This window comes from Dipteris shenzhenensis, chromosome 2 (genome assembly GCF_047967505.1).
Source record: "Dipteris shenzhenensis isolate YYH24624 ecotype China chromosome 2, Dip_SZ_1.0, whole genome shotgun sequence".
Taxonomy (NCBI): Eukaryota; Viridiplantae; Streptophyta; class Polypodiopsida; order Gleicheniales; family Dipteridaceae; genus Dipteris; species Dipteris shenzhenensis.
The window spans coordinates 16050421-16122509 of record NC_141597.1 but is presented as its reverse complement, the minus strand read 5'-3'; the positions used below and the strand labels follow the sequence as shown (position 1 = coordinate 16122509).

Genomic DNA, 72089 nt, shown 5'->3' with positions numbered 1-72089 from the left:
GCAAACTCAAAATATGTGTGGACTATAGGAAATTGAATGCTTCCACAATCATTGATCCATTTCCACTCCCATTTTTTGACTCATTACTAGATGTTATTGCAGGCCATGAACTTTACAGTTTCCTTGATCGATTTAGTGGCTACAATCAAATAAGAATGGCTCCTGAGGACAAAGACAAAATAGAGTTTGTAAGTATTTGCATCAAATGTGATGACATTTGGGCTAAAAAATGCACCACCTACTTTTTAGAAATACATCCATAATGTATTTATAGAATACTTAACATCTTTTACGCAAGTATTTTTGGATGACTTTTCAGTATTTGGAAAGAGGAATGAACACCTTCATCACTTAAGACTATGCTTTTAGAAATGCAGATTGGTTAGAGTTAGCCTTAACCCTACAAAATGTGCATTTGTTGTGACAAGAGGAGTCCTACTAGGACACATTATATTAGAGGAAGGAATGGAAATTGATCTTAAGAAAGTCTCTTCTATTCAAAAAGCAAATCTACCCAAGAATGCAAAACAATTACAAAGGTTTGTTGGGCAAGTCAAATGGCATTGCATATATTTGAGATACTTGGCTGAGATATGCTATCCACTTACAAAGCTCACTAGAGAAACATAGCCATATGTATGGGGAGAAGAACAAGATGAAGCTTTCACTATCCTTAAAAAGATGTTGGTCATAGCACCCATATTGCAACCTCCTGATTGGAATTTACCATTTGAAGTCTTTGTAGATGCATCAGACACAATTGTTGGTGCAGTATTAATGCAGCAAAGGAAAAACAAATGGTTCAGTCTAGTGTACTATGCAAGCAAGATCCTCACAAAGCATGAAAGGAACTATGATGTCATAGAAAGAGAGGCACTTGGAATGGTATATGCACTACATAAATTCAGACACTACCTAGGTAACAAATTAATTTTCATGTGGACGCCAAGCACTCATATATTTGGTGAATAAACCACAACTCACAGGCAGACTAGCAAGATGGATGCTCCTACTCCAAGAATTAGACTACACAATTGTACATAGACCTAGGAAACAACATGCTATTGAAAATTATCTCAACAGATTGACATCTGAAGAAGATTTGACTAGTGTTCCAGATGATCTACCTAATGCTGGCATATTTATGATCCGACTAGAAGATCTTTTAGATTGGTATGACAAAATGCTATTCTTTTTAACTGATGGTCTCATCCCTCAACCCCTGACCAGAGATCAAAGAAAGAAGCTTGTCCTACAAAGCAAACCCTTCCTAGTAATTGTTGGAGTTCTATACAAAAGAGGGACAGACCAAGTTATCAGAAGATGTGTCCAAACTCATGAGCACAAAGTTGTTCTGGCAGAGGCACATGGAGGATTGGCAAGAGGACACTTTTCAAGAGAAATCACTGATAGTAGAAAAATATTGCAAGTAGGCCTATGTTGGCCCATAGTCCTAAAAGATGCTCATAACTATGCAAAATCCTGCTTACCCTACCAAAGAGATGATAGCCCCCTGGATGCTGATAGGATGCCACATCAGCCCATCCTAGCATTGTAACCTTTTCAAAAGTGGGGGCTAGACTTTGTAGGCCCTATCAAACCAGCAACAAAATGTACAGGCAACTAGTACATACTTGGTGCAACTAATTATTTCATAAAATGGGTGGAAGCAGTAGCCCTCAAGGATAACAAGGCCAGAACCATTGCATAGAAACCAACCTCTATACCTTGAATATTGGTCATAGGATTTTTGGTTATAGTAGTCAATTAAAACGGGAGTATATTTGAGAATGAGGTAAATCAACAGGATGCCATTATGAGAATACACCAAAGCCTGTGATTTTGAAGAAGAACTTCCTAGGCATTCACCTATGATTCAGAAGGACTTTACTTTGCACAGTAAACCTCAGGCCACAATTCAAAATAAAAGAAGAATCTCTCAAGTAAAAAGCCAGGGAGCCCCACCTAAGGTCCCCTCCTCCAAGGCTAAAAAGGGGGAAAGCAAGAATGATAAGTAGACCAGTATCCTTTCTCACACTATATGTGTGTGATTTGACTAACCCTTCAAGGAGTTAAGATCTAGTTAGATGGTTGAAGGAGAATTCTCTCTCCCCAAATTTCTTAGCATTACAAGAAGTCAAAGTTATTGATGCCACACTGGAAAGCAGACTCAAAATGATGGACAAAATGTGGGTGTGGTTTTTCACTTCTCATGAGGAAGGAAAAGGTGGTACTGCTTTGGGTGTACTCTCTCACTATCAAGCAAGGATCTCAAATTTTAAAGAGGATGGAGAGCACAATGGATTTCAATAATATGAAGGATCAAAAATTTTTATCTTACTATAGATTTTGTTTATGCTCCGAATTTCAAGCTTTAAAGTAACCTAGTAATCCCTTCAAGAGATAAAAAGTAACAGTGTACTTTTAGGAGACCTCAATATGGTTGAACTTGTTGAGGATAGATGGATGAAGAAAGGATCTATTTTTGAGAGGCACATGTTACGAAAATTGAAAATCAAACATGCTCACAAATTCAAGATTTACCAAAACCATAGAAACCAAGAACAAGGAAACAAGTGGGAGAGAGAAGAGAAAGAGAGAGCGACACTGCATGGGGTCCAATCTACTCCCCTAGGTGGTGGCTCTTTCTTCCCATCTAGAGTATTTATAATTGTAATTCCAAAAAGCAAAGAGCCAATAATAGTACATCCAAAAGCATCCCTTGTCCATAATTAGATGGATTGCTCAACATAGATCCACGAGCTTAATATATAACAATGCTTAATATGCCCTCATCCCCACAATTAATTAAAATAAATTAGCCGATGGCTTAAAATTCATTACTTTACAATATGGCCCATGGCCTTTAACAACCATTAGATACTTTGATCGATCAAAATAACCTTCACCATCTCCATTCCTCGTTATCCAACTCATCATCTGTACTCAAAACACCAATTGTGTTAGTTGTTACAATCAATTGATGAATCGTCACACCAACTAATCCCAACACAATTGTAAGCTTGATACACAGATATCAAAATATACATGTTGCGACCAATTGCAAGAACACAAGTAACACTAGAGACATTAGTATTAACATGGAATCACCCACAATACTAACCATCTAGCATGGCAAAAACACAGGTAGTTAGGCATCCCCAATTGAACCCCACAAAGCATCCACTAAGAACCCCGCCGCGTCTGATGCACTCCCATGGACTACTTTGCCATAGTTACACTTGACTAAAATAAAATAATTTCCATAGGAAGAAATATCATAAATATAATTTTGTAACATCCCTCTTGCTTGGATTGCAATTGACCTTAGTTGTATATTTGACTTTCTGAGTCAACGAGTAGAGATGTGAAGAGTACTCTCTTGGATATTGATCAAGTATCATCATGGTCAAAAAAAAAATCCCCAAGATATCTTAAGCTCTCATTAACCAAGAGATAATGAATTTAGCGAATTCAAAACTTATGAAAGATTATTTTTATTCTTATCTTGTACCAAGAGAAAGTACTATACCACATCTATTCATTGCTTATGTTATTTTTTTATAGGTCCAAGCATTATACTTGTCATATCCCTCAATGTCTATACCGTCCCATACCAATATGATATTAAGAAATAATAATAAATACAAAGCATAAAACTTTTCCTTTTGATGTGAGTAGCACAGTAAGTGACATATACTATTCTGTGATCAGTAGAAGGGTATATGTATGTCATTGTCTAATCACTCGTCAAAGTTTCTGATTTAACTTGGTAGCTAATAATGATGTAATATGTATTTTCTTCAACTACTAGAAAATACATAGAAGATATTCCTGACATACCAACTGTTTTTCATCATATATAAAAGCAATTCCATAAAGAAATTATCAAAGAAAAAATTCTTGTCAGCAAACAATCATGCCTTCCCTCTTGCTTAGCAAAAATGTCATATGCTTTTTCTTCTCTTTCATTTTCTCTAATTCAATTCACTTTAGCAGAACACTTTATCGAAGCATACCATATGTATCACACAATAATAGTTTTTTTGTCTACAACTAAGCTAGGATTGGCATACTCAAGCAAGCTATAAGGATACAAACCCTTTAAGTAATTGTATTTATTATGATATACATCTTCTCATCCTTATCATTGCACATAATCATGCTTATTTAATCATTAAAAACTCTTAGCTTACCTAGATTATCCTAGATCTTATATAGGCTATCATATTTTATTCTCTTTTTCATGCTATATCACTCTTCTTCAAATTCAATTATTCCCTTCCATTGCCATGAAAATATAGAAAAACAAAAATATGGGAATAGATACGTATCTCCTTTGTCCTTCCAAATCTTTGCTTGCTTGGTTGAGCCCCAATCAGCTTTCTTTTGCTTCCCATTCAATCGTCGGTCTGATAACTTTGTGGTTCAAAAGAGATTTCTTATAGAGCCTCTCTTTCATAGTGACCTCATCCTATGCAACTTAAGAAGACAAATTAAGTAAATCAAAGAAGAAGCATAAAAGATGTATCTAGAGATGCCTTGGCTATCTCGTCACAATGCTTATATGCTTGATTGTGTCTACAAAGTTGACAAGAGAAATTGCCGATCGTTATTGAAGCAATAACATGCATATCATGCATCTATTTGTCCTTGTTTCATCTGCAACTCTCGATTCTTAATTTAATCCTATTGTTTTCTTCCAAATTAAATAGCCGTGGTCTTTTTCTTAGGAGAGCAACATCCATGTTGCGATTTTCATACGACTTCCTTTCTTGAAATCACATGATGCTACTGTTACTCTAAATATCATTAATTCCATAAGAATATGAATCTTTACAGTCCTCATGCCCTAAGGTTAAGTCATCTCATGGCTATTCATCTTCCTATCCAAAGAGTGCTTCTACCAATTCATTAATAGTAGGCAGTGAAAAGAAACAAACATAAATGTCTTACCTGAAGTCGCAATATATTGATACAACCACTCAAAAGAACCAGCTCATACACTTTGAACAAGCTAACATGAGCTGTTAGCTATTTTTATTAATTGCAATTGTAGTGTTGATTTTAGAAGCATCTTTGATGACTTTTGTATACAAACTGAAAACCTAGCAATCAAGTAGTCGAAACAATCAGGAAGAACATTATGAGAATGATTGTGTCATCAGATTGAAGAAAATCATATCGCTTGCCTCCCGTAGTTAGGCTAGAGTGTAGCCCAGCTCTAATACCACTGATACAAAATCTGAAAATCAAACATGCTCACAAATTCAAGATTTACCAAAATCATAGAAACCAAGAACAAGGAAACTAGGTTGCGATCGGTAGCCTTTCTGTCATGGCTCTAACTCCAAATTGAACCTAAATCTTCAATATTATCCAATTGGAGTTTCAGTAGCAAGGTCATGAGCTTTATCCAACAATTACGCAATCAAGTGATGGCAAGAAAGAAAACATGCAATTATCTCCCTCCTTATATAATAGATTCGCAGGAAGAATGAATATAAAAGTATGCTTTTGTGTCAAATTTGGAAGGAGTATTTTAGTCCTTTAGATTAATCTAAAATCAAGGGCCTAAATTACACTTGGCTTAAAGAGAGCTCACAATAGTTTTCTTTTCTTTAAAACACATTTCAAACCCTTGGATCTTCATAAAGATCAATGCCTATAATCACGACACATGGCTTAACGAGGGCTTAGAAAAGGAAAACTACTTATCGTAAAAAAAGTATGCTTTTGGGTCAAATTTGGAAGGAGTGCTTTAGTCGTCTAGATCAATCTGAAATCAAGGGCCTAAATTACACTTGGCTTAAGGAGAGCTCACAATAGTTTTTCTTTTCTAAAAAACATGTTTCAAACCCTTGGATCTTCATAAAGATCAATGCCTATAATCACTACACATGGCTTAACGAGGGCTTAGAAAAGGAAAACTTCCTTCTAGGCTACCTACCATAACAAGTGGGAGAGAGAAGAGAACGAGAGAGCAACACTACATGGGGGGCTCTTGCTTCCCATCTAGAGTATTTATAATTGTTATTCCAAAAAGCAAAGACCCAATAATAGTACATCCAAAAGCATCCCTTGTCCATAATTAGATGGATTGCTCAACATAGCTCCATGAGCTTAAAATATCACAAGGCTTAATATGCCCTCATCCACAATTAATTAAAATAAATTAGCCCATAGCTTAAAAGTCATTACTTTCCAATATGACTCATGGCCTTTGACAACCCATTAGATACTTCGATCAATCAAAATCGCCTTCACCATCTCCGTTCCTCGTTATCCAACTCATCATCTGTACTCAAGATGCCAATTGTGTTAGTTGTTACAATCAATTGATGAATCATCACACCAACTAATCCCAAGACAATTATATGCTTGATATACAGATATCAAAATACACTCGCTGTGACCAATAACACCAGTAGCACTAGCGACATTAGTATTAACATGGAATCACCCACAATACTAACCATCTAGTGTGGCAAAAACACAGGTAGTTAGGCAATCTTAAATCATTCCGTAGAAAGAAGGAGCAAAATCTTCTCATCTGTGACTCTCTCAGATCATAAACTGATTTTCACTTAGATTGATTTTAGCTCAGGTAAAAAGGGTAGCTTGTGGTTCAAGGATAATCCCTCTCTCTTTAAGATCTAGCCTGTCTAGTAAGATATCGTTAGCATTTGGAATACACTTTTCTATCCAGCCAAAACTTATTCACAAGACTAGCTTGAGGCTGTCTCTAACACCTAATAGGTTCTAAAGGTAGCTAGGAAACACAGGGCAATCACTAGAGCTCAAAGAATGGATAGATTAAAAGAAGAGTTAGAGGAGCTAGAAAGGAAAGCAAGGACTTTAGATACTCATTCCCAATAGCAGCTACTTGACAAGAGAAAGGAAATTTGTTTTCATGAACAAAACAGACTTCAAAAGGCTAAGGTTTACTTCAGAGAGAAGTGAGCTGGAGAGATAGACTGTCTGACCAACAAGGGAGAATTTCAAATTAATTAGGAAGAAGAGATCCTAGGAAGAGACTCCTCTTCTCTGGAATGATCGGCTATCCTTTGCCTCCTCTATTGAAGAAAACATGGATTTTCTCCTAAACCATTTCCAAAAGATCTTGGGCAGTATGATAATCCAGATTGTGAGATACTAAAAGCGCACCAAAGGTGTCAGCAGTCAAGAAAGAAATGGTCTCAAACCTAGATCAAATTCAACTTGACTTGGATTTTACACTACAAGATCTGAAGGAGGCAGTTCCCTTCACCAAGCATTTTTCCATGGCAGATGGCAAAATGCCTTGTGAAGATAATCTACCGGTGGAATTTTATAAAGCCTTTTGGGAGACTATTGGTCCTTCCCTTCTCAAGCTTTGGCAGGAGTGTAGGTAAGTGGGGAGCTCACTAGATCATCTAAATGAAGGATTGATCAAGCTGGATCATCTAAATGAAGGATTGATCAAGCTAATTCCAAAAGAGGATAAGAGAATAGATTTAAAGAATTGGAGACCCTTGACCATGCTCAACTATATTTACAAGATCTTTTCCAAAGCATTAGCACATAGATTAAAGAACAAAATGGACAAATGGATTCTACAAGATCAAAAAGGTTTCATGAAAGGTAGGCACCTCCTAGAGGCCAAAATAAATCCATGGGAGGGATGTGCTCATGCTGAGGAGACAAAGATATTTGTTTCATCAAATTTGACTTTGATAAGGCTTATGACAAATTAAATGGACTTATTGGTTCAATCTATCCAAGACTTGGGCATTGGACCATGTTGAGAAACCATGCTCAACATCATGTGATCATATGTTCATAGCACTAACCCAATAGAATGCTATAAAGGAAAAGGGTAGATGCCCTAATCCTAATAGGGTTTGTATATATTCTACATTTTCAACTAAATCTAGTGTACAGTTAGTCATTTGTGGTGTGCTCTCTAGATGTGCCCTCTCTCCTCATCTCCACTCTTCTCCTCTCCCCTCTTCATATTTTGTCATGGTATCAGAGCTATGGTTCTGCCTTCCACTGAGGCGGCATCTTTGTGAGAGCATGAGAGAGTGATCGAGAGATTGAGATATTGAGTGTTCCATTCACTTCCGTAGAGTGATAGAAAAATTTCCGTCCATTGGTGAGAAAATTCTATCCATGAGAGTTAAAGATTTCATTTCAGTTGTTTTGTGAGAGATCTAGCTTGAGAGAGAGAGAGCTTAAAGCTCTGAGTGGTAGCTTCGGCCTACAACCAAGCCAAGGCTACAACAAGCAAGGCTTGGCTTATTCAATATCAAAGGCTTCCTCCATCGACTGGGAAGCCGCGAAGCTTTGGCTGGCAAGCAATCGGTGCAACAGGACAATCAAGCTCTTCACCAAGAGCTCCTGCAAGGAATCCCTCAAAGAGTCCATTCAAAGAGCTACCCAGCCAAAAACTTCCTACAGCAACTCCTTCAAGACCTCCATCCCATAAAGCTCCTTCTCAGGCTGAGGCAACTCGCAGCTCTATTCATTAGCCCAATTGGTAGCTCGAATCAAGGTCCTAGGCCTACCAATGATCGACTTTGCAACCGACCTACAATCAAGGCTACATACTCCAATGACCACAATCTTCTACCGACTCAGCCAACCATAGCTCCTACAACTACTCCAACATCCCAAGACACCATCAACGACCTCTCTATAGAGGACTCAATGACCCATTTGGTGCCTCAGAATCTCCTACAAAGCATGCTATTTTGCTCGGCTCCACAACCGGCTGAATGACTGGCTATCAACTTACAACCTCTGCAACTAGGTCTTCTACGTGCAAAGATGGCTTCAATAGTGAGCATACTATGATGTGGTGAGCATCATCTTTGATGTAATCCATTGCCGGCAACGAGCTACAACCGGCAGCCTCTACAACTAACGCTCCATCCAGTACCTCCAACAGCAACAAGGAACTACAAGCATACGGCCCTCCACTAGCCAGATATGCTCCCAGCTCCCTCCACCTTCAGCTCTACCACTCACAGATCTCTGTCTCCTGACTCTAAGCTCCGTCATCTTACAAGCAACTCATACGTGCATTCCATCGATTGGACGACTCACCATAGATGTCCACAGAGCCGACTACTACTACAACGACCAAAGCCATCGCTCAGGCCCAATGCAATTGAGTCGTATAGTCAATGGAATGTACATATGAGTCACTTGTAGATGATGGAGCTTCGAGCCAGGAGATGAAGATCCATGGGTGGCAGAGATGAAGGAGGAGGGAGCCAAAAGCATGTCTAGTTAGTATTTCTCAAAACTCTTGTTCGAAATGATGTAAAGTATTTATAGGATCGCACCAGATGTGGCAGGGGTTCTATTTAATATTTTGGTTTAGTCAAGGATGCCTAACTAAACATGTGCCATTAATAAGTATCATGGGTGATGCCATTAAGAAATACTCACATTAATGGATAGTCGTTTGTAAAGACCATTACTTAGCATGATTGGCTAAGAATTTGATGTATATCATTTCGCTAAGTATTTGACTAATGCTAAATTGGTTTATTGAGTACAAGAAATGGCATGGACGGATGGCCGAAAACAAGTTCAAAGGAATAAAGACTAAATGCCATGGTTTTATGCTAGTGCTACTAAATGTATTAAATGGCCAAGAACATGATAAAGGAGAGTGCTTAAAAGCCTTCCCACTTGTTGGCATGTAATTTTGGATGAGATCATGAGTAAAAGAGTGATAAAGAGAAAAGTATGGTAAAAGGATACTCAAGAGAAAAGTATGGAAAAGGGATGTTCAAGATATGAATACGTAACTTTGTATCAATGGCTCATGCTCTTATTTCAATATTATAAATGCTCTTGGTGTGGGATCACAAGCCACACACCTCAAGGGGGGGATTGTATCTAGTGATTACCTCTTGTCTTTTCATGAGTTTCCATGCATATTCAATTTTTGATGCTATTGTATGTGTTAGAATTGTAATTCACGTTTCAGTGGTATCAGAGCACTTGCTATGCTCTAGGAGGACCTAAAATTGGGAAGTACTTCTCCAAAGAAGTGTTGGGAAGAAAGCTCAAGTAGCCATCGTCTCAGATTTCAAGAAGGAGGTCAAATAATACTTGGGAGAGTGGTAATTGTGAGTTCTAATTTTTGGGCCCCTTATCTTCTTGATTAAAGTTCTCTCTTTTGAGAAGAAACAGAGAATCTCTTCTCTGTTTACGAATTGCCACTGCGACGGCCTATCCCTCTCTCTCATACGTCTATATCGCACTCCTATCTCTCTATTCCATTGCATATGCCCTCCAAGCCTCTCCAATTGAGGAAAGCAACTGTTGGTGTAAGTATGATCAAGGGCTTGCTCTATGGTACATGTGTGCATCTAGGGGAGTCACATGTGTGTTTGTGTGTGTTGTAAAGGCACATCAAGTACTATGATGTGTCTAGTGTGTGACCTAAGTGATGATGTAAGACAAAGGCAATCCCACTGATGTAGGGATTCATTCCCACTGACGTAGGGGCTGATTGCCACTATGTAGGGAAGGTATTACCTTCTCCGCTTTTCTATAAGGGAGAGTCCTCTCTCTCACAATCATAATAGAGATCTACCATCTTTCTTTCATTGTGCTCTCACACCTCTTGCAAGATGCATCTATTCTATCCTATGGGATCCTACAAATGGTATCAGAGCTTAAGGTTCTAGATCTAGCCTAGCCTAACATTAAATGCTATCTCTAGCATAAACTACAAGTTTCTTCATCTTCTCCATTTTCCTCCTTCTTCCTAAAATCTTTGAGAGCTCTGTTCCCTTCCTACAAATGACCATTGCCCAAACCCTCTGAGCTGCAAACTCCTCTTGTATGGGCAAACTTCCAACTGCAAGCTTTTGGTGAAATTTTGATTGTATGTGAAACGCCAACACTCATACTCCCTGATGCCTTTTCTTGCAATGCGACTTGCTAGAGCAGCCATTCTAGAATTCCTCTGAGCCAAGCTTGCACAACAGTATGAGCTAGCTCTTGTCTAGATTTGAAGGGAAATGGTCCACCAGGGAGGGAGAAATAGCAAAAAAACCAGTCGACTTTCAAGCTATTGGCTATGGCGACGTGACACGGCATTTCGCCTCTCCTCCTCAGTGGCTCTTCTCTGGTATACCAGCTTTGTTTCTACCTAGAAAGCCCTCTTTTCTTTGCTTTGAAGAGTGAGATACAAGCCCTCCAAGTGCAGGCCTCTATTTTGGACAGTTTTGACAAGGTTGTGAGTTTGATGCTACATTAGATGCTACATTAGCATTTTCAATGTTTTGAAGTGTTGAATAGCTTCAGTAAAACTATGGCTATAGCTTTGCTTTAAGTTGCTACACCTAGATTTGCCTGGAATACTTTCATTTAGCCACCTCTATGAAGCATGCAAATGAAAGCATCATTGATTTGTAGTATGGAATTTGGTTACAAGTCTTTGCTACTCTAAATGCTTGTATTTTGAAGCTCTTCAACTCTTTCTAGCCTTGTAAGAGAGTAGACACTGCCCATTTTGGGTTAGACCCTCTCATGGCTACCATCTTGAATATGGATAAGTTCAATGGTAAAGGCTTTCACACATGGCAGATGAAGATTAAGTTTGCATTGATGAGGGAAAACCTCTAGGGGCTTGTCAAACCTGCTTCAACTACTTCTTCAACAGCCTCTAATGCTGGAGAATCCTCATCTCTGACACATCCGGCAAGAGATCCTACTAGAGAGGAGAAAGCCTATGGCATCATTGTTCTTGGCTTAGGAGATGACTATATTCATCACATTTCTGATTGAGAGTCTCCTTCTTAAGGTTGGCAGAAGCTTGACATTATTTTTAGTGCTAGCTCTCACACCTCAAAATTGTCACTTAAGATTGCTTTCTTTGAATTAAAGATGGCTAGTGGCACTCCTTTGGCTACCCATGTCAATTATATGCGGAGTCTCATGACTCAACTTGCTTCTATAAACTCTCTAATCACTACAGATGATGCAATGGCAGAATTGCTCAAAAGTATGCCTGAAGATTATGATCATGCTGTTACCACTCTGAAAAATCTTCCTAATCCTACTCTTGAAGGTCTTATTACTGCTCTTCAAGAAGAAGAAAGGCACATGGTGTTGAGAGTTGTGGTGCCATGAGCACATAGATGAAAGGGCAAAGGTATGTGATAAGGAATGTATTAAAGTAGCCACCCTAAGATGTGGACTACATGATGTGGAGATGTGGATTGAGGATATCCACAAGGAGAGATGTGGATGAGAGGATCCCACATGGTTGACTATTCAAAGGGCACTCTCTATATAAGAGGCCTATCATGTATTGTTGATATAACACACATTGGAATAGATTGAGTATTGCCTACCGTATGTCTCTCTCATGGAGTTTCTTCTATGGTTTGATCCCCCTTAATCTTTAACTAATTCCACGTTGCACTACGAGAGCACGATCCGCACTTTCACATGGTATCAGAGCCTAGGGCTTGCTCTCATACCTTAGTTTTTTAGTCATTGTCTTTTCATCAGGATTGCTCATGTTCTTCTCGTTCTTAGAGATGAAAATCTTGAGAATACACTTCCTAGAGTGTTCTTATTGATGTCTTGAGATAAAGAGGAATTCATCATTGGTGAGGATGAGTGATTATACTAAGGTTCATTGAGAGAGAGATTTATCCTCTCAGAGTTGTATTCTGTTTCTCTAGTTCTAGTTCAAGGGAATTCTCCTCTTGTGTAGTCTCTTTAGCCTATCAATAGGCAGTGTGGCAACTACAACACATCGACTTCTTCAACCACTCCACAAAGCCTTCAACGGCCTTCTACAAGGCTGAGGCTCTTTCAACAAATGCCTGCTCTAGATGATAGGCTCCCAAAGCCTTCTACTACATGACCAGCTGGCAACCTCAGCCTCCATGCACACTTCCCAGCTCTGCCAACGAGCTTCTAGTGCTTCGAACCCATTTGCAACTCCTGACTGCAAATGACGCCTCCAGCAAGCTCCAATAAGCTAGTAGTAGACTTTCGAGCTCCCACATCTATGGCTCCTCTCCATTTTCTGAAGCTGAAAGTAAGAATTTATCTACGGGTATGCAACGCAGAAAGCTGGCTCTGAGAAAGTAGAGAAACCACAGCTCTTCTATAGCAAGGCGATTCTTCTACAGGACCTACGAGGGCAATGGAGTCCAAGTACTGAGAACTAGGTCTAAAGAACAAAAATATGCAAAGTTTGTGCTTGCAATCTCGTGATCAACAGGCTTCCTGTGCCGACAAACTATATTGGAGAATTCAACTGGTTGCGGTTGCTGCTCCTCCTCCCGCATCTCAGTCATGAGATATGCGTAAGGTTCCTGAGGTTCCTGTTACTCCTTCTGGATTTTCGTGATGGGTAACCTCTACTAAACTGACCTCCTATAGCATCTCTTGGCGGCTCCATGCACACGAGCAGCTCTGCCATCTTCCTTGTCACCAATGGCTCCTCCAAAGGTTTCAGCATAGCTGCTCACGACGGGCAACCATCGGCAACAAACACCTCCACCCGAAAAACCTAGATTTGTCACTGGAAGCATTATCCCTTCTCATCGCATTCATGTGCATCCTTCGTGTCGCTGCGTCTATGTAAGTCCAAGAAGCCAATCTCATCCTAGGAAGATCGAGGAGAAAAGCAATGGAAGGTCTGGAACGTCTCTGCTCTGTTGCTGCAAAGGAATTCCCTTTCAGCAAGGAAGCATGGACATCTTGCCAAAGAAATGTAGCAAAGCCTCTTCCGAACATGGGAGGCAAGTTGGGCGACGACTTCTCCTCTTTTTGTGTTTCTCCACAAATGACACATGGCAGATATGCCTAGGTCAAGATTGACCTTAGGTTAGCTCGATGGTTAGATCAAAGATGAGACCATGGTTAATGCCTTGAACCTTGGTCAAGTCAGTGGAGATAGGGTTAGTCAAGTGAACCCACGAAGGTGAGGTTAGGTTATGGGATTAGTTAAAAGTTCTACCTAAGGACAATGTGTTTGCACCGTGTGAACAACCTCTACCACATCATTAAAAGGCCTCTTCTTCACAGAAACTTCGACAAGCCGTAACTTCCAATCCAGGAAGAATTTGCACGTGATCCAAAAAGAGAAAGTGATCGTCTTTTTGAGATCTACGGACTTGTCAAGTTAGAATAATTATTAGCAATTTGACACTGCCAATATTGAAAGAAATCAATCGGTAAGACCTTTACAACAAATGACAAATCAAAACATGAATGCAATAAGCATGCCAAAAGCACAAGTGCATTAGATGACCATAGCATAGAACATGGTATCCACACATAAAGCATTAAGGCAGATGGAAGAACAAAGCATCATGCATCAAGCTACATTGAGTAAAGAAGCAAACGCCATTAACAACATGTATTGAGAAGCAACACCCTTGCCACCTTCAGCCCACACGTTTGTAAATCAAGCCTGACCACCTGAGAGTAGTTATGAAAGCACCCAGGGGAGGTATTGACATGTAAAAACCACACTTGACCACCTTAAGTAGCAATACATGCACTAAGTGGAGGTGATAGATTTGTAACTCACATCTGACCACCTTGCAGTAGCCAAAGGATCATGGCACCAAGGGGAGGTATTGAGAGTTGTGGTGGCATGTATTAAAGTAGCCACCCTAAGATGTGGACTACATGATGTGGAGATGTGGATTGAGGATATCCACAAGGAGAGATGTGGATGAGAGGATCCCACATGGTTGACTATTCAAAGGGCACTCTCTATATAAGAGGCCTATCATGTATTGTTGATATAACACGCATTGGAATAGATTGAGTATTGCCTACCGTATGTCTCTCTTATGGAGTTTCTTCTATGGTTTGATCCCCCTTGATCTTTTACTAATTCCATGTTGCACTACGAGAGCACGATCTGCACTTTCACACATGGAACTCTGGAGAGGCAATGACACAGCCTACCAGAGAGGCAATGACACAGCCTATGCCATAAAAATTCAAAGGGGCAAGTTTTCACCTTGCAAACATTGTGGGAAGACTAATCACCTCTCAAAAGATTGCTTCAAGATCAATCCATGCAAACATTGTGGCAAAAACAATCACCATGAAAAGTATTGTAAAGCCAAAAAGGAAGAAACTACAAAGTCAGAAACTGCCAATCTACTTTCATTTGATGAGTCCCCACATGATGAAGACTATGCTTTTTAGGCACTTTGTCTTTTTGTTTATCATCACTTGGTCAAATTTTGAGGTTCTCTGCTTGGAGTAGTACTCCAAAAAGAATATGTAAATCACCTCTAGTCACCATATGATGTAGACCATGTGATATGTGTTTTGACTATCCCATTTCTGTAAACCTCACACCCTTGGGAACCCTTGCTAGCATGAGATCCTAGCCATAGATTAATCCTTGACCACCATGAGATGGCATGAGAAACTATGAGACTAGATGTATCCTTGACACTGCAAGAGGCAATCCCTTGAGGGGGGTTTGTTGGGGTAAGTATGATCAAGGGCTTGCTCTATGGTGCATGTGTGCATCTAGGGGAGTCACATGTGTGTTTGTGTGTCTTGTAAAGGCACATCAAGTGCTCTGATGTGTCTAGTGTGTGACCTAAGTGATGATGTATGACAAAGGCAATCCCATCGATGTAGGGACTGATTCCCACTGATGTAGGGGTCGATTGCCACTATGTAGGGAAGGTATTACCTTCTCCCCTTTTCTATAAGAGAGAGTCCTCTCTCTCACAATCATAATAGAGATCTACCATCTTTCTTTCATTGTGCTCTCACACCTCTTGCAAGATGCATCTATTCTATCCTATGGAATCCTACAGCAACCCAGTAAGAAAAAAATTTGCATATAGCTCTCTTTGTGTCACGCATGCGCAGAAGAGAAAGTGATAATCATTGCGACTTGTGGCAATGAAATTGCCTTTGGAGTAGGCTTTGGGGTTTTTCGAGCCTCTAAACCCAATTCCCCGATCCATTCATGCTAAGATTGACCACAGAAGCGGGTATGAACGTGCTTATCAGAGGGGAAAACATGAAAGAAGATGATAAGTGCAATTTTTCGGTGATAAGAGAATGAGAGCTTATTTGATAAGTTATCAAAGCCCTCAACAACTTATCAAAGTTCTCTATTCCTCTCCTACCCCTCTTATTTTTTCACTATTTCCCTCATAACTCAAGCAAACGGATAGCTTTTTTCAAGCTGATTTTTGGAGGCTCTTCTACTCCAACAACTTCATATTTGGCAACATCCAGAAGTCGTAAAGCTCTTGTCACTAAGCATCAAGAATATTCTCTTACATATTGATAGCATCGTAAAGTTGGTATTGCAGATCTTGGCAAAGACGATTTGCAACGTTGGTGGACACTCTCAACTTGGGTGGCAAGACCACAAGAGATAAGTAAAACAATTAAGTAAATTTTATTGAGTGTTTAAGAGAGTTTATTTGTTTTTATTTCCTTTCACAAAATGGCACAGCATCTTCCACCATCTCCAACGATTCAAGAGCAAATTAATGCACTCACCTTCATCTTTTGCAAGAGAGAGATCATCGAGAGAAAGTAGAGAAAGATCTTGAGAGAACTAAGAACAAGAAAAGAAAGAGACATGCGAGGGATGAGAGTACTTCAGGATCCGATTCTGAGGGAGTGATTCGTAGAGCTATTAGATTTGCATTGAGAGAAAAGAAGGAAAATAAAATTAGTGGGAAATCTTTTACTTTTCAAAAATATGATGGGAAGAAAGATGCAAATTTTATTTTAGCATGGATTAGCTAGCATGATGATTATTTCTAGGGTGAAAGGTTTCCTGAGAAAGACAAAATTAAATGTGTTGTCAATCATCTTGTTGACAATGCGCACTATGGTGGAATGTGGTCAAAAATAGTAAAAGACGACCAACTCTTGGAAGGAATTGAAGAAATACTTTCTTTCGACACAATTCAAGTCGAAAGTCCGTCAACAATGGGATAGTTTGCATCAATTAGAAAAAGAGACTGTTGCTTTGTATATTGAGAGATTCTGGCAATCTCTCATTCAACTTCAAACCATAGATAGGATTTTTGAGAAAGAACAAAAGAGGAAATTTGTATCTGGTCTTAGGGCTAAAATAAAAGCGAGATCAACATGTTTAATTCTCATTCCTTGAGTTTGGCTATATCACTTGCTACGTATTGTGAAAGAAAGAATGGTATACCCAAGGATGGAGAAAAGAATAAACCTTTTGTTCCTTTTCAAAAGAGGGACAAGAAGTTTAAGTTCAAACCGTATTCTCGTTTTATGCCATCAACCACAGCTTCGAAGGATCGCGACAAATCAAAAGAAGAAAAGAAGACCGACTTGAAGAAGGGAACTTGTTTCAACTGTCACAAAGAGGGACATTATGTAAATAATTGTCCAGAAAAGAAGAAGGCACCAACCACAAAGATTAATGTAATCGACGAAGTCAAGTAAGAGGGTAACACTTCTAACTCATGTAAATCAGGTAAGTTTTCTCCTTATGCCTTGTTAAAAATTAAAGGAAAAATAAGTGGGAAAGAAATTGTTACTCTACATGATGATGGAAGTACACACGATTTTATTTCTGAACGATTAGTAAAAGCAATGAATCTTAAAGTTTCACCAACATTATAAGCTTAAAGCTGCTTTTACTGGAACTAGATATAATTGTTTGAATGAAGTGAAAGATTTAGGACTCACGATTGATCCATACAAAGAAAGGAGAAATTTCTTAGTGGCTCCTCTAAGTGGAAAAGATATAATTTTGAAAATGCAGTGGCAACATCAATTTAATCCTGATGTTGACTATAACACTCACCAAATGTGGATCACACACAAGGATAGAAGAATTTGTTTAAAGGGACAAATAAAGAATGAAATGAATCCTTTGAATCACACACAAGCTAAAAGGGCTTTTAGGAAAGGTGAAAAATCATTTTTGGTTTTAGTTAATTCAATTACGGCCACACAAATTAAATCGAATGACGATTTCAAAGATTTTATCTCATAATTTTTGAATTGTTTCTTGGACAAATTACCCCCAGGTTTACCCAAGTCTAGACCTGAAGATTATCGCATACAAATTTTACCTAGAAATTCATCTCCTTGTAGAGCTCCATATCGAGTATACATCTTAGAACGAAAACAGATTCAAAGACAAATAGAAGAATTGCTGGAAAGGAAGTTGATTAGACCAAGTAGCTCCCCGTATGGTGCTCCAGTCCTTTTGGTGAAAAAGAAAAATGGCACATTTAGAATGTGTGTGGACTATAGAGCACTAAACAAACTCACTGTCAAGAATCAGTATCCAATTCCAAGAGTAGATGATTTACTTGATAAGTTGAGAGGAGCTAAAGTTTTTAGCAAGATTGATCTTAAATCTGGTTATCATCAAGTTAAAATGACGGAAGAAGATGTTTACAAAATGACTTTTAGAATGCAAACGGGTCATTACGAGTTTTTGGTTATGCCATTTGGTTTGACCAACACTCGCTCTACTTTTAGTAGAATGATGAACCGAATCTTTTTAAAGCATCAACACTGTGTAGTGGTGTTCTTTGATGATATATTGATTTTTAGCACAAGAATACTGAAGATCACAAGGAACATTTGAAATTGACTTTTTCACTTTTAAAAGAAAATCAATTATACATACATCCTGAGAAGAATCCATTCTTTCAAGATCGAATTGAATATTAAGTCAAGGTATTCAAGTAGACCCAAAGAAAGTGGAATGTATTGAAACATGGCCAAGCCTAAAGATATACATGAGCTAAGATTATTTTTAGGCTTATGTAGTTACTATAGGAAATTCGTAAGGAACTTTGCTCTCTTAGCAAATCCACTAACCTATCTCCTAAAGAAAACTAAAAAGTTCATTCGGACTTCAAGCCATGATAAATCATTTCAAGCTTTAAAAGAAGCTTTAGTTAAATCCCCAGTACTTCAGTTACCAGACTTCTCAAGACCCTTCTTGGTTGTCAAATCATGAGAGAAGTAACTGAAGCCATCAAGAGAGCTCAAGAAAAGTATACTAAACAAGCAAACAAGAAAAGACAACATATGATGTATAAAGAAGGAGATTTTATCCTTCTACGAATTGAAAAGAGGCGTTTAAAGAGTGTTGATAAATGCCCTGCAGTAAAATTAGCACCAAGGTTTTATGGACCTTTCAAAGTTATTTCTAAGATAAATGATTTGAATTACCGTTTGGAATTGCCCAATCATTGGAAGATTCATAATGCCTTTCACATTCATCTCTTGAAACCTTTTACAGGAGAATTATCAGCGCATCCTATTTATGAAGAGCCACCTTTAATTGTGGATGAAGTTGAAGTTCTTGAGCCTGATTGTATTCTAGATGATCAGCAAAGAACAACACGCAAAGGAAAGATTTATAACTCTTATTTATTAAAGTTTAAAAATCATCCAAAAGAAAATGCACAGTGGTTTCCTGAGCAGTTTTTTCGAGACCATCCTGATATCCTTAACTCATATAAAACAAAATCACAACTGAGGTCAGTTGCACCTCAAGCAAGAGGGAATGTTACGAGAAGTATTTCTCAAAACTCTTGTTCGAAATGACGTAAAGTATTTATAGGATCGCACCAGACGTGGCGGGAGTTCTATTTAATACTTTTGTTTAGTCAGGGACGCCTAACTAAACGTGTGCCATTAATCATTTGATGTATATCATTTCGCTAAGTATTTGACTAATGCTAAATTGGTTTATTGAGTACAGGAAATGACATGGACGGATGGGAGTAAACAAGCTCAAAGGAATAAAGGCTAAATGCCATGGTTTTATGCTAGTGCTACTAAATGTATTAAATGGCCAAGAGTCATTACATTTGATAAGGAAGAGTACTTAAAAGCCTTCCCACTTTTTGGCATGTAATTTTGGATGAGATCGTGAGTAAAGGAGTGATAAAGAGAAAAGTATAATAAAAGGATGCTCAAGAGAAAAGTATGGAAAAGGGATGTTCAAGAGATGAATATGTAACTCTGTATCAATGGCTCATGCTCTTATTTCAAAATTATAAATACTCTTGGTGTGGGATCATGAGCCACACACCTCGAGGGGGGAGATTGTACCTAGTGATTGCCTCTTGTCTTTTCATGAGTTTCCATGCATATTCAATTTTTGATGCTATTGTATGTGTTAGAATTGTAATTCATGCGTTAGAATTGTAATTCAAGAAGACAAATTGGATGCGTAGCATAGAAAAGAGGAGAGAGAGAGAGAGAGAAACTTGGACTAATCACACACTTAACCCCGCACCCCATAGTAAAAAGGAATTAATTTTAAGAAATCGAAATTCGAAATTTCACTTTTGAAGTGAAGACTCCAATAAGGCAAAAGCGGCAAAGGGGGAAGGCCAAAAAACTCGCCTAGTATAGGGCCGCGCCCATTCCTCGAGCGTGTAAACTGAGTTAATAGGGGTAGCTTAATAAGGTGTAAAGGAATAGAGAAATACAGTTAAGGTGTCCGAGAGGGAGGAAAATATAAACCTAACGGAAAACCAACTGACCCATCCACTCGCTTCCAACGGCCATCCAACGAATTAGCTTGATCCTTCGCATCATCGTAGCTCGCTCCTCCACCTCCATCATCTATCCCAGTAACCCATCACTCTATTTTCAGCTTCCCCCTTTCTATTACCACCATGATTGGTCGCAATCCCCGTCGCTATCTTACAGCAATTTGACGCGAGAAATCTTTTCTTATGGATTTCGATCAGGTAATCAGAGTGACCGTTCCCATCCGTGTCCTTTTCCTTGCAGAACTCACAACGCTCAGCTGACTTCTTTCTTTTTTTTTTTGTTGTCGTAGCTTAGATCTTCGAGTTTCCCCATGCCGTCCCGGCAATGACGGATGTAATTCTAAATGGGCTGTCTTATCAATCGCTCGCAAGTTCGATAGAGAATCCACTTAAAGCACGTAACTCCTGTGGTAGCACAAGCTCGTCAGAACAGCCGAATATTCTATCTTATTCGTGCTGTCCCTCCTCGAATTCAGAGGCTTTACCACTAGAAAACAGTTTGCAATCACGTTCAGGAAGCCCTGGTTCGACGGTGACTTCGACCTCTTCAAATTCATCCTCCAAAAGGGGAGCAGCTCCCAAAACTAGAACGAGTAATGAGAAGGTAATATAAGCACGCATTGCACTCTTTTTGGAATTGGAAGTACTGCCGCTATCACATCTTCTTCCCAATCTATATCCACGTAGGAGGGGTGTTTGTACATCCTTGTTTTGCACTTGTAAAGCTGATATTGGTGAATGTTGAATTATTAGGTGAAGGTGTTTGTCCGGATGAGGCCATTTATTGAATACGAGAAAGTATGCCCTCTGAGGCAGGTATGATTTCGTAGTGGTCATGGTTATCTGCTAAAATCATGTGCCTTGGAGAAACGATATTAGTTGTTCTCGCTGTCCCTTGAAGTCTGTGTGCATTGAGTGAGAATGCAGGAAGCTCGAAATTGTATATAACTGGACTCAACTTTCTTTTATATCAAGAGCTCAAAATGCTTTGCCGTATACTCTATCCAGGCGTCAAATTATCTCCCCATCATGAATGTAGAGCATTGGTGTAAGTCTCTTGCAAGAGTGCGTTCTATAAATTGTGCTCTGCTATGTTTTCTAGCAATCCATGGAAAATATAAATGAATCCGTGTACTTGAAAGGACACAAGTTTGCAATGCACATGCATCAGGTCTCCAGGCACACTGTGGAACCTCTATAGTCGGACCCAGCCAGTCGAGTGGCCTTCCAGTTGACATAGTATTCTCACAAACGTGAATTTTCACAAAAGCCTTTGTTCAAACGTCCAAACATGGGAAATCTCTGAAGAAGTATTTGAGCAGTATCAAGGGTGGACATCTGAATCACAAAAACACCATTTCCCTACATCATCACCTTCTAGATGTGGTCATCATCCAAAGCACGTTCTCTTATACCCATTCTTGAGCCTGTCGCCTAGTGGATATGAGACCCACCAAGAACACAATGATTGCTCGATCGTTGAGCTGCTGTATTGCATGCTTAGCCTGCTTTTTGTCCTACATAAAAGTAAAATGTGAAAAGATGTGGGGTTCGAGGGTGCTTCTATGTGAGCTCCTCTAGCCTGGTCACCTTTCCATTCTGCAAAAAACTGAGTCGCAACTTGCTAACTCCATGATGCAGGGAGAGAAAGGGAGAAGGGATAAAGGGAAGGGGAAGAAAGGCCTAGAAAAAGGAGGGAAGGAAGAGAGAGGGAACAGGAGGAAGGGGGAATGTCTTTGAGGGAAGGAAGGTGGTGCCTAGGAGGCTAGGCTGAGAGGAGAAGGGAAGGGGGCAAAGGTTAAAGAAGGAGAGAGAAGAAGGGGTTTGAGGGAAGAAAGAGGGGAGAGGAGAAGAAACGGGGAGGGGTTTGAGCAGAACAGGAGGGGAAGGGAAGGGATGGGACAAAAAAGTCCCTCAATGCATCTAGCACGCCCAAAAACGGGCTGGGAGGTACCGGCAAAGGGAGCAGATAAAGACAGTGGGAAGGGAGAATGGCCTGGAAGGCCAGGGGGGAGGAGGGAAAACAGAGGCGGCAGCAAAGGCTGGGAGGTGGAGGAAAGGGGAGAGAGAGAGAGAGAGAGAGAGAGAGAGGCGTCAGTAGAGAGGGGAGAGAGCAGAGGCGGAAGGCAGAGAATGGAAGGAGGCTGAGGGTGACGGAGGGGAGCTAGTAGGCGCCCAATGCAGGAGCAATGCTTCTAAGAACACCCTATTTTTTCTGCTCATACTTTTGGAAAGGGGGAGATAGGACCGATATTCGACAATGGTGCCCGATTGCTCTTTTGGATACTGCATACGAGATCTTTGCCATACATTTCTATTTTTCAGGGATTTGTTGTAATCAGCCTTAGTGGAAGAAAAGAGCCTTGGATACCGCACATAAGATCTTTGCCATATACTTCTGTTTTTCAGGGATGTGTTCATGAAAAGATGTACTCTGCCTTAGTGGAAGAAAAAGAGTCTTGAATTCTTTTTGACTGCGAGCGGCTTCGTCTCAGACCCTTTCAGGTGGATGGATTTACCTAATAAGGGGGAGATAATCCTTTGTATAAGGTGCCAAAGAGTTCAAAGTAAATCCATTTTCTCACCGTGGCAACTGCTTAGTGGATTTCTATGAGCTTTGTGTGATGGGTTGAGAGCAAATGTCCCTCTCTCATTCTCTCAGAGTGAAGTTGTCCTTTGAGTTGCTTTTCCTGCATGGTTCACCTCAAAGTTATTCTATTTGTTTAAGTTTTCGTACTCAGTATAATATTAATGAGGGAAAATCTGATATTTGCAGTGAAAATGGATGTTGCTCGCCCATCCTTTGTCTCCCACTGCTCAATTCTCTTGGCATCTATGATAGACTTTGTGGATGTACCTGCAACAATTTTCTACAAGCCTTTGCTAGTGAATAGCATCTTCATTATGAACTTCCATATGGGATAGTTCTGAATGCCATTCAACTGCTCTTCCACATGAGCATGTGACTATCTTTCTTTTTGCAAGAGAGTGAAATTTTATCAAAATACAAAAATCCAGGGTAAAGTGTTGTACAAAACCATGCAGGAAAGAAATAAGCCAGTATATGTGAATAATAAATCATGGTACAACTCTCATGAAAGAATATTTTTTTACTACTGTGGCATGTGAGGATGAATCTTGCCCCAAAGCGGATGAGAGTGTGAATAATGTCCTGCCAAATAGCTGAGAGTAACTGAACGGCAAAGATCTAAGTCCCACCTATACCCTCTGCAAAATCGGGACCTCCACATCTGCCATGCACTGAGACTGGTAATAATCTTCCAGACTAAATCTACAGAAGGTCTATCTCGATGAGGTCTATCTGTAGATACCTGTACTCCATCTTGGGTGATAAGTTGAGGGACTTCTCTTTAGATCAAAATGGCCCTGTCCGAATCTGCAGGATGTGATTGTGTGAGCCAGCAGGCCACATACGTGATGTAGCAAGTACCTCTCCTTATCCTACCAAGCATGTGTGCAATGCACTGCCAGATCCTCTAGAGCTCTCTACAACCAAAATGAATGTTGAATGCACTCTAATGGTGTGAAGCACCCCACCATAGGTATATGGGATCCACACCAAAGGCCTGTCTCCAGGTATAGATCGGGAGTCCACTGTGCTGGAAGAGCCAAAAGAACATGAAGCACCATAGGCATATGGGATCCACACCAAAGGCCTGTCTCCAGGTGTTGATCAGGAGTCCCACTGTGTTGGAAATTTGTCTCTTCTAGTAGGATCTCCAAAGCCGTCTCCAAAAGCAAGTCTGCATGGGTAGTGTACTACCAAACATCTACCAATGTGCTCTTTGGGTAGGTATCCACTGCGAGCTCCGAAGCTAGGCTCGTGGATTACCCATGATGAGAGGGGTGAGGATCTATGTACCATCAGTTGTCACTGAAGCCAACTCTAATCGTATGAGAAATCGCATTCTCAATCAACTCCTACTCTATCAGTCTAACTAGTCTCCATCCTTCCACAACTGCGTAAAGGACTATTTGACCTCCCCAGTCCAAGTAATCTGTAAGGAATTCCGGTGCCTAACAAGATGCCCAGCTAGTGGACCTATCTACCCTCAGTCTAATTGGCCTCTTGAAGCCAACCAAGATGCATAGCTGTGTCAATTTTAAGGTGTATTTGAGAGTGCCTTATAAATCTTGGCTGGAAACTCTATAGGAACCCATCAAGGCCGCTCCCCTCTCCATCTGGACTTCTAGGTGTATCTTGAAAATCCAAGTGGACATCCTAAGTCATTGATAAAATACTCATTGCACATGATGGGTTTTCTGTCCCTCTTATTATAAGTCTGAGGGGGAACATATGAGAAGGATACTCTGATCTGACACCACTATCCCGAGAGGTACTTAGAGAGTCATATATGGAGGTCACACTGAGGATTGCACTTGAGACTTCATCATGCCAGGTTTTTGTTCCAGTTTTCTTTATGTACTTGGATCAGGAAGAAGCATTTAGGCTCTCCCATTCAGGCATGATCTGTATTCTACTCACATGTTGTATCATTGACCGTCATTGGCCTTTTGAAGGTTTCCATATGATATTCTCTTTCTTTCTCCTGTGGATGAAATGGGATTTTTTGTTGAAATTGCCCACAGTTAAGCATGTGACTGGCTTGCAGGTCCTGTGCTTACTTGGCAATAAGATTGCAGTGAAGGAGCACATTCCTCATCAACAAGGTCGAAATTCTTTATCTAGGGAGTGTAAGCCGCTTGAATTTGAAGTAGACTATGTTCAGGATGATAGCTATGTGCAAGTTGATCAGACAGAAAAGAAGGGAGAAGCACAAATGCAAATGTACAAAAGTCTTGGTGCTCCAGCTGTGGATAGAGCGTTGAATGGACAGAACGTAACAGTCTGAATTCTTTCTTCTTCTTTTTTTGTTACTACTAAATTAAATGCAGAAGCTAAAAAACATAATAGAATTTTCAAATGTTTGTAAGGGACCAAAGAAGTTCTTGCCCATATGCTGAAACAAGATTATTTAATGCAGGAAATATAAAAGGTGGTTTAAATCCTGTTACTCAATTTTGTCCTCTTAGACTGATGTTTTACTCACAATCAAATGCTGGGCATGTATTTTAAGAAATTTTCATTTGAAAACCATTTGAGATATTTGCACAAGGCATGTCTCTCATGGTCATGTTTCCAATGTCTCTAGATTCTTTCATATGGGCAAGCAGGTACTGGTAAAACCTACACCATTTATGGAGATGGCACACAAGAAGGGAATGGATTGGTAAAGCTTCTTGTGATCTTCAACCATTATTTTCTTTCCAGTCACCACAATAATTTAGATGAATGATTCAGTTTTAATGCTTACTTCAGATGCCGAGGATGGCATGTGAATTGCTACAAAGGGTCAAACAAAAATGCATGGATCACGAATGCAGAGTTGAGGTCTCTCATCCAGGCTTGGTCTATGCTCATCTTGCATTAACAGAATTATAACCACATACGGGAACTACTCTGGAGGGAATTCATAGTGTACAGCATTTCATGTATATAACCAAGCTATTGAAGGCCTCATTTGAAACGTCCATTAAAATTGGGTTTTCAGAGGCTGGGTGCTCCCAACCCATTCGACTACAATTCTGATAATTTATTTTTAGACATGAGATATTTGTTTCTCAGAATATTGTAAAACCTGGATTACCTTTTGTTCCCGCACATAAAAATTCAAAATTTTCAATGTTTTCATGGATAACAGAGTTTGTCAACATCTCTGTTATAAGAATCAGTTAGGTACTGAACTGATTCAGATTTCAGTATCCCTGGCTTTGGTCGTATTCAGCAGATGAAGATACAGGGTTCCAATGTTCAATAAATTTATATGTTTGTATTGAGTCTCTGATCTTTTGAAATAACAGGTAAGCTATTTGGAGATATATCAAGAGAAGGTACGAGATTTGCTGGCTGCCAGCCATTTTAGAGACTCTTCCATCGAATTAGGAAGGATACACTCTTCAGCATCAAACTCAGAAAGTATTGAAACTTCCAGTACAGGACAGGAGGATGAGATGAGATCAATTTGCAGTGATTCTGAAACCACTACCAGTGTAAGTCATCAGGACATGCTAGAAACACGGAGGAACGAGGACAATACAAATGCAGCCAAGGTTCAGATGAAAATTTCCCATCAGGTCTCTGGATTCTGTTTTGGAGGACCTTCAAAACCTTCCACAGGAAACTATTTAAGGTTGAGAGAACATCCTGTCACAGGTACCTATGTAGAGGGCCTTTTATGGAAAGAGGTGTCAACCTGGTCGGAGATGGATCGATTATTGAGGCAGGGTGCAGCCAGCCGCACGACTGTAGCTACTGAGTTGAATAGGCATTCGAGTCAAAGTCACACTCTCTTCACAATGAAAATCACCTGGGTGAACATACCTCTACTCTTCTCCTCTTACTAACATACTCCCAACCCCTAAAAGTAAACAGATTAATTAAATGTGCTTTGGTCTTCCTCTTTTTCGAAAGGGAACAGAAACTCTATGAAATGTAGCATCCCATTCATGTTTGCTTAGTCTCTTCATGGTGTCAAGATTTTTGCAATTTCGATCACCACAGTATAACATATCGTTGTCTCTTTTGTATGTTTGGCTCTTGGATCGATGTTTGCTGAGGGAAGAAGCCTATGAAATGCAAGGCATATTAATTTAATTGTATATTTTAGTAGGCAGTATTCAATTATTCCTGCATTTTGACTATTTACGACTGATGTATGTTATTACAGATGTCGAAACCAGGGCCAAGTGGAAACGGTGTCAGCTACATAAATCTGGTCGATCTTGCAGGTAAATGACGTGAAATCTGAGACTTTCTGATGTTGTTTATTTCTTTTTATGTGCTCACCTGCCTAAAGACATATTTCTTTATGCCTCATTTTTCTGTCACATCATGTGATGATAAACTTGCAAAATATGCCATATCAAATTATAGAAGAGACCTTGCAACGGCATTGTCTCTATGTATCTACGTTGGACAGCTCTGTTACAGCAATCATTAAAAGAAGATTTTTAATTATCTGATATTCCACATTTTAATAAAGTGAAATGTATTACGTTTCTGAAGACTGAAAAGGTGATTAGAACAACAAATTGGTTATCTCAAATGTCAGATATCATGACAGGGAGGAGAGACTGGAAGCAAATATTCCCATAGAGACTGTGAGGAAAAGCAACTAATCAAACTTGATGGTACCTAGAGCTCTTGAAGAGGACAACTTTTTTTGGAAGATGAGAAGCCTCTTGACGTCCCTTCCCCATCTCCTGAACGATTCCTTTCTTAAGTTGCAGGATGATGTCGATCTTGGCAAACGTACTAGCCTATGGTAGCCTGTCCCAAGAGTAGTACTCATAGAGTGAGGAACCAACATTTTCTTCTGGATATAAGCAAAGTTGGGCTTCTTTGCACTTGTCAAAATCCCACCAAAATTTGTTGATGTGGGACCTTGCAGAAACCACCCTCAAGAGTATAGACAGAGAAGTCATCAAGGATCCCTTCAATAAAGATATCACTATTTTCTTGACAAAAGCAGTTCATGTGCCATTGAAAGCAATACGGTGAATTGTGTGTTGGAGTAATATCTGAACATATACATCTAGCTCAAGTTCTAGCATTTGGGACCATGTTAAAACACGCAGTAGAAAATGAATTGTCAACAAGGTCGCACCTGAAAACCCTAGATCCTACCCGGGATGTGGACACATACATGTAAATGCAAACCATTCTCAAATTTGGAATAGACATCAAGATATGACAACCAATACTTGAATAACAACATCCAAGATAGGACTCAAAATGTATTACAAAATGGTACACTCACAAACCACACTGTGGACAGTAGACTAGTGATGGATCTAAAGCCACATAGATTTTGCCCTAATCTGCTGCTCTCTCCTTTTGCTGCATGCCTCTGATAAGGACTTCAGTGGCTATGGGTGTTATGTACCTGTGGCAAAGATTGGCGGGTGGACTCATTTCAGCTAGGCCATCTTGTAGGGAGGAGTTTGAGAGACAGCCACTTATATGGCACCCGGAGGTCAGAGATTCGGTGGGGTGCATGCTTGGACAAAGGACTCACATTGGGATGGTATAGTGGGACAGTGGACCAGCTAGATCCTTTGGGGCGTGGAGATGGCTTCCTAGGGAGACAAAGGCCCACAGACCAGACCCTTTCTCATCACGGAGGAGCAAGTACCAGGATGGTAGGAGATTGAGGAGGCAATCCTGGATACATGGTGGGATGGATTGCAAAGTCCATGGACCCCCACTGCCGGTCTGGACAGTTCTCGAGGACAGGGATTCCGCTCAGGATACGCTTATTTCGTGAGTCTCTCGGTTTCCACCAATCTCAGTTTTATAGGGAGGCTCATTGCAAGCAGAGTCAAGGGTCGATGATGAGGCAGAGGCGGACCTAGAGCCGTAGTGTCTTAGAATAGTGGGCTGCTTGGGCAGGACGCGGTGCATCGATCCCACCATAGTCTTATCGACCCCAGAGGGTTCAGTTTGGCACCTCTGGATTTGGGAGGGCAGCGACTTTTAGTGGGATCCAAGAGAGTGGTTTTGGCTAGCCCGCATAGGACAGTCAGACCAGGTGGAGGAGGTCTCCTTGTTTTCCTACACGACTTGTATCAGACGTCATTTATAGCTTAAGACAGCAGCATGGTCCCCCTAAAGGGAATGCCACTGGCTAGAGCAGGATGTCCCGAGAGAGGTCATAGCCCGTTTCTGGCCTTGTCTTTGGACGAGCTTGCACCCACGCAAGATTTCTTACTTTTTCTGGCTGATGGCTCACGAGGGTCTGCCCATCGGGCCCTGGCTGGAGCAGATGCAAGTAGATGACAAATGCACTAGCTGTGCGGAGGGAGTTTTGGAGACGGCGGTCCCTCACTACCTATGGGGTTTCCCTGTCGCATAGCGGATATGGCTAGCATCCTTTAGGATTGTGGCTAATACATAGAGGATGAGCAGGGATTTCACTTGGGGGATGGCATCCTGGCTCACGGAGGGAGGACACGCTTTCGTGATTGACCCTGTCTCTCCGGTTTACAGGATACATGGACAGTAGGTCTCTAGGATTGAGATTCATCATGCAATTCAGACCTCCCGCTCACACCCACCACCTTTATCAGAGGGCGGTGTGTGGGAGACAGTTTCCAGTATCATTGCCTGAAACATCTGGTTCGCTTGATACAGTCGAGTGATAGGAGGCCAGTCGATTTCTCTAGTGGCTACTCTAGTAGCCACCTGGCAGGATATCATCTTCACACTGCGTGCCATTTGGGAGCATGGCTCTCCAGGATCGAGAGCAACTACCAAAAGACAGGCGCGTTTCTGCTAGGCATGGCCGGCAGAATCTTATAAACTCTTTCCACGAAGGGTATTTGCTGGATTATAGACCACCACCTTGGTTGCTAGCTCGTGTTTTTCAGAATCTCTTTAGGCGGTGTGTGGATAAAATTGTAAATAGGTTTTTTACTTGTTGCATGTTAGTGGGCAGGCACATAGTCTTGCACACAGTCAAATAGTTTTGATTTTGGGCTCTGTAAGCACCCTTTTATCAGAAGGACCTTCTCTAATGTAAAAGAACTTGAGTTTATGAATGGTTTTCTTTGCAAGTTCTTAGTGGGAAATGATGAGCCCAAGGTGTGGTGCACCAGGCACTCCAGAGCATGGTATCCAGTGTGACGGTGTTTTTGTTGTGGGATGACATACGTCTTTCATGGTTGTCTCGGGTCATTATGTGTATGAGGGCATGAGCATTTTTTATCATGGGTGTCTTATAAATCCACCGTGTCGGGTTTGTGTTCATCATATGTGGTAGTCTATGAGCAATTAAGCACCAAATGCTTGCTTGAAGGTGTGAGTCTAAGGTGAAATGTGGGCATTTAATTTGCCTTGGTGTAAGTTTGAAGGAAGGGTGGAAGAGTGGTAAAAGCTAAGTGATGACGTGGCAGATTTTGAGAGAAGGCAAGCCATGCATGCAAGTTGGCTACGTGATGAGGAAGAGTACGCTTCTGGATTGTGAGAGCTTGCACATACGTGGAGCTTGGGCTTGCAGGAGAATTCTAGAAGGGATCGTGGGCACACAGAGGAGCACGCGCGTCTAGAGGCTGCGAGGGGAGACGATTGTGTGGGCTGGGAGTTTCTGGGGGGCGTCTCTACTATAGAATCCTGGAAGGCTTGTAAGTGGGGGGTCGTTTGTGAGCAGAGAAAGCGGCTGTGTTGGGTCACCACGCAAGAGAGGATCTCAGACGACGGGCTTTGGGCGACTCTGTAGGAGACTGGGGACCAAGGCGTTGTGGGTGCTCTGAGAGCAGCAGAGGGGCTATGAGCAGCTATCGTCATGAAGGAGAGGTCGACTACTCTTGCTGGAAGATGCTTGAACGGGCGAAGCGTCTCTACTATGCAATTTAGAGATCCATGAGCTCTATGAGCAAGAGTTAGACACGGGTGTTGGAAGTCATTACACAAAGGCAAAGACGGTCGACATGAGCTGCTAGCAGGTCACATTTCACCATCTAGGCGTGGGCTGCGGCTTTTGGAGAGAGCTATGGAGTGCTAGGGCTTGGGCGATAGAGAAGGTGAGCTTGTAGCGACAGGCTGGGAGCTTGGCTGGAGGGCGTGACTGTTGCTTTGGGGAGCTTCTCGGGTCCGTATGGGAGGTGGATTATTGGGAGTTGATGGACAGAGTATGAACAACGCTACTGTGTGGGGAAGGAGAAGGTACGTGAGCTCAGTTGGAGTGTCTTGAAAGAGTCGACTGTGGCCTTCACTAGGAGCTGCTGTATTAGATGAAGGAGACGGTGCAGGCTGAAAGCCTTTAGAAAGGCAGCTGTGGCGAGCTAGATGTTGCAAGAGAGGTCGACTGTTGGGGGGTGGAGTCTCTACTAGGAAGCTGGAGAACCATGGGCGTCACTATTAAGCAAGTTTAGAGGTCATGAGCTCCATGAGCTGAGAAGCTGAGTGTCAACTATAATCTCATGAAGGTGACGGGTGCAGCTGCACGGACCTCGACAGAGAAGAGCTCCAGTTATGGCAAGCTATGTCGGGTGTTTTCCTCACTTCATGTTTTCAAGGATCTTGATACAAGCTTGCCCATTGTTGATTATAGAAGAAGCCTTGCTTGTGATGACGATACTATGGGAAGCATGTAAGTGATGAATAGTGGGCTTCATGGAGTTCAAGGTGCTATTACATAAGATGCTTGTGTAGCTCACGGTGTAGGCTCTCTTACAGGGTGGCAGGTTTGGGCATACAAGCCAGTTGGCTACTTGAAGTCAAAGAAATCCTGGGCTGTTCTTGACTGAACTTGTCATGGGATATATGAGCATGGATTTATGAGGGATTCAAAGGTAGTCTTGTTGATATAAATGGTCCTCGCGTTGTGCTTTTTGAGACGTGGTTCTTGTGTATATCAGAGTTTTCCCTCAGTCTATTTGTAAGGCTATTTGGAGTTCCTGTGTTGTGGATACATGATATGGATGCTGGAGATTTTGCTCTATTTATTTGAGCTATGTTGATCCCACTGGAGTCCTGGCTTCAGATGTTTCTACTATTGCAGTCGAAGTGAATAGTGATTATATCACTTGAGCTTGGGCCAGGAATACGTGGCCTTTTATTTGAGGGTTTCCATGTTGAGATTTTGCTTTCTGTGGTTCACGGAAATTATTGGACTCTAGTAGTGCATGTGAGTGATGAGTGGGCAGAGGTAGTATGGCTTCCTGATGATATGTGGCCAGAGGATGTATTGAGCATAGATGTGTGTAGGGATGAAGATTTTGAATGAATGTCATTTTGCTCTATGTTGTGTTTTTCCATAGCATTCATAGTGGATGAGAGCGGCTATAAAGATAGGGTATCATTTTGGTCCATAGGCGGTGAGCCAAGAGATCTGAAAACAAGTGCCCTTACAGTTGGCAACCTATTTCTCTTTCGTATTTGCATCGACAACTCCTTTTGGAAGCTATTTGTAAGGTTTTTCTTCAAAGCATTAATAGAATTTACCTTTCTTTGGGGAAAAAAAAAGTTGACGGCACCACACTCTATGGACGTTGCCTTGATGGAATTTAGGGGCTCTTGCTTCTCTGCTTGGCCAACTTTGACTTGAATTTGACTGTGTTGGTGATGAGTGTGCTGAGCTTCTCCTGGGGTGCTATATCCGCGATATTTGGCAAGACCTCCCCTTCCACAAAGGCCTTTTGAAACCATCTTCTCCACTGTCACTTTTGGAGTTTGTCACTGACTATTGGATGGTGAAGCTGTACTTTTACGAGATGGGGCTGTCATCTTTGGAAGCCTAGGAGCTGGAAGGGGTGAGAGGTGAATAGAAGAGTGTGTAGGTGTTGGATGTAGCTGGGAGGGAGGCCTAATTTCTTATGAACTTTTCATGATATAAGCAATTTTGCATCTTCAATACTATGCACATCCTCTGTCCAATTTTTCTGGTCGGTTTTATTCATTTAACTAGACCTCAAACTTATTCATTCAAAATATTATTTTAACTTCAAAGCTATTATTTATCTAAGCTATGCTTTTTGTGAAGAGAATGTAGTTCAAATCTGGCTTTAAGGTAGTGACAGAACTTATCTGAAGATGCAGGCAGTGAGAAATTGCAGAATGTATCCATTAAGAGGCAGCATGAATTGAAATACATCAACAAATCTCTTTCTCAACTAAATAGTGTAAGATAAATGCAAATATTGTTTTATTTCCATTGTTCAAAACAATCCCAATGAAACCACCAAGTTGAAATTGGACTCCACACCCATAAACCTCAATTAAACCAAATGTTTCGATGTAGAAGTGAAGATCAAGCCTGACAGTTGCAATTTGTTACAATGCAACCATGCAGGTGATTCTTAGTTTATCAAGAAGCACATTTGTCTCATACCGTAACTCTGCTCTCACATGGTTACTTAAGGAATCTCTCGGAGGAGACAGCAGCACCTTTCTTGTGGCCAATGTCTCTCCAGCAGAGAAGGTACTTTGCAACCATTTGTTACTATCTTTTCTCCGAACTGCTTTTTATACTTTTATCCTGCATTGATGAATTCCTTTTCCTCCCACCTATATTTTGAAAATTCAAAAAGATGGCTCGTTGTTACATCATCCCCTTCCTTCTGTACTCTCTTTGACCTGAACATTGCATTCGATGTTGCTATCAAGCATTTATAAATCTTCCACTTTCTTTCTTTTGGGGGCAAAAAGAAGCCAATTATCTTGATGTTCTATGGAACAGGATTTCAATGAGACAGTGAGTACTCTCAAATATGCTTCCAAAGCAAAGCGTATCCACAGCTTCCATCATCAGAAAAAGGATCCACGAAGGAGGTTGATATACAAGATGAATGAAGACATCTGCTCAATTAATTCTCTTGTTTCATCTTTGATCAGAAAAAAGGTAATATGATGCCCGCCCCCCCCAAAAAAAATTTCTCTCTCTCTCTCTCTCTCTCTCTCTCAGTGCAGCGTAGCACTCCCCACCTCTGCTCCACTCCAGCTGCACCTCTCCACTCAGTCCAGCCAACTTCTCTTCTCTTTGCTCAGCCGAACCTGCTGTCATGAACCTAGATAGTACACAACAGAAGCAGCATGGAACAAGGAGTGAGAAGAAAAAGATAAGGTGAGAAGCAAAGAACACCACATGACTATGAGATCTTGGGGGATGAGGATTATCCCTTTCCACCAATGTTTACGTCTCCTTAACACTATACCACTAAGTTATGTTACATGGTAGAGGATTTCAATAGCCCCCTCAATGCTAGCATGCATTGGACCACTCTACCATACCCTACATTTCATAGACTCCGAATACAACGATGCCTTTATAAATGGTAGCCATTTTTACAAGGAGAGTTAAACCATGAGGTTTTACATAAATATTGAACTAAAGAAGCCCATCAGGTAGCTTTGATGAAGAGGCTTGCACAAAGTTACTTGCCTCCTTGTTGCTACCACTCGTACATTCACGAGTGAGATGACCCATCTCCCAAGACTTACCACACTTCTTCTTTTGAGGATCCTTTTTAAAGCATCTTGACTCTATTAGTACCCTTCTTCTTGCAAAAGGTGCAAGGAATTTGAGTCTTGGTTGACATAGCTAAGGCCTGAGAATCGGAGATTGGGGGGGATGTTGATGTAGATAAACAGGTGTATTTCAGCCCTCCTGGAAGAAGAAACCAACGTACACTTCAAGTGTTGATGATGGAAAATTCTTCAAGATAGTGACAAGAGAATCATATTCGGCTGGCATACTGTTGAGGAGGACAGCAATTGCATTATTATCATCAACTCTGTAATTGATGGATGCAAGTTGAGCCATAATACTCTCGAGATTAGAAATATGAGCTCCAAGGCTTCACCCGACTACAACTGTAAAACTTGCTCTTCAAAGCAATTTTGGAGTTTTTACCTTTGGCTCCATATAATTTACCTTTTCCATCCTGAGATCAAACACAAGGTTCTTCGTGAGGTGAAGCATAATGATGGACTGCACCTTCTCATCATCGTCGATGTCGTCTTTGTCATTGGCCTTGAGGAGTCTTGCTCCCTTTACTAATGATCACACATCTTTTGACACGAGCAAGTAAAGAGTGGAAATATTCCATGTGTAAAAATAAATGCCATCAAATTATTCACATAGATGGTTTCTTTTGCCATGGCAAGGAGGTCTTACCGGCTTTTAGATTTCCCTGCAGTGTCTATCCTTTTCCAAGTGACAATTTTAACCACAATGGGTTTACAACTCAAAGTACATATGGACTCAAGAAACAATGGAAAGATTAAAGCATCTTTATGTGCTTCTCTTCTCCTCTTCTGTGGAAAAAAATGGCTCTACTAGCACAGTTAATTGAGAAAGAAAACCTTGCAAATGGGCTTAAGGCCAAAGAATTAAAGTGCCACGTGTTAGAAATGAGAACCTTAGCTAAAAACTTTGGCTAAACCTTTGTAAAAAGGAAAAATTGTGGTCATCTAGGAAGAGATGCATCGCACAGCATAATAGAGAGCTAGAGCATCACCAAAAGTGTCTGCACCAGAAGAACCATAAAGTGCAAGAAACCTTGCAGTCTGAAAGGCACTCTCTTAAACAACTGCCAATGAACCGGAAGATGGAGCTCTATATTCAGCTACGGGTTTTATCAGCAGCATATACAGAAGTTTTGGCTACTATAGAAACAAAAAAGACTCCAAACCAGCATACCAACACAAAGGAACCTCCTCGTAGACTGATAGACAGTCACTCGTCAGCCACTCTAATAAGCCTTCTGAGAGCAAACCTATAAGATCTCCCTTGCTGCCTCTAAGAGGTATCACTTTAACTAGAGGAGAGAGAAGACCGACTTTCGCTTTGATGCCATGTCATGAATCTTGAGAAAGAAAGAAATATATATATATCAACGTCCTTGGAAGACCTCACGGGTCTATGGGACAAAATACACAAAACAAAAAACTTCAGCATCAGTTAGAGACTGAGAGTCTGTGGGGGAGTACAACAACTCAGCCCCAGATTATTATAATAGCATAACAACTACATTCAGGTATTATGTAAGAGTGATCTGAATAACATTATTTTAAGACTCAGAGTCTTTGGGTTTAGGTTTGAAATCTCTTATCAGTGCTTGCCCATCTAAGTAGACCGCCCATTTACCTTCCTTCCTTGCTTCTTTCACTTTGATGAGTTCATTTTCCCGTTGTTTGAGTTGGGTCATAGTGAGCTCTTCAGATATCCAAATCCTAGTACCTTTCAGCTTGTTGGTTTGTCTAAGGATCTTGACCCTTGAGCTTTTTTCTTTGAAGTAAATATATGCCTGGTTACCCTTTCGAGTGATGAAGCTTATGTCATTTTCATCCCAATCAAGTGCACAATGTAAGATTCATAGAGCAAGGAGTGAGAAGAAGATAAGTTGAGAAGCAAAGAGCAGCAAATGAGTAAGTCTATTAGCCTTAAGCTTGAAGTGATACAAGAGCCAAACTACTTTGCTATTTAACAGATAGTCAAGGTTATCCATGTGGATGAGGATTATCGCTTTCCACCAGTCATAGTTCATCTTTCCGTAGCACCATACCACTAAGATATGTAGAGGATGAATTCAACACCCACTTCTCTCCACCAGCCCAGCCAACCTGCAACCACTCCCTCCATAGTTGGGCTGAACCCCCAGCCCATCCCCAAAGGTCAGCCTCAGCTAGGGGTGCCAGATATTATGGCCAAAATGGAGCAAACCGGCTCGAAATCTCTTGCGACCTGAACCCAAGCTAGAAATTTCCTATACTCTACCATTGCTGCCTCTATGCCCTCTGCCTATGCACAGACATACCAATGGGGGGCCTCAATGGGCCCATCGTTGCCCTCCAAGAGCAGATTTTGTATTTGCAGCAAGAAGTGCGAGATTTAAAATAACATATGGCAGTTTTAGCAGCCCAAATCCAAGACTGGGAAAGCAAGCTGTAATCGTTACTTCTCCCCAATTGGTCTCAACAATCAAGGAGCTCCCCAATTGGTCTCAACAATCAAGGAGCTTGTTCAAACAGAAGTGCAAACAATCAAGAAGGAATTGAGAGTAGAGGTTGACACAAAGGTAATAATATTGACATTCAGGCTAAAATTACGGAGCAAGAAGCCAGGCATAACAATGCACGGAAGATCTGGATAGGAGGCCTTCCTATAGGCTGGTTCAATGAGGAGGATACTACAATGCAACTCTAGCACAAATCAAGGCAGCCACCCCTAGCATTGAATGGCCAGAAGAAGACAAAGACGAAAGAAATTTGTAGCGGGCATGTGGTAATTACACTTAGCACACGGGATGTATGAATCAAGCTTCTTCGTCAATCCTACAAGCTGAAAGGGACCAAGATATGGATAGCGAAAGAATTCACATAAGCTCAGGTGACCCAAAAGACAGCAAAATTAGCCAAGGTGTGTCTGCTAGGAAGGATGTAAAATGGGCAGTATATCATGAGGGCATGGCACTCATCAAGGAATTTAAATCAAAACCAAAAGACCCTCGATCTTAAATTGATGCATGGTGGTTTATTGTCTTATTTTCAGACTACAATGTAGGTACTTTATAATAATTTGGAGTCACTTTATGCACTCCTTGGGAGCTGCCTTGTGCCCTCCCGAAACGGATGTATTAACTGGTTTTTTGCTGTCCTATAGACCTGTTGGTCTCCCGGCTACGGCTCATCTGCTAACCTAGCACCCCCACTAAGCTAGATTACACCTTTTGTGCAGCTTTGTGGTACCACCTGTTACCTTCGACGAGCTGTTCTGTTTGTTTACTTGAGTCAACAACATAGTCAATCCCATTGTGCGAGATTATCCAAGGGTCGTCCTGCGAGAACGCGAGCCTTTACACCCTCGTTTCCTGGATTAGCGCTCAAAAGACCCTTCATTGAGGGAGACTGACTCTTTCATTGGTTCATCGTCCGACATGGCGTCACTACTGGGCTTCGCATACGTTGGGCTTTTCGGATTTTACGGCTCCAATCTCTGGAACCTGGAGTACATGTGGCTCCTGCACTTGCTTTTTCTGCACCTGCATTTTCGGAGGCTTTGGCACCGCGGCCACCGCGCAATGTATCGTATTCACACGTGCAAGTATATGAGGTGAGTCAAGGGAACACAACAAACATGATGTTCTCTAGGTCCTCTTCTACATCAAACCTTGTATTGTAATCCTGTTTAGCCTTCATAGCAATCATCCGTGATGACTTACTAAACTCATCTTTCCTCGGACAGTCATGAGCATAGTGATCTTTCCACACTTGAAATATCCTCCCTTGATCCTTTCCACACTCGAAACATCCGGCCTTGGGTGCCCTTATAACAAACGCCGAACTGCCACTCCTATTGCATGTTATCTTACACCCATTCCCATTGCTTGTAGAAGTTGATCTGAAATTTGAGCCATTTCCATTATTTGCAAGGCTGCCGCCTGCTGGCCTCGCCACTACCCCACCTCTGCGGTGTGAGTTCTGCCCATTGAAGTTTTTGTTCCACCGTCCGCCAACCTCGTGTGGTGGCATTCTCCTAATGTTGATTAACCACTCCGCCACCACAAGAGTGTCTAGGTAGTCGGAGCATGCAACCATGCCTAGCGGCCAATGACTAATATATGGGAGGTAGTGTCCTCAACCATACCATCGAGACCGACGCGTGAGCTCTACCATTTTGTAATACAATCATTCTTTCTATTTCCAACTCTCTCTCGATGATCTTGTGCTAGAACTCTCACACACGGGTTGGGGCTGAGCGTCCATTAAAGTGAGGGGGTGTGGGTGAACGGCCAAGACGGTGCCGGGGTGCAAGACACGGCATAGAAGACATTCCGGGCTCGATATCTCGACGGACGGTTTCTGCCATAACTTTCTCATACGGACTCAGATCGGGACAAAACCTACACGGGTGTAAAGGTTGCAATGAGCTCTTCAAGGCTTCTAGCTACACGACAGTCAATGGTAACATTGACTTCAGTGGTCAACTCAAGGGTTGGCCTGCCTGTTTCCAATACTCTCTACCCTTGCCATGAGCTCAGATAATTCTCTCTATGTATCGGTATCGTTATGATTATGTCATTGGTTGACCTGCCAATACTCTCTACCCTTGCCATGAGCTCAGAGAATTCTCTCTATGTATCGGTATCATTATGATTATTGCTTTTTTCATATTCCAATACTAAAGGGTTGACTTGCCCGTTTCCAATACTCTCTACCCTTGCCATGAGCTCAGAGAATTCTCTCTATGTATCGGTATCGTTATGATTATCGGTTTTAAAAGATTACTTCATTAAGTATGAACGAAAGCCACAAGAGCAAGCTCAAATGCAGAAGTACGTCATGACATGCATGAAAAAACAAACCAGCTCAGAAAGAGCTAGCAAAAATCTAGGGTGGAGACTCAGAGAAGAAAGGAGATCCTCTTCAAACTTTGAAAAAAAAATCCCTCCTAGCGGTAGCTGCTCTCAAATATCCTGCATGCTCATCCATATGGCCATCAAAGTCTGTATAGTATCAGTCCATATTCTGGCCATAGTCTGGGAAGGGTGAATCTGAGAACTCTCCATCGCCTCCGTGCATTTGGCCCTCCAAATATGCTAAGCTGAAATACTAGCTAGAATCTCCCAAGATGTGTCTACGGAGGCATGGGCCGCTCTGAAAGGAGTGAAAGGAACATCCTAGAGAAAACATGACTGCACAACATGGCATCGTAGAAAGAAGATTGAGTCTGAGCCATGTCCCTTGAAAAACACCTGATGACCAGTAAGAGACAACCATGCAACTGATCCCCGGGTCATAAAGAAGGGTGCTCTATGAAATAAGCAGAGTATTCTAGCAGCACCCTTCCAAATCATCCTCGCATGTCTGCACTCCCAAAGGCAGTGCTAAAGTGACTCAACTATTGTGTGGCATCGAAGACATGTAGGGTCAGCCCCAAACCTGGATCTCCATGGGTTCACAGCAATTCCTCGTGTGAATAGAAAGCCAAAAGAAAAGAGTGATTTTTCTATTCCTAAGATATTTCCAGAGCCTTCTCCAAAAGTTTTTCTGCACATTTGCAGAAATCTAAAACTATCCCAATTATGAGCTCTGGAGGGCCTCCAACCTCTACTGCTGAGCTGGAATCTCCTGGCATTTCTGACTGTGTAACGAAAGAAGGGGATGCTCTTTACTGGGTGCCCTTCATCAATCCACTCCCCAAGGTCCCATTGCAAGGACCTAATGGGGGAACCACCATATAACCAGAGTCTCCAAGACCCAAGTGTCGGAAGAATGGTGTTAGGATCAAGATACCATTGTGATTCCTTCTCCCACTCAAAATAACCTGCGATCCTAACCGGCTGAAAGGCAACCCCAAAAAGAATATCCTCTGAAGATCTATAAAGCCTGCCTCCTGACTGAACCTAAGAAACAAGGGCATCCTCTCATGCATCCCCCATGGCTATAACCTGCAGAGGAATACCCATCCTCATGAAAGCACCCAACCAAGTGGACTATGTGATCGGCATGTCATATGTATTCCAGCTACTCCCTTGGTATGGTTGCATCTATCTGCTGAATCCTAACTGCATTCCCTCTGAGGTGGCTGACTGATAAGAGTATCTGATCGTGTGGAAGCTTCCTGGATGCTTTCCAGGCCCCCACAGTGGAGGCAGGTCCCCTCTCCCATCCAGATGACTACATATAATGTGGCACTCCTAGTGATCTGCCATGCTCATCCAATATACAATCATTCCACATGACACGCTGCCTGTCTATCTCTTCGCAAGAGGAGGGTGGAATTCTTCAAAGAGTGCCTTTGAAGCTGTCCCAAGCTTTCAAAGAGGGGAGGGAGGAGATCTGAGATGGGCTGAAGTAAATGTCCATCTCGAGCTGTCCATCCAATCTCCCCCAAGAGAAGGTGTACAGGACTGAATGCTCCGTAAGAAAAAGTCTTTCCAAGGCTCCTGTCCAGGCATCAATCCTCTCACCACCATCTTACAGTGCAAGGACATACACTACAAGTCCAGATCAATAATATTGAGACCCCCTTCCCCCATGGGGAGAATGAGAGCCTCCCAAGCCTAGTGCCATCTAATCTATTTCATAAAAAATTCATGATGGGTCTCTTGAGCTGAGTGATACACTCTCTAGATCGGCACCAACATGAACAAACGAACCAGGCAGTAGCCAACAACACTTGGTTCACAACCACTACTCTGGATGTAAGGTCAAGTCTGGTATAACTCCAAAAAAGGAGTTTCCTCCTGATGCTCTCCAACACTGGAGCGAACTATTGTGCTGGAGAGATACCCACCCCAACCTGGCATCCTAGATACCTGATGGAGACACCCCTCTAAATCCAAGTAAACCCAATGTCTGTCCCCCAATCTGGAGTGTCCTCATCACAAATCCAAAAGCCATTGGATTTGTTCCAGTTAATATGAGCCCCTGTTGCAGTGCAAAACAAATCCAGAGCTGTCCTGAAGAGGTGAGTATTTGCGGTGTGGCATCTAAGAAAACCGCCGTGTCATCTACCAACTCACTATCCAACAACAACGCCTCTTGCCTCAACGGCAACCTCAGTCCAATAATATCAACTTGAGCTCTAATATTAATGCTCATAGCTTCAACCACAAATAAAAAGAGAAAGGGGGCTAATGGGCATCCCTGCCGGACTGATCTAGTAATTTGAAACCTATCTCCCCTGACTCCACCAATAAGAACCTGGCTGTGGGCTAGCCTCCCAGAATGAGAAGATGTTAATGGGCATCCCTGCCGAACTGATCTAGTAATCTGAAACCTATCTCCCCTAACTCCACCAATAAGAACCTGTGGGCTAGCCTCCCAGAATGAGAAGATGCTATCAAAGATTCTTTTGCCATGCACAAAGCCCACCTACGTATCATGTATAAGATCAAGAAGGAAGGGCTACAAACGTAGGTTAATTGCTTTCGCCAAAATCTTGTACATAGTGCCCAACAGAGTAATAGGTCTCCACTAAGACACTAAATTTCTGCAACCCCTTTTTGGGATAAGATGAATGAGACCCTTTGTAAGTGATTCTGGCATCTCACCCGAGTCCCAAGTGCCTTGCAGGGCTGCGGTAATCTGATCCCAAATCTTTTTTTTTCAAAAAAGATGACTTCATTAAGTATGAATGAAAGCCTCAAGAGCAAGCTCAAATGCGGGAGTACATCATGACATGCATGAAAGAAAAAACAGCTCAAAAAGAGCTAACAAAAATCCAAGGTGGAGGCTGAAAATGCCACCTCAACCCTGAAATAGTCTTAGAGAAGAAAGGAGATCCTCTCCAAACTCTGAAAAAGGTATCTCTCCTAGGTGTAGCTGCTCTATAGGATCCCTACATGCTCACCCAGATGGCCATCAGTGTGTGTATAGTATCAGTCCATATACTGGCCATAGACTAGGACGGGTGGACCTGTGAACCCTCCATCGCCTCCGTACATCTAGCCCTCCAAATATGCCATGCTGCAATGCTAGCCAGAATCTCCCAAGATGTGTCTACCGCGGCATGAGCAGCTCTGAAAGGAGTGAAAGGAACATCTTAGAGAGAGCATTCGTCGTATAATGAAGGATGAGTCTGAGTCCTGTCCCTCGAAAAACACCTGAGGTCCAGTAAGAGATAACCATGCCACTGATCCCCAAGTCATGAAGAAGGGTGCTCTATGAAATATGCAAATGATCGTGGCAACACCCTTCTAGATCTCGTTCTCGACTGTCTGCACTCCCAAAGGCAACGTTGAACTAACTCAACTGCTGCGTGGCATCGAGGACAAGTAGGGTCAGCCCCGAACCTGGATCTCCACAAGTTCACTGCAATCCCTCCACGAATAGAAAGCCAAAAGAAGAGAGTGATCTTTCTATTTCTGAGGGATTTCTAGAGCCTCCTCCAAAAGTTTTTTTGCACCTCTACAGAAATATGAAAACTATCCCAATGAGGAGCTCTGGAGGGCCTCCAACCTCTACTGCTAAGCTGAAATCGCCTGTCCTTTCTAACTTGTGTAATGAAAGAAGGGGATGCTCTTCTCTCGGTGCCCTTCATCAATCTATTCCCACTCCTCTGGGTCCCACTGCAAGAACCTGATGGGAGAATGAAACCGGCCTCTAATCACTCAGAGGGCAGTGGAACTAAACCTTTAATCACTTCAGCACTTATTTACAGCTCACAAAGCATATATCACAACCATTAACCATTGCATGATCACCATTTGGCATTTACCCATTTGTTCACAAACAAAACCACTAAAAAAGGGATGGAGGCTAGAATGCCCCTGCTCAACAAACATGGACAAGTACACCCGATTGGCCCCAAACACCGTGGCGCCCCTTTCGGTATTTCTTTAGATTTCACAGTGAAATGATTACAAGTTGCATTTGGGAGACCTTCCTTGCAACTGAGCACGCAGCCCCAATTCACTAAGCCTTCGCAAGGCTTTCAAGCATAGAACACCATCACATAAGTGCACTTAACCCATAGGCTCAACCCAAAGGCATTCTCTTTTCCGAGTGCAATTCCATTGGCTGTCGAGATGCAAATACACTGTACCCCAGCTGCACTCTCTTTGAGTGGTTTCCAGATGGCATTCACAAAGCTTTTCAAAGCTCCAAAATAAAATCAGCAAAGTACCCAACCAAAGAATGACTCATGTAGCACTGCCTGGGCACCTGTGAGCCAAGAAAGAGGCGGCACACGAGGCCAACCAATAGCTTATGGAAAAAAGAAATTGCAGCAGCAAAATCACAACTCACCAAGCCGTGAAAACTCGAACCAAGTCCTCAATCGCCAAGAGGACATAGTAGCCAATGCCCAATTGCATTCTCAGCCAAAGAGGAGTGCAAAGGCATGAAGCAAGAGCATTTACAAGAGCCGACCAGCAAGAATTCCACTGAAAAATGCGAAAAGAAACACTTCTGTCACGAAGAAATGGGAGTTCTTGGGCTCAAAAGAAGCGTGCTTCAGATAGGAATGCATTGAGAAGGTTTTGGAGAAGTTTCATCATCGGAAAGTCCTCCAAAACTGAGAAAAATCAGTCAACCAGCCGTGGGACCACTCGAAATTCAACAGAAAGCTGTAGCTTTGCAAGAGGAGAGGCCCAGGAGGTGGTAGAAGCAAAAAGGTCCAGAAAAAGTCACTTTTGCAAATTCGACCAGCAAAAGAAGTGCTCAGTTCTGCCCGTTCTACCAAACGCACAGAGGGAAAAGCATATCACTACAAAGGGGAGGCAGAGGGGAAGCCATCGAGCCAAACGGAAGTCGAGGAATCCAAACAAGTGAGGAGTTATGAAGAAAAACAGAATTCAGCTGAAGGAGGCTAAAAAACCAGTCCAAAATCTCAACAAAGGGAGAAGATGAGAGAGAAAACCACACGTGAAGTTTAGAAGGCCCAGGAAGGTCCAGGAATGGCAAAGGAGCATGTAGAAGGCACTAGAGCCACCTGGAACTCTTAGGGGGGCCACTGAAGGTACATGGTCCTCTAGGGGGCCCATTAAAAATGCCACATCATCATTTCCCAACAACCACTCTTTTAATTCCTTGGAATGCCTTTGCGCCTAGGGATTACTTACGCTTTTGTGCTAAGCACCATGCCGCGTTTAATTACACATTATTAAGCCACCTTCCACTATTTCAAAAGGTGCTTTACCTGTGGATGTGTGTACCGTATTATTGTAAGCATATTCCAGCAAAGGCAAATAATGCTCCCATTTGCTTTTGTGGTCTGAGACATAGCATTTAAACATATCCAAGATGGTAGAGTTTTCCTGCTCCAATTCTCCATCAGACTAAGGGTGAAAAGATGACAAAAAATTCAGCGTAGTGCCCATATTTTCAAACAGCCCTCTCCAAAAGAGGCTGGTCATCCTCGGATCTCTATCACTGATTATGGATTCAGGCATCCCATGATACTTGAAGACATGCTGCAAAAACAATTTGGCCATTTGATCTGCTGTAATTTTCTTTCTTACTGGCACAAAGTGGGCTTGTTTGCTAAACCTGCAAATTATTGTCCACAATCCATCATGTCCAGTAGGAGTACGTGGAAGATCAAACACAAAATCCATAGCTATGCTTTGCCATGGTCTATCCGGAATTGGCAAAGGGTGTAACAACCCAGGTGCCTTCTGCCTGTCAAACTTTACTTTCTGACAAACCATGCATGTTCTCACATATTCTTCCACATCTTTCCTCAAAGATGGCCAATAAAAGTATTGCTCCACTGCTGTAATTGTTGTTGTAATTCCCCTATGTCCTGCATATGGAGGAGCATGACTTTCCATTATGACTTTCTGTCGCATCTGATCAGTGACACAGAGTCGTCCATGCATCAAAATGAAACCCTCTTTCAACATATAGTGATCATGCCTTTGACCATCAGAAAGCTGATCATAAATAGTTGAAAAATCAGCATCATTAACATATTGATTTTTCATCACATCTAATACATCGTTGTAAGCAATGCTCACTACTGAAACACTGGGTTTCTTGGAGATTGCTTTAGGCTGTGGTTTCCTGGAAAGTGCATCAGCCACGACATTTTTGTTACCCGGCACATGTACAATTTGAAAATGAAACATTGAGAGGAAGTTAGGCCATCTCATGTGCTTTTCAGATAATTTTCTCTGCGTGAGAAAATATCTAAGTGACTGATGATCTGTCTGCACATAAAAATCAGCTCCAAGAAGGTAATGTTTCCATGTGGTCAAAGCATGTATCACTGCTAACATTTCCTTCTCGTATGTCTACAAGTACAATTCAGCATCTTTGAGAACTCTACTCTCATATGCAACCACTCTGCCATCCTGCATCAAAGTGCCTCCTATGCTGTTCCCACATGCATCACAAGTTACAGCAAAGGGTTTGGCAAGATCTGGCAAGATTATAACGGGTTCAGAACACAACTTTTGCTTCAGCTCTTCAAAAGCTGCATTTTCCTTTGGTCCCCAACGAAACGGTACAGCTTTCTTTTGTAAAGCATGCAAGGGAGAAGCAATTTCTGCAAAGTACTTTATAAACCTCTGATAGTATGAACACAACCCAAGAAAGCTTCTGACTTCATGTAGATTTTTCAAAATTGGCCAACTCCTTATGGCCTCAACTTTTGCAGGATCCATCTTGACTCCATCCTTTGACACTATATGACCGAGAAAATGAATCTCATGCATAAAGAACTCACTTTTCTAATAGCTTGTGTCTTTTCAACTCTTGAAACACAATAGTGAGATGTTTCCTGTGCTCCTGTGCTCATTTTTAGAAAACACAATGATGTCATCGAAGAAAGTGCCCACAAACTTTCTGTGTGCTCTAAAAATTCTGTCCATCATTCTATTGAAAGTGGCAGGTACATTAGTCAAACCAAAAGGGATCACAAGGAACTCATATAAGCCAAATGAAGTGCGGAAGGCAATCTTGTAGACATCTTCAGGCCGTATCCTTATCTTATGGTATCCACTTTTAAGGTCAATACGACTGAACATTGAGGAACCTTCCAACCGATCCAATATATCATCAATGCGTGGAATTGGAAAACGGTTCTTAATTGTGACTTTATTCAAAGCCCTATAATCAATACACATTCTCCAACTGCCATCCTTCTTTTGCACAAGCAACACAGGGGAACAGTAAGGAGAATTACTTGGCTGTATTAATTCCTTTTCCAAGAGTTCCTTCACTTGTGACATTATCTCTTCCTGTTGTGTCTTACTAACATGATAGGGAGGTATATTAGGCGGTGAGCTTCTTGGAATTATATCAATTTGATGATCCTCGGGCCTCTTGGGAGGTGATTCTTGAGGAAGTGCATCTGAGAAACAATCCTGAAAATCTGAAATAAAAGCAGCCCTTTCTCTATCTAAAGCAGAAAGAGTAGAGCCTTCCTGAAGTGGTTGGCTGTCCTCTTTGACAAAAATCAAGTACGCTGAGATATGATGCTTTATTACATTAGAAATACAAGAAGATGAAACTACAGGGATGGACTCCCCTTTCAACTTTACATCAAGTACATGATTTTTGCCTCTATGAGTTAAAGAAATCTTCTTGTTTCTCATCTGCACATTAGCCCCCACCCTGTACATCCAAGGCATCCCAAGCAAAGCATCACACTCTGGCAAAGGCATAATGTAGAAGTCCTCTACATCCTGATATCCCTGGATATGCATCCTTAACTTGCCAATGATAGGAGTGACGGGTGTGTTGAGTTCAGGGTTGGCCATATCACACATGCCGGATGGCCCCATTTCCTCAGGCTTGATGCCAAGCCTTTTTGCCATATCAAGAGTTATGAAATTCGCCTTTGCCCCAGAATCAAAGAAAAACAAACAATTCTGATTTCTGATTTTTCCCCATGCTCTGCACATCTCAGTCTTTTTCATTTCTTCTTCATCATGTGCATGTGGCAAACTCCCAATCACATCTGGAAGAAGTCCTGCGGAAGGTTTAGGCCTTTTGCCCTTCCGATCAGCCTGTTTATCACCATTCTTATCATCATCTGACCTGTCTCTTTTCTTGAATGGGCAACCATAAGAGCCGTGTCCCTCTCCTTTGCATATAAAACATTTGTTTTGCTCCATGAGTGACTTTTTCTCTTCATCAGATAACTTGGTACGGGGCTGTTTATTAGGCTGTCCACGCCTTTGACCAGCTTTGAATTGGGGTTTTCCTCCCTTTTGAAACGGTCGTTTGCCATAATTTTTATTTTCAGATTTGATGTCCTTACCCTGGTGTTGGCAGCCCGTTTGTTGTCTTCTTTCTTGCTATCCATAAAGCCCAAATTCTTCTCCTGCATCCATGCATATGCTGTCCTTGCATTCTCAATTAATTGAGTCATAGAACCCACCTTGGTTTTGATGCAATAATCACGTAGCTCACTAGGCAATCCACAACAGTACCTCTCTATTTGCTCTTTCAAAGAAACATGTCTGTAAGAGCTCAATGGCAGCAAAACATCCCAAAACCTCTTGGTGTAATCATCAAGATTCTTGCAAAGTTTGTATGACAAGTCATGCCAATGTGAAAGTACTTCAGCTTCAAAAGTTGGAGTAAGCCAAGTAGAAGAGAACACTTGCTTAAATTCCAACCAAGTAGCAGGTGCATCTCCATGAAGCATAAGGTTGGTATACCACTAAGTGCATTGCCTTTCAAAAATGTGGCGACCTTTCTCATCTTGGATGCTTCTGTAAACAAACCCCCAAGAAATGCAGCATCAAACTGTTGAAGGAATGTGAGAGCTTTGTACCTGTCTTGTACTCCATTATATGTATCAAACTTGACATGAGAACCACCATCCTTAAATTCTTTATATACATTTGATATTGGCTGTCCCAAAGATGGCTGTATATTTGCAGCATTCCCTTCACTAGGGAGAGCCATGCTTGGCTGAACATTAGGCATGGGAGCATATGATGTGGCTTGCATGCCTGGCTGCATTCCCACATTGTCATACATGGCTTGCTTTCTATGCCCAATTGGCGGTGAAATCAACATAGCATCAAAGATAGAATCTGTACCAAAATATTCAGGTTGCTGCCTCAAATATGGTTGAGGTGGTTGAGCCACATTTATGGACTGCACATTATTATTTTGAGGAGTAGAAGTACCCAAACCAAGGCCTTGTGCTGGCTGCTCATACTGTTGCACTGACTGTACTTTTTGTACCTCTTTCTCAAGTGCTCTTTTGGGTGATCTCTCTCTCTTGGAAGTCACTTTTTGAGTCATTTTTGATGGCTGTCCCTCATGGGAAACTGATGCATGAGTGTGCGGTCCGCCATGAGAAGCGGATGCATGTGTGTACTCACGGTACGGGGCTGTTTATTAGGCTGTCCACGCCTTTGACCAGCTTTGAATTGGGCTTTTCCTCCCTTTTGAAACGGTCGTTTGCCATAATTTTTATTTTCATATTTGATGTCGTTATCCTGGTGTTTGGCAGCCCGTTTGTTGTCTTCTTTCTTGCTGTCCATAAAGCCCAAATTCTTCTCCTGCATCCATGCATATGCTGTCCTTGCATTCTCAATTAATTGAGTTATAGAACCCACCTTGGTTTTGATGCAATAATCACGTAGCTCACTAGGCAATCCACAACAGTACCTCTCTATTTGCTCTTTCAAAGAAACATGTCTGTAAGAGCTCAATGGCAGCAAAACATCCCAAAACCTTTGGGTGTAATCATCAAGATTCTTGCAAAGTTTGTATGACAAGTCATGCCAGTGTGAAAGTACTTCAACTTTAAAAGTTGAAGTAAGCCAAGTAGAAGAGAACACTTGCTTAAATTCCAACCAAGTAGCAGGTGCATCTCCATGAAGCATAAGGTTGGTGTACCACTTAAGTGCATTGCCTTTCAAAAATGTGGCGACCTTCCTCATCTTGGATGCTTCTGTAAACAAACCCCCAAGAAATGCAGCATCAAACTATTGAAGGAATGTGAGGGCTTTGTACCTATCTTGTACTCCATTATATGTATCAAACTTGACATGAGAACCACCATCCTTAAATTCTTTATATACATTTGATATTGGTTGTCCCAAAGATGGCTGTATATTTGCAGCATTCCCTTCACTAGGGAGAGCCATGCTTGGCTGAACATTAGGCATGGGAGCATATGTTGTGGCTTGCATGCCTGGCTGCATTCCCACATTGTCCTACATGGCTTGCTTTCTATGCCCAATTGGCGGTGAAATCAACATAGCATCAAAGATAGAATCTGTATCAAAATATTCAGGTTGCTGCCTCAAATATGGCTGAGGTGGTTGAGCCACATTTATGGACTGCACATTATTATTTTGAGTAGCAAAAGTACCCAAACCAAGGCCTTGTGCTGGCTGCTCATACTGTTGCACTGGCTGTACTTTTTGTACCTCTTTCTCAAGTGCTCTTTTGGGTGATCCCTCTCTCTTGGAAGTCACTTTCTGAGTCATTTTTGATGGCTGTCCCTCATGGGAAACTGATGCATGAGTGTGCGGTCCGCCATGAGAAGCTGATGCATGTGTGTACTCACTCTTTCCGTGCTTGTGCTTTGTTGATTTCTTCTTCTTCTTGGCATTTGTTTGCACAATCTGAGCCAAATTTTGAGCCAGCTGAGTCAAAGCAGTCTCACTGCACTTGCAAGCTGTGCATTCAACATAGTAGCATCGTCTGACTCACTGCTAGAACTAGTATCACCGTTGAGCTCAGTTCTAGCTTCATGTGTGGCCTGCTCAAAAGGCATTTGTTGTGCTCTCTGCAGCTGTACACTAGCTGGATCATTAAGGTTTTCCTGCCTTCTCCTTTGAGGAGTTGTGGAGCTCTCTTGCTCATGGGTACTCACCATGTTTATGGTTGTAATATTCAGCTGTAAAAAAGTGCAGCAAAGATATCCTTCCACCAAACTACCAAGGCCCACCTCTTGAGAAAGAGTGTGTGGTGTCCCGGCAACGGAACCAATGAAACCGGCCTCTAATCACTCAGAGGGCAATGGAACTAAACCTTTAATCACTTCAGCACTTATTTACAGCTCACAAAGCATATATCACAACCATTAACCATTGCATGATCACCATTTGGCATTTACCCATTTGTTCACAAACAAAACCACTGAAAAGGGGATGGAGGCTAGAATTGTGAAGATAGTGGGAGAGAGGGAAGGAGTCTCACTTGCAACTTTCTCACATACACAATGGGGGAATACACACAAAGGTGGAGGCTGAAAACAGTTTTCCTCTTCTTAGTTGTGAAAGCCAAAAGAACTCAAGTACAAAGAAATAGAAGAACCCTATATGTGGGTCTCAAACCAAACTCAACTAACTAAGGTGGCATACTAACTGAGCCACAAACTAGAGTAGATAAGGATAGCTGTCATCCAGCTATTATTCGTGGGCGGTGTACCAACCACATCTGCAGCTATAACAAGTCGGTGACATAAATGCACAACGGTCACCCTGGCATGTCGCGAGTGGAGCTCGATATCTCAACACTCCCCCTCGAGCTCAATCCCAATTCCTGCACACCAAGCAGGTCTCTGAACTTGCGCAGCTTCTCTGCGCCCAATGCTTTCGTGAATAAATCAGCTACCTGATCCTCTATGCTGACATAAACTAGATCAATAAGACCTAGTAAAACCTTCTCCCGCACATAGTGATAATGCACCTCAATGTGCTTTGTTCTAGCATGATAGACTAGGTTATTTGCCAAGTGTATGCTGCTCATGTTGTCACAATAAATGACAACTGGGCCATCCGTAGACTGATGCATATCATAGAGTAGCTTATGCAACCAAGCTACCTCACATGCAGCCATTGCTGCACCCCTGTACTCAGCCTCTGTGCTCGACAAGGCAACTGTAGGCTGTTTCTTGCTGCTCCAAGTGACTGCAGCACTCCCAAAAGAGAACACATATCCACTGGTAGATCGTCTATCAAAAATACTACCAGCCCAATCAGCATCAGTGTATCCATGCAACTGTATCTGAACCCCAGCCTCATAAAATAGTCCATACTGCAATGTGGACTTCACATACCTGAGTATGCGTCTAGCCGCATCCAAATGCGGTTTCCTTGGAGCTTGCATAAACTGACTTACCAATCCAACAGCATAGCTTAGATCTGGCCTGGTAATAGTCATATAAATCAAACTTCCTACTATGCGTCTGTACATAGTAGGGTCTTCCAAAAGCTCACCTGCATCTGTGCTCAACTTCACATTCTGTTCCAAAGGAACTGAAATAGGCTTACAGCCTGTCATCCCATATTTGGATAGCATGTCCAATCCATACTACCTCTGAAGAGCTGTATCCCACTTGGTGATCTAATCACCTCAATGCCCAAGAAATAACGCAACTCTCCCAAATCCTTCATCTCAAACTTCTGCCTCAATAGCATTTTCACATGAAGGATATCTTCATCACTATGACCTGTGATGATCAAATCATCAACATAAATGACAAGCAGCATAATCCCTTTCTCTGTTTTTCTCACGTAGAGTGAGAAATCTGCCTTGGAAATCTGAAAGCCAATAGTGACAAGATACTGTCCTATCTTGTCAGACCATGCTCTAGGTGCTTGCTTCAAGCCATACAAGGCTTTCTTCAACCTGCAAACAAACTTAGGATGAATAGCATGAACATAACCTGCTGGCTGCTCCATAAAGACCTCTTCTTGCAAATCACCATGCAAGAAGGCATTCTTTACATCCATCTGATGTAAAGACCATCCCTTTGATGCAGCCATAGCAATGGCTGCTCTTACGGTTGCCATCCTTGCAACCGGACTGAAAGTTTCTTCATAATCAATGCCATATGTCTGTGCATACCCCTTGACAACTAATCTTGTGCATACCCCTTGACAACTAATCTTGCCTTGTATCTATTCACAGAACCATCTGCATTGTGCTTGATCTTATAAACCCACTTACAGCCAATTGCATTCTTGTCTTTAGGCAAAGGTACCAATTCCCGTGTAGCATTTGCTTCCAAGGCATCCATTTCTTCATCCATGGCTTTCTTCCATTTTTCATTTCCCATGGCTTGCTCAAAAGAAGTGGGTTCTGGTTCCTGTATCACTTTGACCATATAGGCATAGTGAATGGCTGTAAATCCATCATATTTCAGCCTATCCACAGGATACCTAACCCTGGTAGACCTGCGCAAAATAGGCTCACTTCCAGGTGCTCTCAAAACATCCCTGGTCTTCCTTACTCCAGGTGTAACAACAGAAGGAATACCCAACTCATCATCAATGCTCTGTTCTGAGCCACTGGATTCACCATCCACATAAGAGTGACCTGCATTCACATCAAACATGGGCTGATCTACCTTCTCTTTTCCTTTTCGTGATACCTACATACCACTCTCTGCATTGCTTTGAGGAGATTCTCCTGATCTCAATCTGCCTGTCCATGGCGAAGTATGTGAACCACTGCTAGAGGACACTCCAGGTCCACTAATATTTTGTGATTGCTGCTGTGAATTCTGTGCAGCATTACCATTTTGTGCATCTACATCAATCATTACATTTACTGGTTTATACCAGCTGCTCATCTCATCAAAAACAACATCTCTACTCACTGTGAACTTACGTGTAGAAGGGTTATAACATCTATACCCTTTCTGCTGCAGAGAATAACCAATAAATACGCACTTCTCAGCTTTTGGATCCCAACTTGGACCTCAACTCATGTGGCACATGAACATAGGCAATGCAACCAAAAATTTTCAAATGAGAAATGTCTGGTTTCCTACCAGTATACATCTCCTCTGGTGTCATGCCATGTATTGCTGCAGTGGGAGTCCTGTTCATTATATAAACTGCTGTAGCAACTGCTTCAGCCCAATAATAATCTGGTAGATCTTTTTCATTTAGCATGGCCCGAGATACCTCTCCAATATGCCTGTTTTTCCTTTCTGCAATTCCATTTTGCTGTGGGGTATGACTGCATGAATATTGCTGCTTTATACCATGCTCCTGCAAGAACCTTGCAAACTCATTTGAGAGGTACTCTCCCCCTCCATCTGACCTTAGGCATTTTATTTGCAGGCCTGTTTCTTTTTCAACCATAGCTTTAAAAGCTTTGAAGTGCCCAAACACTTCACTTTTCTTTTTTATAAAATACACCTAAAGTGTTCTGCTGAAGTCATCAATAAATGTGACAAAATAGTGACAACCTCCAATAGATGCAGCTTTAGTAGTCCACACATCAGAGTGGATTAATTCCAATGGCTTTTTACTCTCTTGAACATGCCTAGGAAAAGGTTTCCTTGCCTGTTTCCCAAATTGACAGGCTTCACAAACCTTGTGCATTTCTGCAACCTTGAATTTAGGCAATCCTGCAACAATATTTTGGGCTTGCATTGATTTAAGTCGCTGTATATTAACATGACCAATGCGTTTGTGCCAGATATCAATATCTGCAACTACACCGGTCCTATGTGCAAACATTGCTGCACTCAATTCAGGCATGTCCGCATCCAACGTAAACATCCTGCCCTTCTTCTTTCCTTTTGCTATCAAGCGACCGTTATTTTTTATATCCTCAACAAAGCATCCATGAGGATTAAATCTGACCTGCAAGCCCTGCTCAACCATTTGACCAACAGAAACCAAGTTCTTGGTGATGTTTGGGACATGAAATACATCGGATAGGTATTTCTTTTTCCCATCCTGCATAGACAAAGGAATTTTACCAATCTGCACAATAGGATGTGCAGTATCATCACCAGTCTCCACAAATCCTGGTTTTTTCATTTTCCTTGCATCTTGCATCCATTCTGCATGACCTGTCATGTGGTTTGAAGCACCTGAGTCAACATACCACACATCATTTCGTTCTTCTGCACTTGTCACAGAATTGGTCATATGCTGCACCATAAATAGATGCTCATTTCTGTCATCACCCTGTCTACTGGAAGATGCATAATTGCCTTGCTGCAATTTTCCATTCATAATGTCATTCTGCTTTTTGTAGCAGTCCTTAGCCATATGACCCATTTTACCACAATAGTAGCATTCAACATTGCTGTTTGCATTTTGGCCTCTCTGCCATCCACCACGGCCTCTTTGGCTCCCCCTGCCTCTAGAGTTACCACGTCCTCCTGCATAGGACTGGTTTTCTTGATTTTGCTACATATTCTAATTTCTACCACGGCCTGCAGATCGGCCTCCTCTACCTCTGCCTCTACCTCTTCCAGCATTTGAGTAGAAGACAGTTTCTTTTGAAGTTCCTCCCGAGGAAGATGCACCCCCATTTCTCTGCTCTTCAGAAATTAGAAGAGCAAACAACTCTTCAAAATCAGGAAATTTTTCACGGACGGCAATGGATGTCTGGAACTGTGCATAATCCTTTCCTAGACTATTCAAGGTCACACTGGCGACCCAATGGAAGCAAGTGCATCTGCAATTTTCTTCACCTTCATGTGGTAGTCATTTATGCTCAAATTTTCTCTCTGCAACATTGTGCAACTCCTGTTTGAGCTGCATTTTCCTGGCTTGCGTATTTGTGCTGTACATTTTCGCCAAAGTATCCCATGCCTCCTTTGGCGTACTTGCATCCTGAATATGCACAATCATAGAGTCCAAAATACTGATAGACAGCCAGTACATAACTTTTCTGGCTTTCTCATGCCATCCTTTAAATGCCTGCATTTCCTGTTGATTGGGAACATTAGGAAGAACAGGTTCTTCTTCATTTCCTGTTATGAACTCCCAATAGCCTTTTCCCATAAGGAAATTCGTCATTCTAAACTTCCATGCCTGGAAGTTGTTCTTGTCAAGCTTTTCAGTGACAATCTGTGAAAGGGAATCAGATGCCATTACAGAACACTGCAAAATATTCTGTCAGTGCAAAAAACACAGCTTTTGCCTCACACGGGCAGATCTGCAAAACTGACGAAAGTGGTATTTCACCACACAGTCACTTCCTAGTGACGATTTTGCATCAACAGGCAACAAGCATGATTCTGCAACTCCCAATATCTCTGCACACAGGCATACGATGCAATTTCTGCGGCAACTTTTCATCGACTAGCCGAGCAGTGGTCGCACAGCCAAAACAGGGCCTTTTTCTGAGTGCCTGCGAAGAACTTCCGCCTTCAAAACGGGGCCCGAAATGGCCTCAAATCAGAAAAATAAAGTCAACGAGGGCTTCTTCCCCTCCCGCAGCATGTACTGTGCTCTCGCCACACCGCGAAGGGCGTCTCAATCTGAGACAGTGCACTCTTGCACTTCTGGCTGTGCTACCTGCAAAGATTTGCTCCCCAAACTCGAAATAGGAAAGCAACACTGGTCCTCTTACCAGGACACCGCGAACTTGGTTTGCTTTCTTGAGCTCCTTACCACGAACAAGGCTCTGATACCATGTGAAGATAGTGGGAGAGAGGGAAGGAGTCTCACTTGCAACTTTCTCACATACACAATGGGGGAATACACACAAAGGTGGAGGCTGAAAACAGTTTTCCTCTTCTTAGTTGTGAAAGCCAAAAGAACTCAAGTACAAAGAAATAGAAGAACCCTATATGTGGGTCTCAAACCAAACCCAGCTAACTAAGGTGGCATACTAACTGAGCCACAAACTAGAGTAGATAAGGATAGCTGTCATCCAGCTATTATTCGTGGGCGGTGTACCAACCGCATCTGCAGCTAACAAGTCGGTGACATAAATGCACAACGGTCACCCTGGCATGTCGCGAGTGGAGCTCGATATCTCAACAAGAATGCCCCTGCTCAACAAACATGGACAAGTGCACCTGATTGGCCCCAAACACCGTGGCGCCCCTTTGGCTATTTCTTTATATTTCACAGTGAAATGATTACAAGTTGCATCTGGGAGACCTTCCCTGCAAGTGAGCACGCAGTCCCGATTCACTAAGCCTTCGCAAGGCTTTCAAGCATAGAACACCATCACATAAGTGCACTTAACCCATAGGCTCAACCCAAAGGCATTCTCTTTTCCGAGTGCAATTCCATTGGCTGTCCAGATGCAATCACACTGCACTCCAGCTGCACTCTCTTTGAGTGTTTTCCAGATGGCATTCACAAAGCTTTTCAAAGCTCCAAAATAAAATCAGCAAAGTACCCAACCAAAGAATGACTCATGTAGCACTGCCTGGGCACTTGTGAGCCAAGAAAGAGGCGGCACACGAGGCCAACCAATAGCTTATGGCAAAAAGAAATTGCAGCAGCAAAATCACAACTCACCAAGCCTTGAAAACTCAAACCAAGTCCTCAATCGCCAAGAGGACATAGTAGCCAATGCCCAATTGCATTCTCAGCCAAAGAGGAGTGCAAAGGCATGAAGAAAGAGCATTTACAAGAGCCGACCAGCAAGAATTCCACTGAAAAATGCGAAAAGAAGCACTTCTGTCGCGAAGAAATGGGAGTTCTTGGGCTCAAAAGAAGCGTGCTTCAGATAGGAATGCATTGAGAAGGTTTTGGAGAAGTTTCATCGTCAGAAAGTGCTCCAAAACTGAGAAAAATCAGTCAACCAGCGTGTGGGACCACGCGAAATTCAACAGAAAGCTATAGCTTTGCAAGAGGAGAGGCCCAAGAGGCAGTAGAAGCAAAAAGGTCCAGAAAAAGTCACTTTTGCAAATTCGACCAGCAAAAGAAGTGCTCAGCTCTGCCCGTTCTACCAAACGCACTACAATGATCCATTCCAGTCATCCTCGCAATCCCATACAATATCTTAGAAAATAGAAATAAGTGAGAGCCGCTAGGCTATCACTTGATACTCAAACTCTTATCAAACATAGAAGAAAACAATACCAATGCCAAATAAAAAATATCAAATTTTGGCAATTTATAAAGAATTTCATCAACATTAGTATAGGGACAAGCCTTCCTTACCAATCTCTGCTTCTATTATTGTGGAGTTAACCCTCGAGGAAACATGCGTTCTTCCACATATTGCTGAACATCTTGCAATTTTGGCCATCTAGTGTCTACCAAAGAAACCACCCCCCAATCTTTTACTACAATGGCTTGAGTAGCTAACTCATCTGCCCTTTGATTGGCAGAGGGGAGGCCATCGGGCCAAACGGAAGTCGAGGAATCCAAACAGGTGAGGAGTTATGAAGAAAAACGGAATTCAGCTGAAGGAAGCTAAAAAACCAGTCCAAAATCTCAACAAAGGGAGAAGATGAGAGAGAAAACCACACATGTGAAGTTTAGAAGGCCCAGGAAGGTCCAGGAATGGCAAAGGAGCATGTAGAAGGCACTAGAGCCACCTGGAACTCTAGGGGGGGCCACTGAAGGTACATGGCCCTCTAGGGGGCCCATTAAAAATGCCACATCATCATTTCCCAACAACCACTCTTTTAATTCCTTGGAATGCCTTTGGGCCTAGGGATTGATTACGCTTTTGTGCTAGGCACCATGCCGCGTTTAATTACACATTATTAAGCCCATGCCTGGACTTTTAAAACCAAAGTTGTCACGGTCTTGTAGTACATTAAAGTACTTAGAATTTCACGCCCCCGTGATAGAGAACCACCATATAACCAGAGTCTCCAAGACCCAAGTGCCAACAGAACGAGGTCAGGATCAAGATACCACTGTGAATCCGTGCCTCACTCCATGTACCCTGCATTCCTAACAGACTGGAAGACAACCTACAAAAGAATATCATTTGTCGTCTGAGAAGTCTGCCTCCCAACTGAACATCAAAGACAAGGGTCTCCTCATGTGCATCCCGCAAGGCAATGACCTGTAAAGGGACACCCGTCCCCGAAAAGATTCCCAAAACAAGTGGACTCTGTGATCAGTAAGTCATCTGTATCTATCCACTCTTCTGGTATGGCTGCCTCTATCTGCTGCATCCTGAATGCACTCCCTCTGAGGTGGCCAACTGATAAGAGTCTCTAATCTTCTGGAAGCTGTCTAAAAGCCTTCCAAGCACCTATAGTGGAAGCAGGTCCCCTCTCCCATCTAGACCACTGCATATAATGTGACACGCCCAGTGATTTGCCATGTTCATCCAATATGGATTCATTCCACATAACTGGCTGCCCGTCTATTTCTTCACGAGAGGAGGGTGTAACCGTAAGGTTATGTCAGTGACAATGACCCTAACACGTGGTACCCCGTCCAATCTTACTGCCTCTGTTTGCCGAAGAAGGCATCCCGGGAAGGGGGGGGTCTCGGTGACCATCCTGAAAGCAGCTCCAATGGAAGATAAGAGTCGATGGTACACCTGGGGGAGGCCGGGGAATCTAAGGAAGAGTTCTCCACAAGGTCAAAGCCCAATGAGAAAGGTGTCAAGAAAATCCTCCTGGAGCTCAGTGCCAAAGGACTGGCTTGAAGCACTGTACCTGCTGCATCCAGGGACTCAAAAACAACCTGAAAGAAACCTCGACCAAGCAGACGAACATTTGTGAGGTGCCATGCGAGGTCTCCAGATGGAGCGGCGAGCATCCTGTAATCTGGAAGGGTGGGATGCGAGCAAAGAGCGATGTCAAGCTCTCTTGCTTTGTATCTTTTTTGAGATTCTGCAACTCGTCTTTTGAGAATGTGATGGTTTTCGCAGCTGGTGGAAGCGGACGAGGATCAGAGCCATCGTCAATCAGGGTGGAAAGGCCGATTTGAACACTGTTGGGCACTGTCCGACTAACAAGCTGCTTAGGAAGAGGGTGAAGAGGGTCCGAATTGAGGGTGCAGGTAGGGGGAGGGGATGAAGAGGGAGGGTGAGGATGAATGGAGAGAGAAGGGTGAGGATGTCGGGAGGAGGGGAGGGGAGAGGCAAGCTGAAGGGGGGGGCAACAAGCTGAGGGAGGCGGGGGGGGTGTGCGGGTGCGGGGGAAGGAGGGAGGCGGGGGAGGGGGGGTTTGGGGTGAAGGAGGTCTGCAGGGGCGAGGGGAGGAGGCGGTGGTAGGGGGCTGAGGGGGCGGGGGCGGGGATGGGGATGGGGACGAGGACGGTGACGGGGGTAGAAAGCGGGGGAGAGGGGGTAGAGGACACAGGAGATGGCGGGGTAGGGGCTGAGAAGCGGGGGAGGGGGAGAGGAGTTGGATGGCGGGGGTAGGGGGTGGGGGAAGAGGGCGGGGGAGAGGGGCTGAAAGGCAGGGTAGGGGACTGGGATAGAAGGCGGGAGAGAGGGGATTGAGCAGCGGGTAGGGGGAGGGGGAGAGGGGCTGAGGGAGGAGGGAGAGGAGAGGCGGGGAGGGGGCTGAGAGGAGGGAGGAGAGAGGGGCGGGGAGGGAGGCAAGAGGAGGCTGAGAGGGGGGGCAGCAAGGTAGTCGGGGAGGAGCAGCAGCCACAATCTGGTCCCCAAAAGCAATTAAAAAGGAAGGGGTCATTTGAGCCCTGGACACTTGCCCTTGTGAAGGGCAGAAAGAGCAGTCCTGAACTCTATGTTGGTGAAGGGTACATCCAGTGAAACTCTCATATCTCCTATCACTAACCTAGGTAAGTGTTGCCAAATAGTAACCCTAACATCATCTCTGGCCCGTGTGTCAAGATTTGCTATGAGAAGGGAGGCATAAAAATATGTAGCTACCAGTAAAATGGCATCTAGATGTGTCTGTAGAATCCCGTCTGAGTAAACAAGCTGTGAAACGCTCATATCTCCTGTCACTAACCTAGGTAAGTGTTGCCAAATAGTAACCCTAGCATCATCTCTCGCCTGTGTGTCAAGATCTGCTATGAGAAGGGAGGCATAAAAATATGTAGCTACCAGCAAAACGGCATCTAGATGTGTCTGTAGAATCCCGTCTAAGTAAACAAGCTATGAAACGCTCATATCTCCTATCACTAACCTAGGTAAGTGCTGCCAAATAGTAACCCTAGCATCATCTCTGGCCTGTGTGTCACGATCTGCTGTGAGAAGGGTGGCATAAAAATATGTAGCTACCAACAAAATGGCATCTGGATGTGTTTGTAGAATCCCATCTGAGTAAACAAGCTGTGAAACACTCTCCTTACTATGTCTGGGGCCAATAGTAGAGAAGAACTGCTTGCTGAATCTACCTCCAATCTGAGTCCAAAATGACTCTCCAGCATGAAAGACATACTCTGCTCTCTAATCTAACAGTGACTGCTAGAGATCCCTTGCTGGAGCAAGGCGCTCTTAAATCCAAGCATCTCTAGGCCTCTTCTGCTCTTCCCTCTGAAGAGCTGCCGGCTGCGGCTGGCGGATACCAATCTCTCGCCTGAGAATCTCACCTCTTCTGACACGAGCAACTGAATGATAGAAGCCGCTAATATTAGAGAGGGCAGCGGCTACATATGAAGGGGATAGCTGCCCACCCTGCATGTGAGATACCCAAATCCATAACACTGCCTCTGGGAGGCCCTCCTCTGCATAAAATGCATCTGGAATCTTGATACTGGCAAAGCGGCCTCTCACACGAGGCTCTGAAATCATCAAAACAACTGGAAAATGGTCTGAAGTGGACACCCTAGTGCTAATACATACTGTCCCACCTATCTAGAGCCCAATCATCCACATAAAATCTATCTATCCGTGCATGGATAAGCATTTGCAACCTCCTGTTCAACCAAGAAAATAGAAGTGATCGTGGCTGAGTGTGAAAGGCATCATCGTACCAAACGTCTCTGCCACTGAACTGAAATAGGAAGGCATCCTAGACTGCTCTCTCTATGGAGTGAATGCCACCTTCCCTACCCCCTCTTTTGTCTGCGGGCATCTCAACCATGTTGAAATCACCCCCAATAATCCAAGACTCTGTAATGGGGGACCAAGAAAGCAGCTCCTTCCATAGAAGGACATGATCCCCTCTCAAATTGGGGGCATACAGGTTTAAAAAGCCAACCTTATGCCCTCCAATGAAAAGAATGATCCTGAGCTCTAGAGGGGACTATGACTCCATGTCCAATCACCAAGGGGAGCATCGAAGAAGAGACAAAAATGCAAGTATCCCCGCTGGTGCCTGAGGCGGGTCTCCAAAAAGTATGACCTGAAAGAAGCTTGCCCGACTTGACACAAACTTTGACATCCGGTTTGTGTTCCTGAAGCATAAGAATATCAATGGGACCCCCAGTAACACCTAGATGAAGTTGGTTATGAATCAGCTACCTACGGCAGCGATCGGCGCACCTCTGAGGTCCTGAACATTCCAACTGACAATCCTTATCGACGAGAGGAAGAGGTTGGATGAAAAATCCTACACGACCTGGTAGCGGAGACAACCCTCTCCTGGGAAAATTTTCTCCTATCAAGAGGAGGGAAATGAACTAGGGAAAGCACTCCCACACCTGCTGATGGGGAATCTCTGTCAAAAGGCATCCCGATCACTTGCTCCCCAAAAGTAGAGGATACAAACTCCTCCTCTAACTCGAACTCTTCCAAGTCTGCCAGGACTATGAAGGAATTCCTAAGTGAAGAGTTTGGTCCCGAGGTGGATGGTCCGGAGGAGCAATATTTTGGGAGTCAACACTGACTCTCTCCACAAGTGGTAGCCCCTCCTGATAACCACCTAAGGGGACAGGGGCAACCACATCATCACTAGGAACCAAGACAGGGATGATGCCTGCCTGTAAGGAAAAAGGGTTTGTGGCACCAAGAGTACCCTCTTGAAGAGGAGGGGGGACACCAACTAGACCGGCACCCAACGAGGGACAACAAGAATAGGACGTGCTGAAGGTCATGGTTGTGCTGAAGAAGAGGGTCCAGGACGAGAGGCTGTACCCAAAGGTCCTGGGCGAGAGGTGGAAGGTCCAGTAGCACAAGAAGTAGTAGGACGTGGAATATGTGCCGCCAAGGTAGTGCCATGAGGCGCTGCACCCGTAGATCATTTAGGTCTTTTCTTTTTTCTTGAGCAATCTCTGGCAAATTGCCCAAGAGTCCTGCAAATCCTACATTGGACCTGTCTCCCAGCGATGTCAACTCTCTGCCTGAAGAATGAACCATCTGCATGCTGAAGCATGATGTGGTTATCCGTGATGTTAGGGTCCGAGACAATGACCCTAACATGTGGCACCCCATCTAATCTGACTGCCTTAGCTGCTGAAGAAGGCATGTCAAGTAGAGTGGGGATCACGGTGACCACGGGTCCAATGGATGATAAGAGTCGATGATAAACCTATGGGAGGTTGGGGAATCTGATGAAGAGTGAATGTGAAGGGCGTCACGAAAATCCTCCTATAGCTCAGTGTCAAGGGACTAGCCTTGAGCACTGTACCTGCTGCATCTAGAGAATCAAAAACCACATGGAAGAAGCCTCGACCAAGCAAACAAACATCTGTGAGGTGCTATGCAAGGTCTCTAGGTAAAGCTGCGAGCATCCATTCCCTGGCTTGTAGCCTAGAATGGTGGGACCCATGGATGTGAGTGAAGAGTGAAGTAGAACTCTCCCGATCTGTGTCTTTTTGGAGTTGTTGCAACTCGTCTTTCGAAATCTTAATTGTTTTCGCGGCGGCCGGTGGACGCAAACGAGGATTGGCTGACGAATGGTCCATCGCCAATCGCAGTGAGAAGGCCGACTCAAACACAATAAATCTCTGTCCGCTCTCGAATTTGCTGCTAGAGGAAGAATCCCAAGGGGCGTAGGAGAAAGGGGAGGCAGACGGAGGGAAGGGGGAGGCGGAGAATAGGGAGGGAGGCAGGGAGAGGAAAATGAAGGGGTGGAGGAGGGTGAGGGGGCCGGGGGAGGAAGAAAGAGGGGCAGAGGAGGGGGCGGGGGCAAGGGGGCGTGGGAGACGGGGGTTACGGAACAGAAGGGGTCAGGTCGGGGGATGGTGGTGGTGGGGGAGAGGGCTGAGGGTAGTGGGGGAGGGAGTGGGGATGACATCCGGGAGGGGAGAGGGAGATGGCAGGTGAGGGGGCAGCAGGAGAGGGTGGGCAAGGAGGCTGAGAGGAGGGGAGGGGCTGGCTGAGAGAGAAGGGAGAAGCTAGCAGCAGCTAGAGTGGGAAGGAGCAGCTGGATTAATTCCAAAATTTAATATTCATCATTGGGTTGATGCCCACAGGCTCCACCCATCAGCTCATTGTATCATGTTCTTTTAGTCTCATAGACCCTTTGGTCTTCCGAATACATTTAATAAACTCTCTCTCTCTCTCTCTAAACACACACACACACACAAACATATGCATGCATGCACACTCAGGGTCACACTCAAACTCACATGTGTGCACGTGCACACACACACACACACTGTATATACAATTACATGTTTGGAAAAAAATTGGCAATGATGGTGAAGATCCAATTCTTACAATGTTTCTCCATTGTTTGAATTGTCTTTATCTCTCTCTAAATGTGTGTCAATGGTGTGTTTCCCCATGTACGGTGCTGTTACCATGCTTTGCAACTATGTGCTCACACTTCTACAAAGGAGGACACCCAAAATTTCTGAAACAAAATCCATCAAATATTTTCCTCTGCAACCCTAGTATTACAAAGAAGCAAGATTCTCTTTCCTTACTAGTCTCTTGTTTCTTGGAAGGATGTGTAGGTAAATGGCCAAAATTGAAGGAACCAAGTACATACATTATGCTTCTTGCATATGTCAGTTGGAGCAGCTGCATGCAAGGACATACTTTACATGTAGAGCAAAGCAATTTTTAAGACAGGCGGAGCAATTGTTTCAATAGATGAAGATATGATTTCATTAAACAGAAATCAATGTACCATGATCATCTGATGTCTTACTAGACTTTATTGTCCAAGTATTAGGCGAATTTGTATACATGTTTCAAAGAGAGAGCTTGTTTTTCTATAGGCGCAAGAGGGAAATTTTTGTATCACTATTTGGAACAAATTTTAATAGATCTTCTGTAGATTATACTTGGATTTTTGCGCAATGCTGTTTCTATAAGAACTTGATAAGGTCATTCTTCTTTGTATTGGCATTTCCTTATAGTGCAATAGAGTATCACGAGATATCATGATGGAGACTAGTCTTCAGCTTCTAGCATTTCAAAGCCTGGTCTCTTGAGCTGCATCACATTTATCCCACACAAGGTCTGACCTGCAATCTCCTATATTGTTTCAGCTTTATGGATGTTGAAGAGGATACAAGTTTGTTCCTACCCTTATTTCAATTTGTCATGTCAAGATCAACTACATCATTGCCAAAGTTTACCAAAGGGGCGTATCCCTCCGTGGCTCCTAAATGGTTGTTTGAGGTCATAGAGCAGTTTTTGTCATCATCCAATTGTCAGGTTTTTTTTTTTTTTCAAGAACATTACTTCATTAAGTATGAATGAAAACTGCGAGAGCAAGCTCAAATGCGGGAGTACATCATGCAATGCATGAGAAAAAAACAGCTCAAAGTGAGCTAATAAAGAACCAAGGTGGAGGCTGAAAATGCCATCTCAACCCTGAAGGAAACTCAAAGAAGAAAGGACATCCCCTCCAAACTCTGAAAAAAGTAACTCTCCTGGCAGTGGCTGCTCTGAAGGATCCCTGCATGCTCGCCCAAATGGCCATCAGAGAGTGTACTGTGTCAGTCTAAATATACTGGCCATAGTGTGGGAAGGGTGAACCTGGGTACCCTCCATTGCCTCTATACACCTGGCTCTCCAAATATGCCAAGCTGCAATGCTAGCCAAAATCTCCCAAGACGTGTCTACTGAGGCATGAGCAGCTCTGAAAGGAGTGAGGGGAACATCCTGAAGGGAACAAGACTCCACTGAGTGTCGCCATACAATGAAAGTTGGATCTAGATCATGTCCCTCAAAAAACACCTGTGGGCCAGTAAGAGATAACCAAGCCACTGAACCCTAGGTCATATAGAAAGGTGTTGTATGAAAGATGTTGAAAATCCTAGCAACACCTTTCCAGGTCCTCGCATGTCTACACTCCCAAAGGCAATGTTGTACTGACTCAACTGCCATGTGACAACAAGGACAAGTAGGGTCAGCTGGATCTCCACAGGTTCACTGCAGTCCCTCCATGAATAGAAAGCCAAAAGAAAAGAGTGATCTTTCTATTCCTAAGGAATTTCCAAAGCCTACGCCAAAAGTTCTTCCGCACAGCTGCGGAAATCTAAAAACTATCCCAATGTGGCACTCTGAATGGCCTCCAAACTCTACTGCTGAGCTGAAACCTCCGGGCATTTCCAACTGTGTAGCAAAAGAAGGGAAAGCTCTTCTCTCGGTGCCCCTCATCAATCCATTTCTACTCCCTTGGGTCTCACTGCAAGAACCTAATAGGGGAACCGATACAGCCAAAGTCTCCAAGACCCCAATGCAAGGAGAATAGGATCTGGGTCAAGATACCACTGTGAATCCTTGCCCCACTCTATGAATCCTGCAATCCTAATAGGCTGAAATGCAACCTCCAAAAGAATATCATCAGAATATCTGATAAGTCTTGATGAACAACCTCATGCAACGCCTTGTCTCTAACCCCCGCCTGTAAAGATGGATGCAATATCATGCCTCGACCAATAAGGGTTGGTCCTTTTAAGATTGTCTATGAGCTATTCTATGCTAAAGATTCTTTCTGTATAGCATTTCACAATACACCAGTCACACCCTACCCTGCCTATGTGTGCTTTGTGGGCACGTTCTCTTGGAGGGTGATTGGCTTGATTTCTGATGCCCACTATCTCAAGCCGAAGATCATTCAGGGCCTTGGCTAGGTCATTGACTCCAAGTTCTTTAGCAGGAGGGGCCGGGGCTTCCAAGTGGAGGGTGAGGATATACACCTGTTGAGGGTAAGCATCTAAGGGAGGACCATACATTTGAGGTGGAGGCGGTGGATACATCCTTGATGGGGGGTGGGGGTATGCCCCTGAGTTGAACCCCCTAAGTGGTTGTTGCAAGAATTGAGGGGGTTGCTGAGGGTAAGCATCTAAGGGAGGACCATACATTTGAGGTGGAGGCGGTGGATACATCCCTGATGGGGGGTGGGGGTATGCCCCTGAGTTGGACCCCCCAAGTGGTTGTTGCAAGGATTGAGGGGGTTGCGGAGGGACAACCGTCTTCTTTGAAGCGAGGTTAGATTGAACTTTATCAAACTTTTGAGCAATCTTTTGTGCTCGCACCATGGTCTCTGGATTCTCCCATTTAAGCTTGAGGGAAAATTCAGCACTTGCTCCTGCTACAAGGTAGCCCAACACATGTTGAGTCATTCCAGCTCGAAATCCAGCATTGTCCTCCTACGTGGCAATTAAACGGTCCAGGAGCACGGTCGCTCAATCCACATATCCATGTGCCATCTCACCTTCTTAGTGCCACCTGCAGGTACACGTTCTCCGGCTCCTCTTCATTGCCGAAATACTCGATCATAGCTGCTATCAACCTTGACCAGCTTTGGCGAACGTCCTCGGCCTGCTTCTCATACCACACTTGAGCCAAACCCTCTAGAAATGTGGGAAGAACCAACAACCATCTATCTTCAGTAAGAAAGTTGAGAGAAACACAACAGCGCTTAAAGGCCACAAGATACTCATTTGGATTTTCTTCAACTCAACCACAGAACACAGGAATGTGGGCCATGCTTGGAAAATGGAAAAGAAAGAGGCGAAATGAGGCTTATCTATTGGCAAACAATGAAAAGAGGTAGCTTGAACTCAAAATCAGGCGAAGATACATCCACAAAGCATAGGTAGGGTAGGCTGTGACTGGTATATTGTGAAATGCTATATGGGAAGAATCTTTAGGATAGAATAGCTCATAGACAATCTTAAAAGGACCAACCCTTATTGGTCGAGGCATAATATTGCATCCATCTTTACAGGCGAGGGTTAGAGACACAGCGCTACATGAGGTTGTTCATCAAGGCAAACAAGAATGCCATGACAAATGTCAATAGTTGGAGAGCTTGCACATCACCTTCAGCTTCTTCCAGTTCTTGTAGTCACCATGCTATTTCTTCAAGGGGTGTGTGGTTTGGCATCCTTCTTTTGAGCAGTGTCCTTAAGGACCCTTCTGATGATGTTCTAAAGTCGGTAAACTCGTATCAAATATGCATAACACTTAGTTTCATGATGACCACAATCTTTGCATTCCTTACAAATGATCACCTTCATTCGTGGCTTGTGGCTTTGTTAGGGCGGTGCTTCCACTTGTTTCATGTGTCATTGAAGTACAAGCTTCACGTGCCAAGAAATCAGCAACTAAATTTTGAGCTCGAGGGATATGCTGAATTTTCACCTCTTCAAATTGTTTGCAAAGTTCCAATAGTTGTTGACGTCATGGAACCAAGCCTTCGCTCTGCACCTTCCACTAACTTATTCACACATGAATTAAGAGTCTCCTCATACCTCAAGTTGCTTGATGTAATATTCTTGCGCCTTTTGTAGCCCAAAAATGAGTGTCGGGTACTCAGCTTGGTTGCAAGTACTTGCAGGTGCAGACTTGCTATAACAATACACCTCACCGCCCGGTGAAGTGAGCTTCACACCCACACCAGCAGCCTTGGTCAAAGGTTTGTATGCTCCATCAAATTGAAGGATCCAAGATGTCATTATACTAAAACTAAAATCCGGACATCCCAGGTTTCTCGATAGTCAGGATAGGTAGAAGGAGAGGGTGGGGAGAATTCAATACTTGAGCAAGACGTTCAGCACCAAACAAACTCACTATCCTTTGTTGATAGTTTATCTTTCGACCAAAAAGAATTACAACATGAAGCTCAAAATGTGGCGCAAAGGGTTGATTAGGTACAAAGGGATTCCTTGGTCGAAACATCACCAACCATAGCCGAGCCCTAGAAACCTTTGTAGTGAGGTCGAGAAGAAATCATTCAAGACGAGCTTATCCACAGGAATTAACAAGCAGATGTGCCAAATCTCACCCCAAGCTTGTGGATCATCCCACCCTTGGAAGAATGTCACCCTTTTAATTACCTCCAATGCAGCAAGTAGCCCGATCACCGCACTGAGTAGAATTGGAATCAAAGCCCTCCCAATGTATTACTAATTCTTCACTTTGAACCATCCATAGTGTATCATCCCACCCGTCGTCTCCTCGAGTAATGTATTGTACAATCAGTTGTTGAAGATCGACATGAAGATGAAGAAAGAGATCTCGCCAATTGGTAGCCGTAATGAGCGGAGGAAGCGGAGGACCAAGCACCAAATCATTGACCCGTCGAGAAGTGACATAAATATCCACCCTCCTCGTGTGGCGCGCATACTTGAAAAAATTCAGAATCTGCAATCTAGTAGGAGATATGAATAGAGCACATGAAGTGAAGTACTTTTGCTTTTTATAGCAAGAGGAAACTCCCCACGGTTAGAGAGTTATAGTTCATGAGATTTCAACATATAAGCAATATCATCACATTTTCATCACTTTCTATTTGCTAGCCCATCGGTAAGTCTTTCTTTTGTGAATGGGGAGATTCCCACTCCTTAATAAAAGGAGAGGAGAGGAGAAGAGAAGAAGAAGAAGAGTAAGAATAAGAGTATAGGTGGACGCGAGGTCTGTTACATAATTTTTTTGAAAACATGCAAACACCGCTAAGACGGGCGGCGCGCACAGGAATCCAGAAGATGTGCAAATGCGCTCGCGACCAGAAGATGCACAGGAATCCAGACGACACGTGAATGCGTCTGTGACCAAAAGACGCACGGGAACCTAGAAGACAAGGAGTGTGAGCAAAAGACACGCAGACTGGAGGCGCAAAAACATAGAAGTTTTGCAACCGCGCGCAGAAGATGTCGCAGAACGGCCCACAGTTGTAGGAGTAGCAGCTGTCGACGGACGGATTGTATGCAACTAGCCATGGAGACTTCGAATCTCAGCAGCCACACCACTTCTATTAACTAGAAAAAGAAATCAAGGCATGAGACTTGACGCTAGGTATGGCGACGCTCGAGAGCCATAGAGGAAAAGGGAACGTGAGAGGAGAAGCATTAACATGGGTAGGGAAAAGGGATTAAGAGGGGTGGAAATGAAGAGGAGAACTATGGCACAAGGAGAAAAGGAGAGGGGGAAGAGGAGCATGTACATAATGGAGCTGGAATGTAGAGATGGAGACATCAAGGGAAGAGAGTCATGCTTTATTTAAAAGGAAGGATGGGGGAAATCAAAGTACTAGCTAGGTGGCTTTACAAAAATGAGCGTGTCCCATCAAGGAATAGCCCCCTCCTTTTATAGCCAAGAGAGGGGGTCTCTCCCAATAAATGCATCATCCCACATGCATGGTGTGTGTGGAGGAATCTCCCATGTGGGCTAGGTGGGTACGTACTCTCAATTGTATGCGACAACCCTTTGCCTTATTTTTCCACATAAATCAAGCCCCTTATCCCAAGTCTAAGATACTCCCTTGGTCTCTCCCCAATTTTATAATACATTCAAACATCTAGGAGGACAAGTGGAGGGTTGGCACAAGGAGTCTTGCCACCTCATCCTACATTCCCCATTATTTAACTTGCACTCTTGGACTATCTACACCCCCCTACATGGGCCTATCCTACATGGAGGGAATAATCCAATATAATATCCATCTCCACCTATTTTATATTACTTCTCCCATGGTCCTTGGGCCATGTCTCACTAAATGCAGGCATGGGACCGCCTAGGTGAAGGGATGGCACATGGAGGAACCATGCCACCTTAACATTTTATAATATTACTACCATGGATTATGTACAACACACCTTATGGGTCCTCTTACGTGGAAGGGTGGCACATGGTCATGCCCTACCACCTCAACCCTAGGCCCTATGTACACCATATTGTATTATACTATTGCCACACATACAAGCACACACACATATTTATGCCTTTTATCTTGGTCAAATTTATCCACAATAGTACCCAGCAAGGTAATCGGTCTCCATTGAGACACTAAATTCCTGTAAACCCCTTTTTGAATCAAATGAATGAGGCCCTCCGTAAGTGAGTCTAGCGTCTCACTCGAGTCCCATACACCCTGCAGGGCTGAGGTAATGTGATCCCCAATCTGATCCCAAAAAGTAATAAAAAATAAGGGAGTAAGTCCATCTGAACTAGGACACTTGCCCTTAAGAAGGGCAGAGAGAACAGTCCTGAACTCTACGTTGGTGAAGGGTGCATCAAGTGAACAGCCGCCCCTATCACCAACCCAGGTAAATGTCGCCAAATAACCACTCTAGCATCATCTATGGCCTCAATGTTTGGATCTACTATAAGAAGGGAGGCATAGAAATCGATGGCAACCTACAAGACAGCATCTGGATGTGTCTGACGAACTCCGCCTGAGTCAACAAGCTGTGAGACGCTCTCCCTACTATATCTGGGGCCAAGAGTAGAGAAGAACTACTTGTTGACCCTACCTCCCTTCTGTGTCCAAAATGACTCTCTGGCATGAAAGGCATACTCTGCTCTCTGATCTAAAAGTGACTGCTGCTGAGCCCTTGCTGCAACAAGGCGCTCCTGAATCCAAGCATCTATAGGCCTCTTCTGCTCCTCCCTCTGGAGGGCAGCCAACTACTGGTAGATACCTATCTCATGCCTGAGGATCTCACCCCTTCTGATACGAGCAACTAAAAGATAAAAGTCACTAATATTAGAGAGGGCTGCAGCTAAGTTTGAAAGAGAAAGCTGCCCATCCTGCAAATGAGATACCCAAGTCCTCAACACTGTCTCTATAAGGACCTCCTTTGCATAGAAAGAATCTAGAATCCTAACACTGGCAGAGCGGCGCCTCACATGGGGATCTGAGACCATCAAAACTATTGGAAAATGATCCGAAGTGGACACCCCAACTACAATGCAAACAGTGCCACCTCTGCTAAGAGCCCAATCATCCACATAAAATCTATCAATCCGTGCATGTATAGGCATCTGCAATCTCCTGTTCGACCAAGAAAACAGGAGAGAATGTGGCTAAGTGTGAAAAGCATCATCATGCCAAGCATCCCTGCCACTGTACTAAAAAAGGAAGGCATCCCACACTGCTCTCTCTAGGGAGTGAATGCCACCTTCCCTACCACCCCTTTTGTCTGAGGGCATTTTAACCATGTTGAAATCACCCCCTATAATCCAAGCATCTGCAATATGTGACCAAGAGAGCAGTTCCTTCCAAAAAAGAACACGATCCCCTCTAGAATTGGGTGCATAAAGGTTTAAGAGACCAACCTTATGCCCATCAATCAAAAGTATAATTGACTGAGCTTTGGAAGGGACTATGATCCCATGTCCAATCGCCAAGGGAGTACAGAAGAAGAAACAGAAAATGCAAGTACCTCCCCTAGTGCCCAAGGCAGGTGACCAAAAAGTGTGGCCTGAAAGAAGCTTACCTAACTTCTCCCTGGCATCCAATTTGTGTTCTTGAATCATTAGAATGTCCATAGGACCCCCAGTAACACCTGGATGAAGTTGGTTACGAATCAGTCGCCTGCAACGTGGTGAGATACACCCCCGAGGCCCTGAATGTTTCAACTGACAATCCTCATCTGCGAGAGGAGGAGGCCAGATGGTGTGGGGGTTAAAGGCCACTGTACCTTAATCCCAGTTATGTACAATACTCAAACACATATATATATATGGATGACATAGAAGATTAGGGGTGTTTTGCACCCACCAAAACTTGTGTGACTCTCTCTTCTGGCTCTCCCTCTCTCTCTCACCTTCTTCCATCCCGCTTCCATTGTTGAGATCTCTCAATTGATATCAGAGCGCGGGTGTTCTAGCTGAGCTGGAGTGTGAGCCCTGAGTCCGAAGTCTGTTAC

General features: G+C 43.1%; 1 protein-coding gene across 1 annotated transcript; it reads left to right on the top strand.

Annotated features, from left to right (window-relative positions):
• Positions 1–20676: 20676 nt before the first annotated feature.
• LOC147904381 (uncharacterized) lies at positions 20677–63973 on the top strand. The gene is made up of 12 exons (XM_087398224.1): positions 20677–20741; positions 20839–21147; positions 21297–21359; positions 25178–25411; positions 25718–25795; positions 25885–25956; positions 26427–26936; positions 27293–27353; positions 33163–33245; positions 33416–33544; positions 33803–33964; positions 63924–63973. The coding sequence occupies exons 1-12, from the start codon at positions 20727–20729 to the stop codon at positions 63930–63932; spliced, it is 1725 nt and encodes a 574-aa protein (XP_087254350.1). The 5' UTR covers positions 20677–20726; the 3' UTR covers positions 63933–63973.
• Positions 63974–72089: the final 8116 nt, after the last annotated feature.

Coding starts and splice junctions, on each gene's coding strand:
- LOC147904381 (XM_087398224.1), top strand. Junction 21,148..21,296: donor CTAGAACGAGTAATGAGAAG/GTAATATAAGCA, acceptor TTGAATTATTAG/GTGAAGGTGTTTGTCCGGAT. Junction 21,360..25,177: donor AAGTATGCCCTCTGAGGCAG/GTATGATTTCGT, acceptor ACTGGCTTGCAG/GTCCTGTGCTTACTTGGCAA.